Genomic DNA, 72,089 nt, shown 5'->3' on the forward strand with positions numbered 1-72,089 from the left:
ACCAAATGAAAATCTGTAAAAGAAAAAAGCTAAATAATTGGTGGGTTTTTTTTTTTGCCAACCACTAAGGAAGATGTGAAGATGATCGAAATAAATAAATATTGAAAAACAAATCTAATAAAAAGACAGATATATCAAAAACTATATATATATATATATATATATATATATATATATATATATATATATATATATATATACATACATACATACATATATATATATATATATATATATACATACATATAAATATGTTTCCATCCTGTCCTGTTTGGACATTATATTTATATTTAGTAAAGTATTTTGGATGTGCTTGTGCTTGTGTGGTATAACAGATTCTGGTTCTCTTTTTCTGCCGGCGGTTTCACTACGGCTGTTCCTTAAAAATAATATGTTTTTAATTATTATTAATTTAACTCTCAATTTACATAAAAGTTTGGAAAGACAATTCCCAAGACATACTACTAACTTCTTGTTGTGTTATTTTCCTAGTGGGTTATGTGAGTTCTTTCTTTCTTTATTTATTAAAGAAAAAAGAGAAATAATAATAATAATAATAATAATAACGTACCCTTCAACAGCTGCCACATTATATCAAAAACTATATATATATATATATATATATATATATATATATATATATATATATAAATTTTATACATATATAAACATGTTTCCATCCTGTCCTGTTTGGACATTATATTTATATTTAGTAAAGTATTTTGGATGTGCTTGCGCTTGTGTGGTATAACAGATTCTGGTTCTCTTTTTCTGCCAGCGGTTCCACTATGGCTGTTCCTTAAAAATAATATGTTTTTAATTATTATTAATTTAACTCTCAATTTACATAAAAGTTTGGAAAGACAATTCCCAAGACATACTACTAATTTCTTGTTGTGTTATTTTCCTGGTGGGTTATGTGAGTTCTTTCTTTCTTTCTTTCTTTCTTTATTTATTAAAGAAAAAAAGAGAAATAATAATAATAATAATAATAATAATAATAATAATAACGTACCCTTCAACAGCTGCCACATTAAGATACTGAAGAAACTATTTAGTACATCAATTCATACATTCATCTTCTGTAACCAGTTTACTTCGGTCAGGGTTGTGGATCCCCAGAACACGAAGCTGGAACACACCCTGGATGGACGGGAGAGCACCATGCACACACACATTCACACTCTCGTTCACACCTAGGTACAATTTAACTTAGCCAAACCACCTACTGGCATGTTTCTTGGAAACGGAAGGAAATCCACAAAGGGAGAAAATGCACAGAAATTCCACACAGATGGTAGAGATCGACTCAAGATCGACTTAAGATCGAACCCTGGAGCTGTGAGACAGAAACGCTACCCTCTGCACCACCATGCTGTTTTTTGGTACAAAATAAAAATAAATAGATTTAATTTGTCGCCCATCAGACATAGTTTAAATTGTTCAGTCCAAATTCATTTTTAATATTTTAAAATAAAAAATGTTTTTTAATAAGAACTAATTACAGACGAACCAATGAATATGAATAAATCTGAAAAAAAAAACAGTGAAAGGTTTTTATAGATAACTACAACTCATTGCAGTACAAATATAATATGCTGTAATATCTGCTTTAATGATGACTGCTATATTAATAAAACCGAGAGGTCTAAAAAGGTTCGACCTGGTATTCATCCTTACAGCTCCTTATCAAAAGCTATTGAGGGACATTTAATCAGAAACAGAGAGATAAAATCGGAAAGGTTGAACGGTGTTCAGCTTTACACAATGATCAGGTTCTTGACACCCGGACAAAAAAAAAAAAAACACTTTCTAAATGTCTCTAGATTTTGATAACATACATATCAGTAGTGGCCCAGAGAAGGGCTTCTTTTCAGACCTTCCTCCTGTCCTGTCTCATTGTTCCAGCTACAAAGCTCACCCAGCTCCTGTATAATTGCCTTGTAATGAGTGGCATTATATGTGCGGTAGTCTAGTGGAACCTGTAAACCTTAATTAAGTCAGTCGCATTCAGATCTGCCCAACCTCGGCCCTCGGAGCAAAGCTGTGTGTCAGGAGTGCACAGACCACCCCATGTAGAACTAATCACTCCCTCTTTCTTTCTCTCTCGTCCCCCACCCACCCACCCACACACACACACACACACACACACACACACACACACACACACACACTCACAAAGAATGCCATTTAACAAAAGCACAAGGGGTTACCACGCTTATGCATTCAAACTGCACACCTGGGCCCTCTTTTCGATATTTATAGCAAACTGTTTCTACAGCTGAGGGAAAACTACACGTGCAGGTAAACACAGTGTGACAGAAGTCATTTGTATTGCTCGCTCATGCAGTGATTTATGGAGGTAACTGTTGGAGAAGAGGTAATACCTGAACTACAACAGAAATGACCTTACGTACATGATGTTATTATGCTTAAAGTGTACCTTTCAGATTCTGATGCTGAAGAACGCAACAAGCACCGCATAAATATGAATCCTAATGCAAGTCGGTGTGTCTCATTTATCATGCTGAGCTTCCGTTTTTGTGTTTATGAGGGATTACGGCTTTTAATGCAACAAAATACAATGATATCTCTCCAGATATCTCGCTCGTGGTTTCTGATTAGCTTCACTTTCTATGTCCCAGGAGTAAACGTGTGTCTTTTTGACAGAACTACATTACTTATGAGCCTCATATTTGACCCTGCCACTTCTTTACGCTATATTCATTCAGATGCTTGGCTAATTTCAAGTGTTTTTTTTTTATTATTATTTCCTGAAAAGTCTTAAAAACTGCAAACTTGTGTGTCATCATATGGTCACTTAGAAGTCCTTCAAAATATAACAAAGATTATCATTATTACTATAGAAACCCACCCCCTCCCTTTAAAACTATTGCCAATGATTATTATTATAAGCAATAATAATGTTCTGTACCATAAATTAGCCAGACTGTTAATATGTTAGTAATGGAGTACCAAATCACAGTTGTCTAGTAGTGCAAGGATGAAATAATAGCAATAAAAAAGAGGCCACAAAGGTGCAATTTATAGTTTACTTTACTTTCTGACAAATGGTTTCATATATTCTAACGTAGCGAGTGCAGCATTAAGGTCTATTCATAGTCTAGCTTAAAGTCCCAATGGGAAATTCATAAAAGATCGCTTCACTTGGCTCAGGTCTGATCTTCCATTTGCAAAAATGTCTTTTTGAAAGCCTTGGTCAAGGGCTTATACTTAGTATAAAAAAAAATTGAAACAAGGAAAAAATAAAACAGTAGAGATTATTCCTATCATTGGGTGACTGACTCTATCATCCAACATAGCATAAAAGCCGTTTAATATGATATTATTACAGACGTCGTGTGGAGGCTTTTCTTGTCGTGTCATGAGCATGGCAGCTAGGCAAACTCTGCAGACTAACAAGCTACAAGCCTTTCAAGCCTTTGATTGGCTGTTACAAACAAGACATGCCCAAGCCAATTCCAAAATGGATCCCTGTGTCTCAGTTCACCTAGTTATACTATGCACTAAATGTATGCACTCTTTTTGTGAAGAAAAAGTACATACTTTTGAGTGCGTAGCAAAAGAGTACGCAAGTACTGGGACATACTAACATGTCACGTAGCAGAAGAGAGCGTTGTTGCCCGGAAGAGAACACTAGTCACGTTTACATGGACACTTTTTGTTTTTCAATCGGAATGAAATCAATCAGATTGATTAATCCGATCGCAGTGTTTACAAGAACGCTGAATAAAGTAATCGGGTTGATACGCGCGTTTACATGACAGAATCTTCTGACATGCGCACAGTGCACGATTACACGTTTCCAGCCGTTCCAACACGCAGATACTAGCAGCCATTCTCTTGCCATTGCTTCTTTTTTTCGTTTTAAAAAGCGGACTTAACATTTGCCTATTTCAGCTGCTAATTAGAAGACGACGAGCGCGTGATGTTTTGTGCGGTACTGCGTGTATTTATCAAGCAATTAAAATGCCTCTTCCCGAGCCCAGAACAAGGCGTCTGTGGATGAGGGTCCGAAGCAAGGACCGGTGGGACAACGTTGTCTTGCACCACTTCACAGACGAGGAGTGGAAGGAGAATTTTAGGATGACACGACAGTCACTTATGACACGATGCTCAATGGTGGAGGGGTTCATGGCACCTGGTGAGGCTACGGTCAGAGCCCCAATACTGCTGACAGCCGTGCGTCATACATCATTACGTGTTTGTACGTCATTGCACATGCGCAGAACTATCTGGTTTCATTTTCAACCCGATGAAGTGTTTATATGTCCTCTCCATCGGATTAGAAAAGGTTTAAACCAGCCCTTACGATCCGAATGAAATTTTAATCGGTTTTGGCCAATTCATTACGATTGACGTGTTTACATGTGACTTTTTAGATCTGATTGTGCTTCTAGTGCAATTACGATCGGATTATTAGTGTCCATGTAAACGTAGCTACTGTCACCATAAACAAACTCCTTGTTGCGTTTCAGCTTTTCTTCACTCGTTATTCCTTACATAATTTGTACTATATCATTTAACTTGCCATTCCCTTGATTTATTTTTCCACCTTTCATTTCCACCTCTCTAAAATGCTTCCTTGAATTCGGTGAAGCAAACCGTCACAAAACTCCTCCCCCTTCATGCAAGGAGATGTGGGCAATATTAGCCAAAAAAGTGTCCACGGATCCACACTTTGAAAATTTACCAGAAATAGTAGACCATCCGGGGACCTCTGGGATACTCATTTCAACATACTATGATCTGGGACACACTAATTCTAAACTTGGATACTATATAGGATGAATAGTAGGCGAATTGAGATGCAGGGGATGACTTTGGCAGAGTGTCAATCTTTTTCCTGTAGTGTACAAACTGTCATGTAATTTTAATAGCGCCACCTGCAGCACTGCCGCACTTGTTACTCAACAGCCAATACAAAACCACAGAGAGAATGCGAGCATGTAAGGGGTTTTCATCTTCATGTAGCCCTTCCAGATGTCATCTCCGTATTAGGTATGCTGAGTCCTTAACTAGCCACGCTTCTTGTGTGGGAATACTAGCCAATCACGGGCAATTGTTCGGATGTGTATACAAATAATGACAGTTAGTATTCACCTCCAAGCTGCCCTATAACACTGAGTGAGTGGCAGTTCAAAAAACAGATATTTGGCCTAATGTGTCTAAGGAAGCATGTGTTAGTCCTGATGGTCCTGAACTGGTAGCTGTTGTGCAATAGGAGGAGACCTAGATAATGCAGTGGAAATTTGCAACAACTAAATTGGAAGAAAACTGGGCTACAAATTTGAAGACCCTAAATTTACATGCAAATGAATCCATTTGAGTTTGTCAGAGTAGAAAAGCGTTTTCTTCTCCAGAAACCTATTCATTCATACTCATTTATAAAGCCCTATCAGGTTGTTTGAAACAGTTTCATTGGTGTTACTGAAGCGGTTATTTAACACAATCAGTAGCCTTCACTTAAAATTAAAATCCTTATTTGGATATTTAGGCAACTGACTATTTTCCTTCATTAGAGGTCACATTTAAGGAGCAAAACCATCAACACATGAAAAATACGGTTTCCAGCTGTGAGGTTTGTTGAAGGTGCAGACTTACACACACTGAAGCCTGACAGATTCCATTTTCAAATCACTGCAAACAGCAGGCTGGTTTCTGCGCAGCAACAACGGAGACTTTCAAACCAACAAAACATAACATTTATCACTGATGGTGTGTATCTACGCTTCTATGATGATACGATGCACATTTTGATACATAATAATCAATCTGATGTATGAAAGATAAATCTGGAACAGCCAACCAATTCAATTCAATGTGATGCGACACAATATGATGCAATAGGATGTAATTCGGTATTATGCAAACAGTTTGATGTTCATTTTACTTTGTTTTTGACACCGCTTGCAAGAAAATATCCAGTAGCCATAAATCAATACATTACATTACAAAGAGCACTTCACATTTTGATGACTACAATATTTTACTTGGAACAGTCTTTGTTATAATGAGTTTCCTAGAAACACAGACTGATAAAAAAACATCTCTGTTTATTGGTTCTGTAAAAAATATCTTTTAACAAAGGAAAAAGGGGCTTGTTTTGTGGAATGGGAGGCCACGCCTCCTTCTTTGGAACTGGCAGGCACATAGGCCACGCCTCATTTACTGTACCTGACCATCCTAGAGTCCACGCCTCCTTCAATGGAAGTGACCATCAAAGAAGCCACGCCTCCTTCACCTTGACTTATACTGTAACCATAAAGGCCATGCCTCATTTACTAAAACCGACAGGCACAGAACTGACCACGCCTTCTCCACAGAGCCTGACGCGTAAAGACGCCACATCGTTACTGGGGCTGACAATCTTAGAAAGCATGCCTTCTTTCGTTCGAACCTATAGGCGCCATGCCGTGCTTTCTTCACTGGGAATGACAGGCACAGGAGACATTCTTCCTCTGCTTACAGTGACAGGTACACAGGACATGTCTCCTTTGCTGGGACTGATAGGTACAGAGGCCACACCTACTTCAATGGGGCTGACTATCAGAGAAGCCATGCCTTCTCCACTGGAACTGACAGGCTCATGTCTTCACTGGTGCTGACAGACATAGACAGCATGGTTTATTTCTTTAGGATCTATAGGGATAAATGTCCACTGAGACTGACAGGCACAAAGGCCACATCTCTTTCAAAGGGACTGACAGACATAGACGACACTCTCCCTTCATTGTGACTGACAGGCACAGAGGACATGTCTCCTCCACTGAGACTGAAAGGCACAGAGGACATGTCTCCTCCCCCGGGAATGACAGACTCAGAAGCCACACCTCCTTCAAAGTGCCTGACAGGCACACAGGACATGCCTCATTCACTGGGACTCTTAAGCACAAAGGCCATTCCTCCTTTACTGAAATTGACAAGCACAGTGACAATGTCTTCTTCTTTTAGGACTTACAGGAACAAAAGCCACACCTCCTTCTTTGAGCCTGACAGGCACAGAGGCCACGCCTTTGCCGGGTCTGACAGACATAAAAGCCATTCCTTCTTTCATTAGGACCTATAGTGACTCAGAATGACAGGGTCAGGAGACATTATATCTCTACTAGACTGACTGGCATGCAAGACAAGTCTCCTTCCTTGGAATTGACAGACACAGAGACTACGCCTCCTTATGAGGGACTGACAAACACGGAAGCCACACCTCCTTCACTGGAACTGACAGGGACACTGGTTATGTAGGACTGTATTCTCTACTGCATGGTACATTAGAAATGAATGCTTGCTCCTGTTTCTGCAGTTCCATTCCACACCAGAACACACTGTAGTGGCCTCCCAACATCTAATGCATGTGAATGAAATGAAAATCTAATGCATAATAAATTTTAGCCTGGGCCAGTGTATTCTTGCATGTGAACACTTGTGTGAATAGGCGCAAGCTCTTGTCACGTTTCGCTGATGCGTTTCATCTTTCACGAGAGAATCCTGTTGCTTATTACAATATTTAGAAGCAGCTCTTTGAATCCCTGAGCACACGATTACTTCTGGATGATGGACGCTCCCGTCCTCGACCAGTACCTGAACCCTGAACACTGCTAATGCAAAACTGAATGATGGATTGAAGAGAGATGCTTTCGGATACGAAGATAGTGTGTTAGAAATGACCTCCTACCCAAGTCAAATGCTCATAAATGGATAGAAAGAGCAGGGGAGTGAGTGAGAGAGAGAGAGAGAGAGAGAGAGCGAATGAGTGTAATCCAGACCAAGAGTGAATGATGACTTATGGTTAAATCATAGCGGAAAGCAAATCGGGCATGGAGAAACAGGGAATAGCTGCTGTGCCGCTTTAGGCGCCGGTTTTCAGCAAACAGCAGGAATGTGCCACTTATTCCACACCTATTCATCATTCTCCATTCCCCTTCATGCACAAAACTAATACTCTTTACTTCTGGCAACAGCGGTTTGTGAAATGATACACAATTATTCAAACATTCAATATGGATTGTCCACAGCCATATTAATCACTTTTAGTAGGAATCCAGTCCTGAGTATTGGCATCGGACTGATATTGGCTTGAATCATTATCAGATCAGATTTGACATATTTTCTGAACGGATACACTGACACAAGTTCAGACCGTTATTTCCCAATTTAAAACAGCAATTTGAGGGAAAAAAAAACATTTACAGCATTTATCTTTACCCAATGCATTTGCTTCTTTAGATCTGCACTACAGCTATAAGAATGAACAAATAAAACCAAAAAAATTATAAGTGTCGTGAGTTTGTTAACAACATCGGCATCAGTGACGAAGCACCAACTGATCAGCTGCATTTGTGGTGAAGGAAAATGTGTGTAATTTTTATTTTTTTTTTCAGATTAGCTGTCAAACACAGCATCGGAGTGTGCGTGTTCGTGTGCGTGAATGTCCTTGCTTGCGTGTATGCTTGTGTATATGCAGGAGAAAATGACACAGCCTGAAACAAAGCAGAGTTTCCACCCCCGAAGTAGATTATTGTCCTATAACAACACTTCCTGAACCGTTTTATTCCTCATATAACACAGCAATTAACAATTCTATAACAAGATACAGCAAACAATTACGGCCTTTCATTTATTAAAGAATGACACGTCATATTTTTTATCCATTTGTAGTTACATTTAATGTCATGGCATGTCCATAATACAAGTTAATTCCTATTATGATTTACGTTACAGCAGCTATAAACTGTCGCTCCCGCGCCCACCTCTCTCTTTCTTCCTCTCTCTTGAACTTCATGTTTCTGCACCGAAAACTTTACCGTATCTATTATCAGATGTTCTTCTTTGTTAAATAACAATGCAGTTTGAAAAGCTGGTTATGATTAATCTTACATTATGTAGAGTGTCCACCATACAAGACTCTGTGAATGAGCCGTTACTATGGAAACAACAGCATATTCGAAAGAGCACTTTAATATGAATGTCTTAATCAACACCTTCCGACCAATCAGATTCGAGAATACGGCAGCTTTCAAAAGGCTTTCGTTACATATTACATATTTAGTTGTCGCTTGTGTCCTACAGTGTGCCACCCAGTCTCCCTCTCTCTCTCTCTCTCTCTCTCTCTCACACACACACACACACACACACACACACACACACAGTATCATGCTCTGTAACTAACCCGGTCTCACTACTATCCTATTGATTTTGTGTTCTGTAACATGCCGTCCCAAAATTGTAAATCAATGTTAGTTGAACACTAATGTAACAATTAAGCCCTGAGACAGCATGGAGCAGAGGTTTGTGTGTGTGTGTGTGTGTGTGTGAGAGAGAGAAAGAAAGAAAGAAAGAAAGGCAAGCATCCTGCACTGATTCATTCTGCCAGTCTAAGTCTACAACAGGTACAAAGTAAGAGTGTGTGTGTGTGTGTGTGCACGTGTGTGTGTGTGATAAAGAGAAAGAAAGAAAGAAAGAAAGAAAGACAAGCATCCTGAACTGATTCATTCTGCCAGTCTAAGTCTACAACAGGTACAAAGTAAGAGAGTGTGCGGGTTCGTGTGTGTGTGTGTGTGTGTGTGTGTGTGTGTGTGTGTGTGTATGTGTGTGTGTGAGAGAGAGGGAGAGAGGGAGAGTGAGAGAATGTATATGCCTTGAGGGGCAGAAAGGTGCACAGTGGAGCTGTAAAGAAAATAAAACTCAGAGAAAGCATGTTGCTTTACATATTTTCAAAAGCAGATCCACAGTAACTCTCCTTACCACGTGACCACGAGGTTTTACATGCATGTTTATCTGAAATCATTATGTGACATGCATCAGAAAAAAAAGTCTAATAAGCCATCTGAATAGACCTGTTAATACTTTTTTTTTTTTTTTTTTTTAAAAAGTCGCATGCGTTTAATTCGACCTGGTTTTTATTTGCGTGACTCCATATTTAAAAAGCGTACAACTAGTCACGTGTTGAATATGATTGCTTATGTCTTATGCTGGGGTAAAAAACAGTTTTTGGAAAAGCTTCATGAGCATGAACTTCATTTAGTCTGATCAGCGCTGCTCGGAAATCGGACGCCAAATGTTGCGCGCGTGCACTGGCGCGCCGAGAATTAGAGCTGCGCAATATTATCGTGCGTAAATCGTCACTCCGACGTCAGCTGATTTTAGGAAATATCAGTTATGCAAATATCAGATATGGAATTAATAAATGAATCCTCTCATCAGGCGTTAAATGTTTTTGTTGTTGTTGTTGTGTTTGTAAGCTGTGATCTGCCTAACTACACAACAAATTTAAATAATATATATATATTTTGTTGTTGTTGTTCAGATAATGCATGCAAATATTTAAACATCTCACACAAAGGGTTTACTTTCTACGTAGTGGAAGGCATGGGTTAAAAACAATGTCAATGTTAACGTTAATATCATTCAGGCGCAACACAGCACGCGCGCGCCGTGTTTCAGGATGCCCTACTTCTACGCGCGCGAGCAAAAATCGTGCAATAAACAAGTGGGAGTGACCCCAGCATGCACGCATCTCCACCTGCTGAGGGTTATTTCGTGACACGTTGTTTTCTTTTATGGAAAAAAAAAAAACAGGTTGTTGGTGCACGAAGGCGCGTGATGTGGCGCGTGATATGGCGTGTTGTTCATCATCCACACGTTTGTCTTTGTTGGTTAGGATTCAGGTTATTGTTCAGATCCTAAAATGACAGAATTGAGGAATTGATGCCAAAATCACGAGCACACAGGTGAGGGGTAGTAGATGGAAAGATGGTTAGTGATGGAAAATAACTGAGCAACACCAAAAATCTCGCTCATCAACATCCATGAGCACATTGTGTCCAAGAGCGCGCAGTGAAACAGTTAAAGCGCGTTACCTTTGTGCATGCCGGTGTAGCGGTCCTTCAGCACGGTGAGCTCGTGGATCTTGCCGAACTGCTCGAACAGCGGTTTCAGGTCCTTCTCCTCGAGGTTGCGCGGTATCTGGCCCACGAAGAGCTTGATGGCGTCCTGGTCCTTCATGGCGCCGCCGTCGGCGTGGATCACGGAGCCGGACTCGGGGCCGCTCATGGGCTTGGGGAGCGCGAGGTGCGCGTGCTGCGGGCTCGGGGCTGCTGACAGTGGTGCGGGTGACGCGCCGAGGAGCGCGCTGGCGTGGGCGGGTTGCGGGGGAGTCTGCTGCTGCTGCTGCTGCTGATGCCGCCTCGCTTCACTCTGCGTGAATCTGGCCATTCTGAGCCGAGCGCGCCGGAGACAAGCGGAGCGGAGCGGAGAGGAGAGGAGAGGCGCGGGCAGGCGGGAGGATAATAATAACAACATACACACGCGCACACAACACACACGCGCGGGGGCGGGCTAGTACGCACACACACACACACACACACACACACACACACATACACACGTGCGCGTACACACGCACACAGTCGTCCGCGCGTGCGCGAGCGCCCGGAGAGGAGAGTAGTGAGCGCTCACATGGAAGCGCGGCGCACTTTTTTTTTTTTCTCTCGACACATGTCGCGCTCGCGCTTTCTGTAAATGATGGAGGGGGAATGAGGGAAACGCGGGACACCGACTCACCAGCCTGGCTCTCTCGTGCCCCCTGCAGGACACAGGGAAGTATTAAAGAACTTTTAAAAATTATTATTATTATTATTTTTTCCTGTGCAAACATCACACAATTTGTACAGGCACAATTTATTTATTTATTTATTTTTGAGAAAAAACCGTTTGGTTGGGTTAACTGTCGTGCTTTAAAGATAAATGAATAAATACATGAAAATAAATAATGAAAAGTGCAGTAAGCAATATATAGTGCAAGTTTAAAGCCTAAGTGCAATGTTTTGGCAAAGCCTGTGTATTAATGTATTCATTAATTTATTTATTTACTTAAGTGGCAAATTTGAGCAAGTCATAAATAAAGATTAAAAAAGCACATAAATAAAGAATACAAGGCATGGGTTCACAAATCTTTTGTATCCATGGACCCTTTCCAGAGTAAAAGTATTTCATCAGGGCAAAAATGTAGGCCTACCATCACTTCAGTTACTCTAGCCTTATGAGTTTGTTATTCCTAAACTTTCCACTCACCCAGATATAGATTTCAATACCATATTATTTAATATTACCATATTAAATTTCGCTTATAGTCAGTATTATTTATATTTGTTTTTTCCTCCATAAGTAACACTTATGAGGAAGAATCACTTAGGCTAACAGCTATAACAATTAAATAATAACAATAACAGCCTTGGTACTAATTAATAGTAGTCTCCACCATCATCCTGTGATTTAATAAAGGGATTTTAGAGACTCCCTGGATATACATCACTGAACCCTGGTGGTCCCTGGTCCCCATTTTGAGAGCCATGGCCTCAGAGCACAGGTTTCCAGCCCTGCTCCTGGAGCACCCACTGTCTTGCACATTTGAGTGTTTTCCTGCTATAACACACCTGAGTTGCCTAATCAGATAATAAGCAGGCCTTCTTGAGTTGAATTGTGTGTGTTAGAGCAAAGAAAATGCAATAAAATGTCCGGAGGCTCCCCAGGAATAGAGTTTGGAACCTGTGCTCTAAGAGGATCCAGACATGCCAATAAAATGTCCTCCACATCATAACAGAGCCAGCAGTAATCCTTCCCATGTGTAGGTTCACTGCAAATCAATATAAACACTGCAAATCAATACAAACACTGTTAATCAGTACAAACACTGTTAATACAAACACTGTTAATACAAACACTGCAAATCAATACAAACACTGTTAATCAGTACAAACACTGCAAATCAATATAAACACTGCAAATCAATATAAACACTGTAAATCAATACAAACACTGCAAATCAATATAAACACTGTTAATCAATACAAACACTGTTAATCAGTACAAACACTGTTAATACAAACACTGTTAATCAGTACAAACACTGTTAATCAGTACAAACATTGTTAATACAAACACTGCAAATCAATACAAACACTGTTAATCAGTACAAACACTGTTAATACAAACACTGCAAATCAATACAAACACTGTTAATCAGTACAAACACTGCAAATCAATACAAACACTGCAAATCAATACAAACACTGCAAATCAATATAAACACTGTAAATCAATACAAACACTGCAAATCAATACAAACACTGTTAATCAATACAAACACTGTTAATCAGTACAAACACTGTTAATACAAACACTGTTAATCAGTACAAACACTGTTAATCAATACAAACACTGTTAATCAGTACAAACACTGTTAATACAAACACTGTTAATCAGTACAAACACTGTTAATCAGTACAAACACTGCAAATCAATACAAACACTGTTAATCAATACAAACACTGTTAATCAGTACAAACACTGTTAATACAAACACTGTTAATCAGTACAAACACTGTTAATCAATACAAACACTGTTAATCAGTACAAACACTGTTAATCAGTACAAACACTGTTAATACAAACACTGTTAATCAATACAAACACTGTTAATCAATACAAACACTGTTAATCAGTACAAACACTGTTAATACAAACACTGCAAATCAATACAAACACTGTTAATCAGTACAAACACTGCAAATCAATACAAACACTGTTAATCAATACAAACACTGTTAATCAATACAAACACTGCAAATCAATACAAACACTGTTAATCAATATAAACACGGTTAATCAATACAAACACTGCAAATCAATATAAACACTGCAAATCAATACAAACACTGCAAATCAATACAAACACTGCAAATCAATACAAACACTGCAAATCAATATAAACACTGCAAATCAGTACAAACACTGCAAATCAATACAAACACTGCAAATCAATATAAACACTGCAAATCAATATAAACACTGCAAATCAGTACAAACACTGTTAATCAATACAAACACTGTTAATCAGTACAAACACTGTTAATACAAACACTGTTAATCAGTACAAACACTGTTAATACAAACACTGCAAATCAATACAAACACTGTTAATCAGTACAAACACTGCAAATCAATACAAACACTGTTAATCAATACAAACACTGTTAATCAGTATAAACACTGTTAATCAATACAAATACTGTAAATCAACACAAATACTGCAGATCAATACAAACACTGCGAATCAATACAAACACTGTTAATCAGTACAAACACTGTTAATCAGTACAAACACTGTTAATACAAACACTGTTAATCAGTACAAACACTGTTAATACAAACACTGCAAATCAATACAAACACTGTTAATCAGTACAAACACTGCAAATCAATACAAACACTGTTAATCAATACAAACACTGTTAATCAGTATAAACACTGTTAATCAATACAAATACTGTAAATCAACACAAATACTGCAGATCAATACAAACACTGCGAATCAATACAAACACTGTTAATCAATACAAACACTGTTAATCAATACAAACACTGTTAATCAGTACAAACACTGTTAATCAATACAAACACTGCGAATCAGTACAAACACTGCAAATCAATACAAACACTGCAAATCAGTACAAACACTGCAAATCAATACAAACACTGTTAATCAATACAAACACTGTTAATCAGTACAAACACTGTTAATCAATACAAACACTGCAAATCAGTACAAACACTGTTAATCAATACAAATACTGTAAATCAACATAAATACTGCAGATCAACATAAACACTGAAAATCAACACAAGTACTGTAAATCAATATAAAAACTACAAAACAACATAAAACACCACAAATCAATATAAACACCATAAATGAATACAAACACTGTAAATCAACACAAACACTAAATCAGCAAAAACATTGCAAATCAATACAAACACTAAATCACCAAAAAAATCTGTAAATCAATATAAACACCGCAAATGAATACAAACACTGCAAATCAATACAAACACTAAATCAACACAAACACTGTACAGAATTAGTCACTTTACAATAAAACATGTTTAAACCAGTATTTTAAATACTTAAAAAGTGTTTTACAGTTTGATATTCTAGTTCAATATTGTGAGTAAAGGCAGATTATACTGAGCACCTTACTACAGAGCTCCAAAAACACTGCTGACTATAGTGAAATTTCACAGTAAAACACACAGTGTCATTAACTTTACTGTAAAATTAGGTGCTAAAAACATTTACTTGGAGAAGCAGTACAACCTTGCCCTTTTTTTCATTTTGCACATTATTTTGTCTAAAAAAAAAAAAGAGAAAAAGGCATAACTTAATTTAGTGAGGTGTGACAAGTTTAATCTGGAGGTAAACCTAAGAAATGTAACACTTGCTAGCTAGGCGATGTTAAATAAACCTATATAGCTTATTTTCTTTTTGATTTTTTCCTGTGACTCACTGACACTGACACAACTTTTCTCAATGTTCAGTTTATCAGTTCTTTATTGTGTAATCTTTCATTTCAGCATGTTATTATTATGGATTGTGCGATATCATATTTGAATGGAAATAAAATGAATGATTTAAACAAAAAAGACATTTTTAATCATGTCTTGCTGAGGTTTCAAATGTAATTTAATATGTATACTTGGCAGTAAATGAATTAGAGCAAAATTGTGTCTATAACATTGGATCAGTGTTTTTATTTTTATTTTTTTACTGTAACTGCTACACTTACTCCTATAAAAATACAGTTCTGCACTGTGCAGTATGCCATTATCATTAACAAAAATCACAATAAGAATGCTGTAAATATTTATTACTGTAACTACCTGTCAGCTTGACAACAACTAGCAGTAAGTTGTAAATGTGCACAAATGAACTGTAAATACTTCCTTCTAACCAATGAAAGGTGTCCATACATTGATTCAAAAACATGCCTTATCTTATCATGTTGTCATTGCTGTTGTGGTTCGTGTTCACAGTGTGCTTCTTGGGCAGCTTTATCCTGCCCTCACCCTGAGGCTGACTCTTTCAGCCTCCTGTTTCACCACGAGTAGTTTTTGAAGAGCTGCTGCTGGACCTTCACCTGCTTCTTGCACTCCTCTTCTTTAGCCTTCTAGACCTGATTTTTGATTTTGGAGCTTGATTGTTCCTAAACCCTGTTATTCACAGAAAAGAGGCAGAAACCTGAACCAGGACAGAGAAACTCAGTACAAACATGCAATGTCTGTTATGTTTCTAGCTAATAGTATTTTAGGTTATGTTAATTATAATCATGTTCATTTGAATATTCATTTCAACATCTTATTTCTTTGTAAGTAAAAAGGCAAGCAGCTTATGTTATAATAAATTTACAACACAACATATACAAATGTGCCAAACCACCTGTAGCATGTACAGTATACACTACTAGTTTTAGCAAAACCATTAATTATTTTTAAAACTGTGCACTGAATACATTACTAAGCTGTCAGTGTTTAAAACATTACTGTATATCACATTAAATGACAAGAAAACAGAATTATTCAATCTTTCGTAAGCATATTCAAATATTACATTTCATGTTATTGGTTCAATTTTGATAGTCGAGATAAAAATAATTATTTCTTACTTACTTTTAATTATTTATTTCAAAACACTAGTGTGTACAGTTTAATATTACAGTTTAATATTCTGTACGTTCAGGACAAATAGCCTATCGTTTCCCCTGACACAAGGCAATAAAGCCTTCACTGAATAAATGATTCGGTGGTTCAGTAAATATGACAAAAATAAACTTGTGATTTTACACACAAAAAAAATTATTAGAATTATTCAAATGCTTTAAGTTCTGTACTAAATTAATTCATGTAAATATGAGGCTAAAATCCAAAGCGTATATTTTACTTACTTTTCTGGGTTAAATTTACTATTATCTTGCAAGCGCTCACAAAACTGGAAAAAAGAAGTAATGAATCGGTTGCATACTAAAGTGGAAGCATGTATTTTGAACTCGACTTGCTTATGTGGTCACAGAACTTTAAACTGATTTCATTTAGAGCATTATGGATAGGTCAGTATTTCTTGTTTTTGGGTCAACTTTAAGGCCTAAGGCTATTGTATTATGAAATTAATTGGCTTACTGCTTCTGGTTAGAACCATTGAAGGTGTTAATGACCAACAAGTACTAATGATAATGCTTATATGTTATGCATTTTTTAAAAGGTTGAGATTTATGTAGTTCATTTAACTCAAATTTGAGTAAAATGTACTTATAAAGCAAAAAGTTGATAGTCAGATTTGTTCTCATTTTTCAGGAGAATAATCCTTGGTGCCGTGTAAATCTTACTTAATATACGCTTAGTTAAAGTTACTAAGATTTTTTGTGTGGAAATTGTTACTACACTTTTCTTGAGTAAATTTCACTCCAATATTTTTTTCCAGTGATAGTCTACTCAGGAAAAATATCCAGACCTGCATTAATTATTTCCCCTACGCACCATGTAAAACTGTTATCTGAAGATACAGGCATGAGAGAAAAGTTTGAAAAGAGCCAAAAGTAAGAAGCCAACATTTTGACTTGACTCTCTCGGCCTCCAGATGGCAAACCGAGACAGCTTTTTTATTTATCTTGGGGTTTTGTGTTATAACAACTCATATGCTGCTTTTGTTACTTATACTGTAAACTATACTGTTTGGGGACATTCCCGAATGTCAGTTTTGATTTAAAAAAAAAAAAAAAGGAAGGAGTCATTTGGGAGTGTAAAAAATCAGCTCTTATTGGTGAGATGAGCCGATTGTCTTGTTTAGGTTCGAAGCAGTCCTCAAACATTAAAAGAGCTCAAATATGAGTTACGTTTTCTTTTCTTGGATGGTGATGAACCCACATGCCTCATTCATCCTGTCTGCCAAGGTCTAACTCTTTCTTTTCCAATCACAAGCATGGTAAGGTATTAGGGTTTATGGTGTTGGTAATTGATGAAGCCAATTTTATGCCTCACACATACAACACAAATTTAAAAAAAATTAATTGAACTCCACACTTTCTTTAGCAGACACAGCAGTATCCAGTGGCCATGCCTATTGGCTTGCACACTGGAGTTAAACTTTACAATAGCTTCCTGTATGGTAACATTTCTCACTCACTCAGTCACTTTCAGTGACCAGTTCATCCTGGTCAGAGTTGATAAAGATTCAATGAATAATAATAACAGTAATAATAATAATAATAATATGCAAAAATTTCTTATTTCAACTATGAGTTATTTCTTATTTCAGCTGGAGTGTTTTATCCCTCCGTCCAGCCTTCTCAACATGAAGCCCCGCTGCTTCTGCAGAAAAAGGGAACACAAATTGGTAATAAATTAATTAAAAAGCACTGCCAGAATAGAAATATAATATTACATTTGGTTATCATCATACATTAAAGTTTTCAAGATTCTCATGTTTTTCTTTTTTTGTCCCACAATTAATTCTGATTACAAAGCCAACAGAATTCTGTTCAATATTCTGTTCAATTCAGCATATTATGTTTGGCCATTTCCTAATTTAGCTTCTTTAATTCCAGCAGTTTTAGTGTTGTTGCTTATACTATTACTTTATTTCAGAAAGATTATGATGAGTCTTCGTGTGTTCTTTCCAAGACTTGACAGTCAGGGCTAAAATCGATGCAAGAAGACAGGTCAGCCCCTCTTCTGCACCCCTCCAATGGAGGAATTGCAGCAGAAAAAAGGGGGAGAAATCCAATAAGTCCATCCACCTGGAGCCTATCCCAGGGGACTTGGGGTACAAGTCAGGAGACACCCTGGATGGGGTGCTAACCCATCGCAGGACACAATCGCACACACACTAACTATGGACTCAATCTGGAAATGCTGATCAGCCTACAGTGCATGTTTTTGGACTGGGGGAGGAAACCAGAGTTCCTGGAGGAAACCCCTGAAGCACGGGGAGAACATGCAAACTCCACGCACACAGAGGCAGAGGTGGCAATCGAACCCCAACAGTTAGACAGAGTTTTTAACTTATTGCTATTTTTCTGAAACACAGTGAACTTGTCTTTTTTCGTCTTGGGATCTGTCAAAGGCACAATATTAATCAAAGTGTACAATGCCGTTTTGATTATATGTTCAATGACTTTCATAAGGAATAAACATGCGGTGCTTTAGGACCCAGTTCATGAAGTCTAGAGTGTTTCAAATGAAGTTTGGGAAGCGAAAAAAGTTACAGGATAAGCAAAAATTAAGGAATAATATACCACTGAGTCTGGAGAAGAAATGCAATGCATTAACCCAAGTGATTTTAAAAGCGTTATTTAAATAAAAGAAAAAAATTGAATGGCTCTTTTCAGAATCAATCTATGAAGCGCAACCGAGTGACGTTTTACGCAAACGTGCACAGCAGTACGCAAATTCCGTATGACGTAGAGAGGAGGACCGACAGAATCCTAGCTTGAAAAAGCTCGCAACTGTTTACAAATAAGAGCAATTAATTCGTGATTGTGCATGTTTTAATAAAGACATTAATAGTCGAGATTTAACTACGCTTTGCCATGTCTGTCAACTATGCCGCTGGACTGTCTCCCTACGCGGATAAAGGCATCTGTGGACTTCCCGAGGTACCATGTTAGCATTTTAGCTAGCGACTATTGGCTGAATCTCAAATGACTCACTATGGGGCTATGTAGTGCACTACATAGGCTGCAAAAATCTTTATTTCATGCGAAATGTAGTGCACGTAAAGTAGGGAATACAGAGACAATTTGGGATTGGGCCCTAATTAATTTTACTATTGTAGCACATTGTTGAGCTTGTAGGAACAAGTATTGTAACGTTATACTCCGTCTGTTGCACTTCAGTTACACATGTATAGATAGTGTTTTGTTGATCTAGATGATTCGGCATCATCCGTACAGGAAAATAGATATTTTAGCAAATAGCCGAATTAAATCATGCAGGTTATGGACTGTCTTACATAACCATGTCTTGCCAGTTAAGTACGCAACCCAAGAGCTGTTCTATATTTTAATTATAACACTATAATTATAATTAAAACATAAACCTTTAATAGCTAAAGGTGGTACTACTTTACACAGCGCTGTTATATTCTCGAAACTGATTGGTCCAAAGCTGTTGATTTATTTGTTTTGACAGTAGTCCCGGCTGCACTGTGTGTATCAATGCGCTTCTGCTAGTGTATTCTAATGCACTCCTGCTGTAAAAAAAACAATAGAAACCATCACAGAAATTCTAATGGTTTCTACTACAAATACCATTACAAACCATCAGCTAAATATTAAAACCATTACCACTGCCATTATTGGTCCTTCATGGTATCCACTAGACATAACATGCAACAAATTACCAGTAGAGACACACAGGGACTGTTAGAGTTTCCAGTAAAACCAATACAATTCCCATTATAACCATTAAAACCATTACAAATTCTGTGAGGGTTGCTGTTGTTTTGTTTTGTTTTTTTTTCATTTCAGGAGGGCCATTCTTGTTTCTATAGTATCTCGTTTCTATAGTAACAGCTAACGGGGACTAGTATGATGAATGAGTTACATAAACAGATTAAAAATGTTTTTAATTGTTGATATAGTGAAGTTTTCTATGAAGAGACGTTTATTGGACATTTTTGGAAGGAGTCTTCAGTGTCAGCGGTTTGTCAGCTTCTGTCTTAGTCAGAGATTACGCTGTCACTTTATATTTTTCGCCATGGAGTCTTCAGGACAGAGGATTTTGCGTTTTAATGTTTCGCTGTAACAAGATGAGCTGTCTTATTAAATTAAAGAGAGAGAAAAAAACGAGGTTGGTGAAAGAGAGACTGTTTATAGCTACACGATGTGGACACCTGACGATCACGTCCATTTGTGGGTCTTCCCCAAACTGTTGCCCCAAACTGTGAAGCACAGAATTGTCTAGAATGTCTTTGTATGGTGTAGTGTAACAATTTCCCTTCACTTGAACTAAGAGGTCCAAACATGTTCTAGCATGACAATGCCTCTGTGCATAAAACAAGCTCCATGAAGACATGGTTTGCCAATGTTGGAGTAGAAGAACTCGAGTGTCCTGCACAGAACCCTGACCTCAACCCCACTGAACAGCTTTGGGATGAACTGGAACTCCGACTGCACCCCAGGCCTCCTCACATAACATCAGTGCCTGACCTCACTAATGCTCTTGTAGCTCACTGAGCACAAATCTCCACAGCCATTCTCCAAAATCTAATGGAAATCCTTCCCAGAAGAATGGAGGTTATTATAACAGCAAACGGGGACTGGAATGAGATGAGATCTTTAACAAGCACATATGAGTCTGATGATTAGTTGTCCACAAACTTTTGTTCATATAGTGTAGTTCTGGTAATAGGAACTAACTATTATCACAGAGGATCCACCACATTAAGGCAACTATAAACGGATAAAATATTTGACATGTTGTTTATATCAGCTGATGCAACTTCGAATCACAGTTCTTTTTTTTTATTATTTATTTATGAGTCCTCCCATATTTAAGGTCCCACATGCACAAATGGCCACTCAGTTGTTCCTCTATATTACATCAGAGCTATCAAAAGGATGTGGCGTTATTGCTGGCATCTCTCCTATGTTGAAGAAAAATCCCTTTTTCGTCTGTTGAACAAAGCAGAAAAACTCTGCCTTGTGTATTCACGTAGCAGAAATCACTAAGAGAAGTACAACAGGTTTATTACAAGATGCAAAACACATTAATGTTTTTGACTTGTGTGTATTAAAACAGAAGAACTGTACAGACTCAAGGTATCAACACTAATCATGTGCAATCAATTGCTTTCTTTTTGAACACTGCAGGTGTTCGATGAACTGGACGAGTTGCGAGCTAAAGTGGAGACTGTGGCTCAGTTGATCAGAGACTCGCAGTACATGGTGGTGCACTCGGGCGCAGGAATCAGCACCTCTGTAGGCATACCTGACTTCAGGTAACAGCTACGTCACCCTGCGCCGCTTCGAACTAAATTTAAAACCTAATGTGAACGTAACAAAAAACACGATCTTAAGCAGTATCTTCTAACCTTCAACAAAAGTTCTCACGCTATCCAAACACATCTGCTTGCCGATCTATAAGACACAAACATGCTCGTATTCCTAATGCTGAAAACCAAGCCAAAACCAAACTTATTTTGACTTCATTAGTGGGACCTCCCTAGCTTTACCTAACACTCAACCCAGCATTACGTTTTATTTATTGTGTGTTGATACATGAAAGTCATGTAGAAATGTCATGGTTTGTTGAGTATAAGCATCTGTTTAATGGTTAATCACCTTAAAGCCTAATATGTATTATTACAGGCCATTTCATCCCATTTGCCCGGGTCTCTTATTACCTACTATTAACTGGCTAATAAAGCATTATAACATAAAATAGTACCACATGAAAATAAGAGGTTTTCAAATGATACAATTTTGATTCTTAATTTGATTTGATATTTGACAATACTAATGGATCTGCGACAATACAATACGATTCAAATTTGTAATCTACAGTCGCTCTGTGACCAATTTATATATTTATTATTTCAGACTCTGGGCTAGGCTTTCTTGTAAACTATAATGACGTAGAAAAGGACTGTTTTAAGTATCAGAGTCGTGAGCAAATCACCTTGCTAGCTACATCAGCTTCAAAATATGAATTATTTTTACACACCAGTTGTCTGTCTCTTTTTTGGTTTATAATCAATTTGATTGTCGCCTCGATTCTTTCTAATTCTTGCCTTTTAAATCAACGCATCGATCCAGATCATCCGGTCGTTACACCCCTGGTAAACAGTAAAAACGCAGCACAGAACATTTTCAATATCATTTTTTTTACAAATTACTTGGGTAATGTCCCTCGTCAAAACTGTGAAATGTTTCCATGGTGTGATCACATTGAATTAATTCTGTGAAAAGATGTTCAATTTAGTTAGGTGAACTGCAAGAATATGTTTTAAAAAGGCCTTAAGAGGATCGCTCTTAGTCTCTAGTAGTTTATTAAAACTGCATAGAAGTATAATACATCCTTTTTTTTTTTATTCAATAGATGTTTCTCGTATCTTGGAAAATTAATGCAAAAGGTGTATCACATTGTACCATCATACCAGTATATCGTCACACCACTGGAAGACAGAACACTGTATTCTCTTAGATTTATAAGATTTTGTAATTTTTCTTATTTTTTTAAGCAGTAAAATTCTTTGAAGGAGGGACGTCTGTCTAACTCTGTCATTAGCAATGAGAGAGGTGTAAAACTACATAAATAAAAAACACAAAGTTTCTTTTTTCCTGAACAAACAGATGCACACAATTTGATTACAGTTTTGTTAACCAGCGCATGATACCTCTGAGAACTCACTAGAGGGGGATAGAGAGCCTTGGTACCTTCTCTAACACCATCTGACCATGACTTTCACAGCTCACAGACGGACGTTATAGAGAACATAGAGAAATGATCACAATGTTTAAAAGAAAACCGTATTTGACGTTAAGGTCAGAAGAATAGTGCGAACATTTAAAAGGTGATTAAACTAAACTGGATAAACGGATTTTGAGTTGAACGCCACTGAACAGTTTAGGGAGCTTTCTGAATCAGAGTGAAAGTCATTTTTAACCATAGGCATTGTCACAATGCAGCTTTACAGAAATCTGGAGGCAGATTTAGAGCCATAATGACAGTGATGAGGAGAAACTCCCTGAGACAACATGAGGAAGAAACTTTGAGCGGAACCAGACTCAAAAGGCAACCCATTTACCACTGTTTTGATTTCCCACCACAGAAGTTTGACTTGAGAACGACTTGAGAGGGTCGTTGCTATAGCCTGGGGCATGGGGTCAGGATACAGCTACAGTGTGTAGCAAGAAAAGGAAGAAAATAAAATGATGCATTAATAAATAACATACATGGTTGACTATAGATATTCAGAAAACATTTAATATGATGTTACAGAATAGACGTGCAATAGGCTCCTCTTCCTTTTGTCCACATCGTCACATTTAATGCACTCATTTATTAAATGCATACATTTAATGCAATTAAATGCAAATAAAGCTAGCTAATATACATTCACCTGCCAGTTTAATAGAAGAAGCTGTACCCCTAAGCCAAATTTAACTAACAAGACATTTGTGCAGAACTGGATTTTTTTTTTTCCACACCATTCTGTGTAAACTCTAGAGACTGTTGTGTGTGAAAATCCCATGAGATCAGCAATTTCTGAAATACTGGCACCAGCAATCGTGCCACAGTCTCTGAGATGGACAGGTCAAGAACTCTTGACCTGTATCTGCATGATTTAAAGCATTGTGCTTCTGATTAATAAAGTATCTCGATCAGCACCGTTAATTAGTACTGATACAACATTTGATTATGAATAGTTAGATAGCAGTCTGTCACTGCAGGAATTTCCTCAGAAACGTTACAGGAAATGTCACAGCTCGTTGCTTGACTTTACATCAGAGCACTGTTTGACTGTGAGGTCTAATCTGGCAGGACTCAGGAAACTGCACTGGTCAAAGGCATAATGGTAAGGTGTGCTTGGTATTTCACCGTGAGCTGCTGAGTTGTTTCAAATGAGGAGCAGTGAAGTACTTTCCTCTAAATGGTGAATTGTAACAATCAATATTTGTGGAAACACAGTTAGCAGATACAGTCAGGGAATGAATATATATATATAATGGAGCAGAAACTGCAGTCCGACTGGTCACAGAGGAATTAGGGGCGGGAACTACAGTCCGATTGGTTAGAGAGGAATTTAGGCGAGAACTACATTCAGATTGGTTAGAGAGCAGTTGGGGCGGAAACCATGGTCTGATCTGTGGGATCTGAGGTCTTATTAGTTACAGTGGCACTGGAGGTGAGATCTGAGGTCTGATTGGTTACAGGGCATTGGAGGTGAGATCTGAGGTCTGATTGGTTACAGTGGCATTGGGAGTGGGATCTGAAGTCTGATAGGTTACAGGGCATTGGGGGTGGTATCTGAGGTCTGACTGGTTACGGGGCATTGGGGGTGGTATCTGAGGTCTGACTGGTTACGGGGCATTGGGGGTGGTATCTGAGGTCTGATTGGTTACAGTGGCATTGGGAGTGGGATCCGAGGTCTGATTGGTTACAGTGGCACTGGAGGTGAGATCTGAGGTCTGATTGGTTACAGTGGCATTGGGGGTGAGATCTGAGGTCTGATTGGTTACCGTGGCATTGGGAGTGGGATCTGAAGTCTGATTGGTTACAGGGCATTGGGGATGAGATCTGAGGTCTGATTGGTTACGGGGCATTGGGAGTGGGATCTGAGGTCTGATTGGTTACAGTGGCATTGGGAGTGGGATCCAAGGTCTGATTGGTTACAGTGGCACTGGAGGTGAGATCTGAGGTCTGATTGGTTACAGTGGCATTGGGGGTGAGATCTGAGGTCTGATTGGTTACCGTGGCATTGGGAGTGGGATCTGAAGTCTGATTGGTTACAGTGGCACTGGAGGTGAGATCTGAGGTCTGATTGGTTACAGTGGCATTGGGGATGAGATCTGAGGTCTGATCAGTTATGGGGTGCTGGGGGCAGGATCTGGAGTACTACAATGTTTATATTTTTATATATAAATGTTATTTTTGTAAAGTTTATACCTATTTTTACAGATATTTTGAGTGCGATATTGAGTAGATAATACAAATAGCAAAAGCTAAGATTAGGCTATGTCATGTCTCATAAACGTCTCGCAGCCATGATCTAGTCTTATTAAAATACTAAATGAAACTATGTCACAGTAGAAAAAATGCTTCTCATGCAGGAATAAGAACTACTGAGGGAATAACAACCTGCAGGTTTATCAGCATAAAAGGGAGAGTGAGCTGAGCGGCTCCACACAAAGTACTCAAGCACTGCTCGGTTATAAACAGTCAGAGGCAGCTGAAAGAGCGTTCAAAGTGTCACCACATGAAACATGAAACATCCATTTGAATTACATTCATCCATTGTTTGCATTCTGCTGTTTGAAAATGTGTTGCATGGCAAGATTAAAGCACGCAAAAAGAATTAGATGAAAGGAGTAAAAATGTTGTCAAATTAAAAGAAAAATTCTTCAGTCTTTGTAATTAACATGCAATTTTCAGTGGTTTTCAAAATTTATTCCTAAAAGTTCTGAGTTGAGTTTTAGTTTAAAATTTTATTGACATGTTGGTCTGTTTTCACTTTGATTAATGGTCTGTAGAGTCTGCTCAAACAGAGCTTCCAAACTTTCAAAATGACCAAAATGCTCTTAATTTTTTTTATACACACCAAAATGACGTGCAAGCACAGAGTTAGGGATCTCACCCAGGGGCTCATTGACACTCCTGTGATTTGTTCTGAAGCTTTTTTAGAAAAGGCACGAAGGTGGATCAAATCACAAACACACATGTAGACCGGGAAAGCCAGTTGCAGGTTCATGATGAGTGAACTGTAGAACTGTGAACTGTGTGTGTGTAGAGACGGGTTTGCATACAGGAGCGGAAGTGTGTGTCATTAGACGGCGAGAGAAGCTGCTTATTTTGCCTCGAGTGTTCTAGCCGTTAAAGTTTCATAGGAGCAAGTAGCTGTCAAATGGAGGCATCCTTAGGTGACAGAGGGATGGCAGGCTGCACTACACACACACATGCACACACACGCACATGCTCCTACCAGATATACACACAGGATCCTGAGGCAAATAGAAAACAAACCCACAGAGCTGTGCACAAATACAGACACACACAAGATTCTAAAGCAAACACCACACGCGCACGCACACATCCACACAGGTTCCTGAAGCAAGCATAACACAAATACACATAGGGTCCTAATCTAAACACTTCTATACTTTCAGGCATCACACACACACATTAAAAGGATCTTAATGCGAACACTACGCACACATGCTGTTGCACCTAGAATTATAATATCCACTGAATTAGATATTCAGAGATTTTTTTTTGCCCCCCAGGCAAACCCTCGACGCAAGCATGTCTTCCACTTTCGGCTCCAAACTCCAGTGTCGTTAGAGGAAATGATAATGACGTGTACTTCGTTGAATGTCTGAAACCTTATACTGCCTAAAACCAAATGAAAGTAGGTCACAAACATTGCTTACGTTTGTGTTATCAGCTGCCTGCAAGACTAAATATAATAAATCCAAAGCAGTAAAACCTTAACTTTATGTGTAACGTTTTACAGAAATGGTTATTCGTAGTAAGGGATGATTTATGGGGCATTTATGTGTAGCGTGATGTAGTGTCATTTGAACCAATTTCACTGAATGCAGCTGTAATTTTCACAAAAGTTACGTTCTGAAGCAAAAAAACAAGCATTGTTTGAATGTTTGAGTGCTCATGTTGTAATTGTAGTCACCTAAGTCTTTTTCTCTGTGCCTGAACCTGAAACGGTGTTTTGTTGGCCATTTCATTCACTCCTGAATGCTCGATTCTGATTAACCAGAAAGTGTTGATTAATTTTGACAGTAGTTCCGACTGCGAGGTTTATATTAACACACTCGTTCTAACGTGTTAATGTTTTTATAGTACTAAACTTATGCAAGGAATTGTAAGGACGCTCTACATAAACTGCTTAACAAAAATGGTCCATTCTGTCTGGAGATGTTTATTTAGCATCTTTGAAAGGAGTCTTTAGTGCAGCATGTTGTTTTTTTTTGGTCTTATTAACTTCAAGAGAAAGAAAAAGCGAGGCTGATGAGAGAACGACTGTTTATAGCTGTGTGAAACCCTGGGTAAGCGTATAGAGGAATGAGGACACAGGAGGCGGGCTTTGGAGAGCGTGCCTTGACTTTTTATCTTTTATTTTCTCTCGCTGTGTACCAGGGCACTTTTCAGTGCCTCGTTCAGGAAATAAAGAACACAAACGCACAGGTTTCTGCCTCCTCGCAGCTCAGCTCGTTCTAGGTGTTATCTCTGTTCTCGTTCCTCCTGCAGCACACACACTGAGCAAAAAGAACCACACTAATTATCCACAGTCCTGGAGTTACTCAGCTTTCTCCCAGACTCCGTCCTCCATTCACAAACAGCGCTCGACCACGCCCCCGCCACCATAAGCTGTTGTAAGTGATAACGGGAACTAACTTGTTTGGCAGATGTTCTACAACATTATACATAACTGTAAAGGAATTAAAAGATTGACATTCTTTTATTTCATAAAAATTGTAACAGTTGGCTTTAACGTAAGAGGAATAAAACACTTCAGGATGTGCTGTTATTAGAAAATAGTCAGCTTCGCAGTAACTCTTCATGTCGTTGATTATTTTCTTATAACAGCATGTCACGTTGTGGTTTATTCCTTACATACTGCACTCCAAAGGTTGTAGAACATCGTTATTATACCTTCTGTAGGGAACAATAGGTTCAATAGGACGCCATTATCCATTGTGTATGAGTATATAAGCACAACCTCAGACATTACACACACACTCCAACTAGATCCAAACATCGACACACTCAAGCAGAATCTCAGACATCACACACACCCACACACTCATACAGCTACACACTGATAAGTATATAAACGAGTTTCAAAAGGTGAACACTAGACACTAACTACAACTAGATACACACACGTGATCCTGAGACATGCACACATGTAGTGGCAGACAATACACAGACACACACGCATGCATACATGCATATAGAGGAGTGTTGCCTAAGGCCAAATGGAAATAGGACCCACAGACACACAGTGCATAAATTTGTGTTATCAACTGAGTGCAAGGTTAAATTGACTAAATGCAATTCAGCGTCTTCTTTCATGTTTTCCAGAAGAACTGCAGGACTGGTTTATTGGGCATTTGTTCACAATATGTGTTGAGCTCTGTAGTCTGCAGACAGTAGACTTCGGGTTCTGCGTTGTAAGGATCACAGTCCTCAGGCTTCAGAAGTGTAGTAAAAGTTTTTCTTTTTTAATTAATCTAATAGCCGCAACAAATTTGGTTAGCACCCGAATACCTTTCAAAGTTGCACAAGGAAAACAGTATGATGGCAGAAGTCGAGAGGCGGAAGTTGACGACGAGAAGATGTGTTGTCCTGCTTCACATTCTGCCACCATTTATGTTTATATTGCACCACACAATGCGTTGTGTTAATTTTTTTCGTATACAGTTGATGTGCTGACACCATCTTCTGGACATATGCATATAGTTGAAAGCAAGTACGTATATATCTGTAGGTTAATTGTGTTTATTTCGGGTCCTCTGTTATAATTTTTGGTGTACCCACTCGCAGTATTTTCTAATAAAGTTAGTTGGGTGTTGTCAGGGTTGTGACTGAGCCAGAGTCTGTCCTGGGAACGTTCATATCTAGGGGCAGTTTATTACAGGCAGTCCACCCACTGGCATGTTGTTGAGAGATGAGAGGAAACCAGAAGACCTGGAGAAACCCCACTTGGAAACTTCACACAGACAGTAACCTGAGTTTGGGATGGACAGTGATGCTGTGAAACAGGAACACAACCCACTGCACCACCCTGACTTAGTCAGTTCTATTTCCCAAAATGTAAACAAATTATTAATAATTTAAACCACAGTAACCCTGAGCAAAATTAAGACGTGCTTCACGTTAATGAACATAGACGTTTTGTCCCATGAACTTCACATCTGAAAAGTAACACATGTTGGGTCCCAGTCCTGATGCACACCTCTAAGTGAAAGAAAGAAATGAATCAGATCAGTTGCTTGGCAGTATTGTGATTCACCGTTTTTCTTTCAATCTCAAAGGTATATTTAAAATTCTATGATTTATTATCATTATAAGTGTAACATATAACTGTGAGTTCCTTACGGTGAGTCACTTGGTGAATTACATAATCTGGTCAACTCTCAGGGACAGTGAAGCATTGTTTGCTAAGCAAATAATAATAATTTATAATAACTGATATGTATGTATATATATATATATATATATATATATATATATATATATATATATATATATATATATATATATACATTTCATTGCATGGTTATATATATATATATATATATATATATATATATATATATATATATATATTTCATTGCGTCAAACCCGCCAGATGTCGCTGCGACTGAATTCTAGAAAACAGTCAACTGTGACGAAATTTTTGTTTTATTTTATTTTTTTCCCATTTTTTCTGACAGTAATATACCTTGATATCGCTACTCTAAGAAAACTTAAATATTTCACCTGAACAATGGGTCTCATTCATCAATCTTTGAGTAAAGTTTGTAAATGTTTGTGTAAGCCAAACTGATCTAAAAATTGACAACATATTTACAGAAGTTTTGTAAATGCAGATTTTCATCATATTCACGTTTGCATGTTGATAAATGACTCGGAAGTTGAAGTACTTTTCACTCACATCTACAAGAATAAAAGATATTATTTAGCAGTGAATCCAGCAGAGTTACAGCACCTGAAAAGGCCAAAATGTGGAGAGAAATTTAAAAGTGTAAAATATTTCACCTGAGCAAGCATCTATGTGGATTGTTTCAAATTAATTAGGGATAAAAATTTCTAAAACTCTCTGAGAAAATGTGGAGGTGAATTCAGTGTCGTTTAACCAGCGCAATATAAATGAGGTCTATAAATAAATAAACTGGAGTTTTTCTGCTACTGGGGAGGCTAAACCATGACAAAGCTTTTTAAAAGATGCTGTGGCAAACAGAACCGACTTATAACCCAGCTTTCATCCTCTGAAAAAAAAAAAAGTATATATATATATATATATATATATATATATATATATATATATATATATATATATATATATATGTGTGTGTGTGTGTGTACAGTACTGTGCAAAATACGATAAAGAGCAGTAAACAGTAATAAATGAAACAAAGTCAATATTTGGTGTGACGATCCTTCGCTTAGAAGTTTGTACTAAAAACAGGAGGCCTAAGACTTTTGCTCAGAGTGTGTATGTATATATATATATATATATATATATATATATATATATATATATATATATATATATATAAATATATATAGTAGACAATATTAAAATTTGACCATGTGAAGGGTTTTCCCAGCCTGTTACACATTTAACTTTGTCTAACAGTATTGGTATAATTAGTATAGTTTATGATAGGTCCCTCTCTACTCCAAAAATGGCACCCATGAGGAACTTTTAGTTAATTTTATTTTCTTTTTTCATATTTCAAGAATGTGTGTGTGTTGCCTAGACAAGAGCAAGTATGGTTGGATGTTAGATTGTTAGATGTTAGCATGTTATGGTTTAGATTTTGATTAAAAAAATGCATATCTTATCTCACTGATCATGTTGTGCAGCTCCATAAGAAAGCAGTAGTGTTGTTAAAGAGCGCTGTAAACACCACTGATGTACACTGCATGTACTCTAATAACATCAGAACGCTGTCTCGCTCTTCCTTCCATCTTTTTTTAACCCTTTTTTTTCTCTCTGTACGTTCTATCTCATCGTTTCTCCCTATCTCTTTTCTACTCGCTGTGGTCGCTCGCCTTCTTCTGCCTCCTACCGTTACTCTCAGAAGCTCACATCAGAAAGGCCGTCTGCGAGTAAGATCAAGACGGGGACGATGAAAAGGAGCAGCATCTATAAAAACACGCCTCAGTTCTAGCTGCCAAATTTGTCATTAAGGACAAGGCCTTGCCGCTGCCTTCCACTTTTTGTAAATTGTATGACCTGAATCTGTTTTTTTTTCCCACCAGTCCTGCTCTCAATATTTTAGTGTTTTCTTAGAGCAAATTCTGAAATGATTCAAGGAATAGTGGTGAGTGATATAGCAAAAGTACATCATGGTACCTTTTATTTGTCACGGTTTTATGTAATGAGCGAGTCATGTATGCACATTGTGATTAGATATCTATAATAATTTGTAATTTATTAATGTAGAACATATGATGCTTTTTAACCAGTTATAGTTACAGTTAATGTTATGGAATGTCCACGAGACAGGTTAATTCCTGTTATCACTTACATTATAAATGCTGTAAACAGTCGTTCCCTCACCAACATCTCTTTTTTTTTTCTTGCTCTTGAAGTTAAGAAAAAAATTCAACTTGTCACATGACGGATGACCGATACGAAGTGCTGACACTGGAGACTCCTTCCGTAAATATAATATAAATGTCTCCTTTGCCATATTGATGAATATGGCGCCATATTGATGAAAATTTTTGTGAAATAACAACCTGTTTTAAATGTGTTTATTATTAGTCTTAGATTATGTAGCTCGTCCGCCATACAAGTCCCTGTGGATGAGCTGTTACCATAGAAACGATTAGAAGAGAGCATTAATAAATAATAAATAATAGCTATTTTGCTGTTTTACATTTCTAAGCCTTGAGTAAAATCCACCATTTTATAAGTGTGTCCTATTTAGGGTCTGACATGATGAAGCTGTACAGCCTACCCTAGTTCCCTACATGCACAGTGTACACCATTTAAAACTCAGCCACAGAAAATTCTCCTCCGTTTCTGTTGTTTTAATGCCATAATGTTTAGACTCAAACTTGTGTACCCTTGTGTTTTGGTGCATGCATTGCCATTAAAAAGAAATTTGTTGTGTCTCGTGCTTAATGGTTCACCCTGATGAGAAACAAGCAGAGAGGAAGAAACGAAAGAGTTGCAAGTGAACCACACATAAACAGTGAGAAATGCAGAGAGAGAGTGAGAGAGTGAGAGAGAGAGAGAGAGAGAAAGAACTAAACTAAGCTAAACACACATCAGACAAGGTATGCACAATGCAATCACACAAGTTGAAAATTATAGATAGAGTGTCAAATTAAATCTAAACTGACTTCATTCTACTCTAGCAATTCCACCTTTTAAAAAAGAAATTCGGCTTGAACCACTCTAGCATGTTCTATGTTTGTTTTGAGGAGGAAAAAAACTCTAAAATGTCCAGTGCAGAAAGGACACGCAGACCTACTTCAATAAACGCTGACCTAGAAATACATGTGTGTGTGCTTGTGTGTTCCTGCAGAGGCCCGAAAGGCGTCTGGACGATGGAGGAAAGGGGAGAGAGTCCTCAGTTTGACACTACCTTTGAAGACGCTAAGCCGAGTGTGACTCACATGGCGCTGCTGCAGCTGCAGAGGGCCGGCTACCTCAAATACCTCATCAGCCAAAACGTGGACGGCCTTCACCTGCGCTCCGGTTTCCCCAGGTAAACAACAACAACAACAACCCATTACACCACAGTGCTGTCGAATTCTCAAATCTGATTGGACAGATCATTTTGTATAAATGTAGCGGCTCCAAGACAAATCACAGGTTTATATTAATGCACTCATTCTAATATGTTATCGTTTCTATAGTAACAGCTTACACAGGGACTTGTCTGGTGAACGCTGCACATAATCTAAGGCTAATAATATACACATTTGAAAAATAAAAGCCATTATTTAACAAAAACGTCTAATGTTTGTGAAGGTGAAGCTTTCTGTAAGGAGACTTTCATTTAGTCTCCAGTGTCAGCACTTTGTAGCAGCTGGTAAATTATCCACCATGAGAACGAGATGCTTTATAGATGCTGTAACAGGCGCTAACTTGTTTTGTGGATGTTCCACAACAAATGTAATTACAAATGGATAAAAAGTACGATGTGTCGTTCTATAATTAGTAAAATACTGGCCAATTTCTGTGTTATAAGATGAATAATACACTTCAAGACATGCTGTTATTGGAAAATAATCAACTACGGGCTGATAGCAGTAACTCTGCTTCATGCTGGGTCTCATCACACCACCACGGCATTGATTACTGTCTTATAACAGCTTTTACCAAAATGCTTTATTATTACTTGATGACCATTTGAAAAAAATTATCTCCAACATTAACACTTGAAATGAAAAATGAAAAGTATTTATTTCCTCATATGTTTATCCTGATAAATCATTGCTGTCACTTGTGAGAAATCATCCTGTTGTTCATCAGTGTCAGTATAACATGATCATGGCATAACGGACTTCCATGGATCAGATTAGAGATCCAGTTCTGGGATTTTAGGCCAGTATCAAGCCTGATGTCAGTACTCAGTACCAGACTGGAGCATTTATATTATCCATTAATAAAAACAACTAGCTGTAATAATGATTATATACTCCATACATAACATATTAAATATCAAACATACTACAGAATAAACAGAGCAGCTAGTATTACAGGTAAAATTAGTAGGCATGTGACCAACTGGATACTGAATTTTCAGCCATTCTGATTATACAGAAATGTTATTATGATAAAATAGACCAACTCTCTCTAGAAAGCTTCACTGCGCAAAGTGTTGGAAATCGACATTTACGCATGTGTTCTGTGTTTGTTTGTTTGTTTGTTTGTTTGAACATTATAATGTAAGACTTTATTATTCTTGTGGTTTTCACGATGCTGGATTTGATTTTTTTTATGGTGTTTGCGATGACGTTGTGAATTTGGTAACATAATTGCGAAATGGAACAAAAGAGCAAATCACTGCAAAATAAGTATTTATTTATTTGTTTGTTTTCCTATGTATGTATCTTTATATTTTAGAAATACAAATTTGATGTCGAACAATCGAATCAGAAGCTGTTATTTCATACAAAGATTGCATAGATTTGCGTCTGCTCTGTGTGTTTGAGAGTGTGTGCTGTTTCCTGTCCTTTCTTTTTCACCTTTACCGCTTGTGTGTGTGTGACACGTGACTCATACAGAAATGCAAATCCGAATTTGATAGATTTGGATTTGATGTGTTTTGACAGCTCTCATCACTCAGATCACAACGCTGCGTTTTCCATTTCTGCACATGATCTTGTGATCAGCGCTGCTTCGGGCCCTTCGTTTCTCCTCCAAGGTTGCCGTTAACGGTGCCGTTCTTGTGATTATAACTCTGCAGGTATAAATCATCTCGAGACCAAGCGTCCTCTGCGGCCCGAATAAAAGTTCAGCCGTTCAAGTGAACTCATTAACATGCTGAAATGTGTTTATGATGAGGATGAGATGAACAGAAGCTGTCGGATGCTTGTTTTCTTTTTTTTTTGTTGTTGTTTTTTAAGCTGGCTGAACCATATTTCTTCTCATTTTAACAGTTTGTGTTTTTTTTCTCTCTCTCCCTGTGTGTCACTCATCAGCGTTCTCTCTTCTTTTTTTTTTTCAGGGACCGATTGTCCGAGCTCCACGGGAATATGTTCGTCGAGGAATGTGAGAAGTGCGGCAAGTGCGTGTCTGTCTTCTGCCCTGTCTCTTCATCAGTGTCTGTCTTTCGTCTTTTCTTCTCTATCTGTTTCTCCTGCTGAGATTCTCTCTCCTGATTCCTCACTGTACTCCTCTCTCCTGCTGTCTGTCTCTTGTCAGCGCCTAATCCCTGCGTGCATCTCTATCCCTCCTGCTGTGTTTTTATTTCTGCATGACCTCTCTATCCTGCTGTCTTACTCCTTCCACATGCCTGTCCTTCACTTGTTTTTTTGTCTTTTTCCTGGAAGCCAGCCTTCACTGTTGTCCAGAGTAGGTAATTAAAATCCCTGGATATTGCTAGAAACGGCATTTTAAAAGCTTCAAATTGTTTTGTTTTTTTTTTATAAATAAACAACAGCGTGGGGGAAAAAAAATCAGTGTAATCACTCTACAGACCACATTTATACTTTTTTTTTTTTTTCCCTCTCTCTCAAGGAAAGGTTGAATTATGCTTTAAATGGTGCGTTGGACAGAGACAGCATTTATCGAGTGGTATATGAATCACTATTGGCAGAAGACCAGAAACATTGCCGTGACCAATTATTTAACCAGCCGTCAATATTGCTTGTGTTCACTTTTGAGTAACACCAGAAAGAGTTTTAGAAATTTTTATCCCAAATTAATTCGAAATGATCCACATAGATGCTTACCTTGCTTAGGTGAAATATTTTACACTTTAAATTGTTTTACTTTTTAAAATATCTTTAATTCAGTTGTGTTAATTTATTTGTTTGCCTGTTTATTTTTGTGTGTCTGTTCTTATGTATATCTACCCATGTATTCATTTATATATTTTTATTCATTTATTATTTATAACCTTGCTTCTGCCATGAATATAGCACTTGATGCTGAACATGGCGTTAAAAATTAAAAATCTCACCTAACCTTCACTGGTGATCAATGAAGGTTTAAGCTAGGGATGCACTGATGGTGCTGAGTTTTATGTTTGAGATGTTGTGGCGTACAAACAGTATCTTTAACAGAGAGCACGAGTGTGGCTGATATGAGAGCAGAGCAGTATCAGCAAGCTAGGTCATTAAGATTGAGAGTCAGGTGCTGTGAACTGCACCTTGATTCACGAGCAAAGTGTAGATTTTGGTGAGTGTGTGTCTCAGCGCTAGTGCTCGGTGCTCGCTGAACTGAAGTGCTCGCTCTCTCTCTCTCACTCTGTCGCTCTCTGCTTGCTCGCTTCACTGCTGCTCGTCCATGCGGTCATGAGAAAAAAGGAAAGTACATCCTCCTTCAATTGTATGTGTTTAGTTATCAATGCCTTAATAATGATAAATGATAAGTACAAGCTATAATTCAGTAACATGTCGAACCACATTTAGCAACAATAACGTGAAGTAACGTTTTCTGTCAGAGTTTTAGTCTCTCACATCGTTTTGGAGAATGACTTTTTCCCATGATTGTACCTGTGTAACTTGCACTCCTGTTTAATGACCACGCTCCCTGATACTGTTCTGGACACTCAGGTCAACTGCCTTTTAAAGACACTTTTTAAACAGCATGTGTTTTTTCAGGTTACCTGTATTTAGGAAGATGCTGCAGTATCTCTTCTTGATATTTTACAGAGAACTTTTTTAATGAGTAAATAAGCACGGTGCCTGACTGACACCTGATACCAGAATAGGTATGGATGCATCCCTTCTTAAAGCTTTAGGAAGAAACACAGCATACGCTCAAAATGCAGATGAGCCATCATTCACAAACATCCACTAAAATGGAGCTGCCATGCTCTCGTACACTAATGGGAGCTGGCGTAATGTAATAAATATATGTTCTTTCTAAAATTGGTTCAGAATTTTCTCAGCAAAAAAAATTTATGGTTCCTTTTACTAGCTTTCTGTAATCTGCAGTAAGCCGTCTCTACATCAACAGTTCTACATTTTTTACAGAAGCCCCTGAATTTCCCTTTTTTTTTTTAAAGTTTATTTCATTTTAATAACATTACTGTAGACAGAATTTTATTTAAGTTGGTCCTCAAATCCGTCTGCCACATCCTTCCTGTAATTAGAACTCAACCTGTCATATCAGCACTCGAACAGAAGTTGTTATTTAAGTCCCAGTTCCCCTGAAGGCTGTTTTAAGAGCCTTGCTTGGGGTCACACAGCCAGCAACGTGTATCTCCTTGCTTACGCCTTCATTCCCTGGGCAGCTGGACATCTGCCTGCAGCTCCTTGGCATTACTCTCTCCCACCTCGGCCAGGGTTACAGCGCTAGCAGATTACAACCAGTAACATTCACGCAGAGTGATAAGCTTTGCAAGTAAATTTTACATTTTAACAGCATGATATCAACTCAGTATACACTATAATAGGTGCCTTTAGCCCATAAAACAGCAAAATTTAGCTTAAAATATTTACTCTTTTACGGCAAAAAAAGAGTATAATTGTATTGCCATCAGGCTCCAGAGAAGATTCCATCAGGTCTAGCAGATGTACAGTATATGAAGAGTGTGTTCAGCATCACATAATATCCCTTATTTCCCCTAATCGGTAGGTAAGTCTGCTAAAGCCAGTGGACCTTGTAGCTGCCAAAGATGTTTATTATGTAAGGATCTATGTTTTACAAGTGGAATAACACACTCCAGATCGTGCTCTGATGCAAAGTGCATCATTTTCGTACAGCAGCACTAGGGCTGCACGATAATGAAGAAAAATGTGATATGCGATAACTTGCTAAATAACGCGATATGCAGTACAATAATGCTATAAGTGTGTAAAATCAATTTAAATTATATTTATAAACTGAAAACAACATAACCAGCATATTTTTTTGAGGATAAGATAGCATTCCATGCTATCTCTGTCGCCCTAAAATGTTGACTTTTCGTAATTTTTTTGAAGTATTAAAATCATTCAGTAATCGCAAGCCCTTGCAATATGCATATTGTGATATTTACATTTGCAGTATTTCGATAATTTCGATATATCGTGCAGCCATAAACAGCACAGCGATTTGCTGACGATGACAATGTTTATTATTTAATGAACAATACATAAGTCATGCATTTTAAGGGTCTATAGTTAAATTCAATGTTGTGGAACGTCCAAGAGACAAGTTAGTTCCTGTTCTCACCTACTTTATAACTGCGATAAGTGGTCATCTCTCTCTCTTTCTCTCTCTCTCTCGCTCTCTCTCTCTCTCTCTCAGACTGTCATTTTAAGCGTAAACACTTTTGTCTTGAACACTTTCTTGAGCTGGGAAACTTACACTCTTACTTACAAATGCTTACAAACTTGACTCCTCCCATAAACGTTTAATAAATGTCTCTTAAAAAAAAGCACCACATCAACTATTATACGTTTTACTTTGTTAAACAACAAGTTGCTTTTTAAATCGGGTTGTTTTTAATTATTCTTAGATTATGTGGAGCATCTGCCGTCCTAGTCAGTGTTCATGAGTTGTTACTATAGGAACAGTAACGTATTAATGCGAGCGCATTAATATTAACGTATCGTCCATGTTACAGATGGAACTATGAAAATATGACCCCTTCTGACCAATCACATTTGAGCATTAAACCGCGCTGTGGTATAAACGAGCTTGGTATATAATTTGAAAAAACCTTGGAGGTGTTTTCTTCCATCTTCACTGCATTTTCAGGGTCGCTCTCTTGAGGGCATACGTGTGGTCCTTATACATTTGTGCAGAAAAGAAAGTTTTTTTCCCCCCCCAATGTGGTAGAAGCAATAGTACTTCGCTGCTCAGTATAATTAATTAGAGTAGTCAGTCTTTTACTGTAATGTCGTTTTCAGGTGATCTTTCCTTTTAAATGTCTGTGTTTAATTGCCACTGGGCTGATTTGATATGAGTTTCAGGTCTAGACAAGGTCATTGCATTGTGGGCTTTGTGATTTTGCAGGCAGTATGTGCGCGAAAAGGTAATTGGGGTCATGGGTCTGAAGCCCACAGGGCGCTACTGCGAAGGCACACGATCCAGAGGACTCCGAGCCTGCAGGTGAGTAGGTCCACAGCTGCCTGTTATTAATTTGTGTGTGTGTGTGTGTGTGTGTGTGGTTCAATGCATCTGAGCTGTGTGTTTGCTTTTTGGCAGAGGGAAGCTGATCAGCACTATTCTGGACTGGGAGGACTCACTTCCTGACCGGGATCTGAACCGCGCAGATGAGGCCAGCAGGTTGGGGAGTGTGTGTGTGTGTGTGTGTGTGTGTGTGTTTGCGTTAAAGCAAAAGAAACAAGCAGCAGACAGAGCTGATGTGAGCAAGCCGCAGTCTGGTGGAAAGAGACAAGGCCGTCAGCGTGTCCCATTGGGCACTGGTCATGGTCAGGCTTTCATATTTTAATCAGCATGTATTTAACCCATACTGTTACACTATTTTGTCATTTTGTTATCTTACAGCCTTAATCTAAAATCATATTTTTCTCATAAACATTCAGAAAACATTGTAGACCTCTGAGACAATTGTGTCAAGGCACAGACCTAGGGAATGTACAGGATGGCACAGAAAGATTTGTTTGAAGATTCCAAAGAAAACATTTGTAAATGGAAGAAACGCAGAGCCACATGGAGTCTTCCTAGCTAAAGTGAGCAAAGATGGGAAAAGGACTTTAGTGAAAGAGATGTACAGCCAGAAGCCACACCTCAGTAAAAGTACAAGTACATAAAAGTCAAGTAAAGAGACATTTTACAGAAAATCTGCTCAGGAGTGCTGATAATAAATCATGAAAAAATTAATACAATTACTTGCTTAAAGTGAGTTGTAAGTGTAGCAGACGAGTGCTTGGTCAGCTTATCCTTCAAGCCATAGGCACAGTTTCTTTACAGGAGAGTGCATTGAATTAACAAAAGCATTGCCATTGTTTTATTAATTTGACATATAAGACTCATAAGAGTGAATAAGTGTGATAGTGATTTCATTACAATTTCATGCCCTTGGTTCAATACATCACAGCTTAATTAAGTTGTGATAACTGTTTCGTACAGGATATAAATATTGCAAAAATATTGCAAAAATAATAGGGTGTGCTGGATCAAGTGCTATTTTATAAGCTACCAAATAATTTTAAATAATACAGAATAATAGACTCTTATTAGATGTTTATTTTAGTGCTTTTCATCTTCTCATTAATATATCATCATGTTAGTCTATTATTTATTGTATTTAAGCAGACAGATCTGCTTCTTCGATCTCCCGATTTTTCTTAGGCTTATTAAAAAACCTCAGATGAAGTATCTCCTTACACTAAATCTGAATACGAGTAACTTTTCTTGAACTTTAGTTGCCCACTCTGAATACGGCCAACAGCCAAGAAAACACAACAGCCAAGAAAACCATTCATGGAAATGGACCTCAATGAACTCATTGAACATTGAACTCATCATCTCTGGAGAGACCTGAAAATAGTCTAGCGATGCTCCTTATCGAGCCTGGCCGTAACGACTTTGGCGCTGAGACCGCGTGTGAGACACTTTCAGAGGATTTTAGAGATGTGGAAACCCATAACTGTTAAATCAACAGATATAGGCAAATAAGTGTAAAAAGAGAAAAAGCATCTATTATGAATTGTTTTCTAAACATTTACACATGCATTGCTGATGTTTGTTCTGCTTAAATATGAAATGTCTATGTCCTGTTATTTCTGGGACATCCTGTACATAAATACTACCCAATAATAATATGAAGCAAATGTGCTCCTGCATGCAGTAGACTTACGTAGTTTTATAGCCACACACTCGTACTTTGCGAGAAGTGGCCACCAGATTGTTATGTGTTGGAAATCTTATAGTGAAGATGGAAATTCAAATATGACTGGAAAATATGTCTGGTCAGAAAATAAGAAAAAGGTGCTTTGGGTACACGGCTTCAAAATCAGACGCAAGTGTCTGGCTGAAAAATTATTTGTATTCTTGTTCCTCAGCCCAGTCACACTTTTGGAATTGCAGTGTATCCATTTGAAATGCGCAGAGTAAAGGTGGTGATTGCTAGTGGAAAAAACTTACACCATGTAACTCTAACCTCTATTTGAAGTGTACAGCCTGCGTGTGTGTGTGCGCGTGTGTGCGCGTGTATGCGCGTGTGTGTGCGTGCGTGTGTGTGTGTGTGCATGTGTGTGTCCTGACAGACAGCTGTATATGAATGAGAGTGCCATAACCATACGTGAGGTCACTTAGAAAAAAAAAATCTCTTGACCCAATAGAGACTAAATTTTACGCAAGCTCAGGAGTGTGTCTGTGTCTGTGTCTGTGTCTGTGTGTGTGTGTGTGTGTGTGTGTGTGTTGGTGGGTGTGTGGGGCGCACTCAAGTGCTTTATGCTCAAGCAGGTCAAACCGTAGCTCGTCTCGTACATTTCATTCCGCAAGCCGTTCAGCCACTACATTTCAATTTTCATGCAGCAGAATGATTTATTTCAGTCATTGTGTGTGTGCGTGCGTGTGTGTGTGTGTGTATGCATGCGGCGCAGACGAGCTGACCTGGCTCTTACCTTGGGTACGTCTCTACAAATTAAGCCCAGCGGTGATCTGCCTGTTTTGACCAAACGTACCGGAGGCAAAGTGGTGATAGTGAACCTACAGCCAACCAAACATGTGAGTTACCATGTGTATACACACACACACACACACACACACACACAAATTCAAAGCCAGCGAGTATTCTCTCGACTTCTCAGTCTCTTCAGATATTCACACATTCCTCACTCATCTCTCTCTATCATTCTAATATTACTGTCTCTTTCCTTGCACTGTATTTGATTCATATTGTATATTTGCAGGCAACTCCAGAATATATAGGCACCTCCATGAATCATATGAGTTGAGTCATATTTTGAGCTTAAATACACAAACATGCTGTGTAATTTTTATTTTCACGTAATAATTCTTTTCAAACATAAACGTAGAGCAGATTTCAAAATTATGGCACCCTTATGTTAAGTATTTAGCAAATCCTTCCCCTAGAGAGAGTAACAGCACTGAGTTTGAGCTGTATGTAATGGCCCTGGGTGGATTTATTTATATTAAGGATGTAACGCAATACAAGTACATGATTCGGAATGAACATATAATGTTCTAAACAGATACAAATAAGAGGCGCACTATTTGGTTTTTTTGAGAAAGCTTGCCAGAAGGCTGTTTGAGTAGAGGTGTGAATGGGATCCCGTGGGAAGTAAATTTTTACTTTCATGCCGTCGCGTGGTTAGATATGAAGCTGGGAGCATGAGCGAGTGGTCAGATGAAGCGTGTTCATCAATGTGAGTCACTGTGGATGCATTTACAAGGTTCATTCATTCATCCTTAGTAACTTCCTGGTCAGGGTTGTGGTGGTTTAAGTTAGGGTACTAGTTTGCGCATATATTGAGAAATAGAGATTATGAACTGGGGTGATGTAGCTAAGGTTGAAGAACTGTCTGTCAGAGCCAGAATTCACAGACCATGCTGAACTATTTCCATATATAACCATACCCAACTATTTAAAAAAAAAAAAAAAAGATATTCTTAGGAGAATTATTTTCTCTTAGAAAAAGGCAGCTAGGTTCAAGAAAAGGTAAATAATTGTCTGTAATTTCTATTTAATGCAATCATCTTTCCCCATACTCTCAAAGGGTGCCAATAATTCTGGAGTTTCCTGCATATTTTAACTCCAGCACTCCAGTCCGTAGGTTGGCTACCTCCCTACATTCTCAACCTAAATAGATTAAGCAGCCCTAAAGCTGTATTTGTGAATGATTTGCGCTACCTCACTGCTTTTCCCTGGAGCTCCTCACGCTGCTAGTATTCAGCGTTTAATCCTGTTATGAGTGTAGAGCGTAGCTACTATATATGATTGATTCATTTTACTTACAGATTTAAAAGCTTTTTTACGTCACACCACAATTTGCTGTTGCAGCTAAAAGTCCAAATTGGATTTGTTTGCGACTAATCTCATCTGAAGTGCAGAAATATTACAGGACATTAGTCACGTTATGCGGTTTCATGAATGTGGCTCTCAGAAGTGTTACTGAAAGACAAAACTGAGCAATTCATTCACACCCCACGTGATTGATTAGTGAAGGAAAATCACCATTTCTGCTCTTCCTAGGAATAGGAGAACCTCAAATCCACAGGACTTAGGAAGTGTTAGGAAGCTTTTTCCTAGCTGTATTTAGGAAAGATGGTCAGGAGAAGTGAAGTTACAGAACCGATTGCAGTGTTTTACTTCTTGTTTTTAATAGAAAGTGTCTAGACACTAACATTGTTGCATTATTTCAGGACAAGCATGCCCACCTGCTTATCCATGGTTACGTGGATGAAGTCATGGGTCAGCTGATGACGCTCTTGGGCCTGGAAATCCCAGAGTGGGCGGGGCCAACGCTGTGCGAGTTCTCAGGGGGCGATGCGGACATCCTGCCCTACGGCGCCTGGAAAAAGGAAGTCAAGATCGAGCTGAAGATAGAGGAAAAGAAAGAACCTGGGGTGAAGAGGAAAACACCAAAGAAGGACAATGATGGAGGAGTCAAAAAAGAGGAAGATGATGAGGGACTGAAGAAACCATGTAAACATGAGGTTGTGGGTGACAGTAAATCAGAAGCAGTCAGTGAGCTCAACAGAGTCAGTGACAAATCCGAGACTGAACTCTGCTCTTCTTCTGTGGGTGAAGCTAAAAAGCCACGGACTGATGTTCCATCCTCATAGAACTTTTTTTTTTTTTTTTTTTTTTCTTTTTAAAAAGGAATCTCAGTGCACAAACCAGCAATACAATCTCAGGCAGATTCTCTACCACATCACAAATCTCCTAGACAGCCAGTGTGTCTTAAGCCGGCTTTTACACTGTACGATTTTCATCCCGGTTTTGCTGTCGCAGAAAAAAATTGCACATAATTATAGAATTCTTTGGTCATGAGTTAAGATTTTTTCAGCCAATCACTGGTGGGCGATTTAGTGTCATTGCCACAGAAGACAGCTGACTACAAAGTTATGGCAAAGTTAAAAAAACTCATTTAAAAGCCATCAATAGGAGGACGGCACAGGACAGCAAAACTCATTGGACAGCTAAAAGTACAGTAGAAGCTTAAAATACAGTAAAATATAAACGAATGAACAGACAAAATATCCTTATTACCTCAAGATCAGGCTGATTAATGATGTAAGCAGAGTGTAGTAATTTTCTTTAGTCACAGGTCTATCGTTAGAGGATCTTGTTGTATAATCAGACATGGAGATCACATGTTATCACGCAGTGTGTTATAGATTTTATTACGATTGCCTTGTACAACGTGACAAGTAATCTTAAACGTGACAAGTAATCTTAAAAGACCGGCTTTACTCCTTTAGAAGACTAAGATCTCGTCGTCAAGTGCATAGTGAAATAAGGTGCGAGTCGCTTGTACAGACTGATATGTCATTGCTGATTGCACTGTAGAGCATCTAAAGTGCACCAGTAGCTGCTCACTGATGTTGCATGCAACTTTGTATAAAGCGTGAAGTTTACTTTGGTGTAAAGAGTTAGGGAGTCTGGGTAAACTGTGTTCAAGTAACTAAAGCCCAAATACTTGCAGCATTAGGGCTGATTTCTACTTCTGCAAAAAGTGTGCAAACAGACCTTTGTGTCAGTGGCTGTCAAGTCAAGTTTCAACGATGGCGAGTGAGCGAAAAGGAAGAGTGCATGTCTCAGTGCTCAGTGCTCGCAGGAGTGAAGTGCCGTCATGTTCAGTAGTTTCTCAGAACGCTAGCGAAGAATTTTGTGTGGGCAAAAACACCTTCATGACACCTTGTGATCAATTGTAATGAGTATGCTCTTGGACACTATGTGCACTCAGGTCAGCCATCTTCGCGCTCTCAGTTCAAGATACTGTTTAAACGCTGTAGCCTGAGCTTGTGCTAAAGATGTGCACAGCTGTTTTATTTAATTTAAATTTTATTTAGTTTACAGGTTGCACATTCTCCTGTCATATTATGCTGGTTGCAATGTGGTTCATATAACCAAAGCTACTTAAGACAATAGGGCACTTTTTTTTTTCCTACCTGCAATGATACACAAAGCCCCGCCCCTCTCAAGGGCCTATTGGTGCATTCGACTTACCTCAGAAGTGGGAAGTCAGAGCTCGGAATTACATCATTTTTTTTTTTAAACTTCTGTGCGTTCAAGCTACAAAGTAGGGAAAAACATGGACACCTCCGTGTTCGTCTTTTGTTATCAACAAGCTAACCGGGTAACTGTGATGAGTGACGTATATTTATCTCCTCAAAACAGCCAACTCTATAGTCAATGTGATAGATTTAACAATTAAATATGTCTCTATGTTGATTGATCTAAAAAGCAAATAGAGTATATGTTTATTTGATGTCCCAACTTGGAGTTCCCAAGTAGGAATTCGGAGTTGAAGGGTTTTTTTTTTGTTTATCCTGGTCAGAGGTCAGGTGCATCATATGTATGTACATCTTCTGAGAAGTAGAAATCAGCCTTTGTGGGTGTTTCTACCACAGGAACCAAGGAATGTTTCAGGAACTTAGGAACATAAGGCATTCCTACAAGAGGAACCAGGTCCGATAATATTTCCTGCTCCAGGAGTTACAGGGATTTACCTTAGTCTACAAAACATCACTGATTCGTCAAACAGAGTGACCAGCTATCTTACCTGGAATTAAAAAGAACTGTATGCAGCTAAGAAGTGCTTGTTTTCTTTTTTTATTGGTGATGTGGCACAACTGGCAAAGCAGAATGATTTAACAACGCTTTAGTTTTTATGCACAAATGTGCATACATTCTTGTGTGCTTGCATCTGGTTTAAAAAGCTCTATTAATGTTAACATATTCATGCAACAAAGCAACAGCAATAATGAACAACAACCTTAGTCTCAACCTCCTCCATATTTGTTGTTTGATGCATGTGTTGTATTTGTCACATAGTTTGCACCACTTTTTTTATTTTAGATCACGGTCCTGGTTCCTTCAACGGGGTGAAAACGCAAAACTGGAATTTTGTCATTTTTGTGTAGGAAAGTTCCAGAACTGTTTAGTTCCTTAAGAGGTTCCTGACACAAAATGTACCTATTGATGATGAAAAACTTTGGAGGCCAGTTGTAAGGATGCGTTTTGGGACTGAATTATTCCCATAATGTGACATACATGTTGGTCTATAGGAGCTTTGCTTGCACACCAGACAATAGCAAGACTGAATCAAAGTATCCAACTAGACACCTTTTGCTATTTCCTTTCAGTGACATTGTTTTCTAAAAAAAAAAAAAAAAACTTGTGATAGATAGAACTTTTTATAACCAGCCCAAGTTAGAAATAAATGTCTTCAAAAAATAAATGGTGTCTTGGCTAGACTGAATAGAAGTGTGTCTGTGTGTGTGTGTCTGTGTGTGTGTGTCTGTGTGTGTGTGTGTCTGTGTGTGTGTCTGTGTGTCTGTGTCTGTGTGTCTATTTTAGAAACATCCCAGATAGCCTAAACCAAATCAGAATTTAATTTAGCATACAGAATTTAATCTAGCTCAAGTAAAACAAACAGCCTTAACAGCACCAACAAAAGCAGGTGATTTCAATCAAAATTCTCTGAGCTGTTTACAAGCAAAAAGCTATTTTTTTGCAAAGGAAAAGGGGTGCAGTGTTTTCCATTATAGCCACACACACACTCGCTCATCTAGTGTGTGGTCAGATTGGTTGCAGTGCTCTCGAGCAGCGTGGCACATGTCAGTGAGTGCAGCCGGCTCCGTTTGCGTGATTGCCCCTCAGAGAGCGTGATTGTTGGCTGCTGTGATGAACAATTACTGTTTAAGACATGGAGAGCACCTTCTATAGGAGGTTTCATCACAAGGGGACAGCTTTTAAGCCCTCACGCCTCTTCTAATTAAAAGCCGTCTGAAGGCTCTGGCATGCGTGAGTGGAGTTTCCCTCAGACGCATTTTATGCCTTGTTTATGCATTGAATGTGTTGGAAGCACTTCTCCTAATAGCTCTTCTCCACACATGTTCTCTTCATGTTTGTGGCCAAAACTACCCACTTGTACCCAATTTCAACAGAATTTAAAGAAACATATCATTTCTTCCGTACTCCCTGGGTGGGAGGGATAGCATACTATCTCTCCTCTGTCAATCACAGTGTCACTAACCACACTAACTATGAACTCGTATGTGGAAGAGAGCAGATGGCGCTTTCCTCGGAGAGTGTAACGCTGCCCTTTGACGCAACATGAGCAGCAGTTTGAAAAGATGCAGCTGCCTTCATGTGTCTCAGAGGAAGCACATGCTAGCCTTCACCCTCCCCAGTTGGTAGTTGTTGCATGATGAGAGAGCTGGCTGGTAGGTGGGAATTGGGAAGTGACCAAATTGAGATGTTTATATTACAAAGATTATTGTCAGGTCGTAAGAGTTTGACTTGAAAACGACATGCAATAAAACAACTGGTCTGTATAAACAGGAAAAATACTGTTTTCACAAACAGTCATTTTTAATGTCTGACATACTACTGTTATGTCTTCTTATACCTCTGCCATCAGGACTGCCCCCAAAGTGATTTCTGGATGTTCAATAACTATTGAACAATAACTATTTCAATAACTAGTGTCTAAATTCCTAAATAAGTAAGGAATAATCCATGATAGATTGGTGCGATGCATCCCAATGCGAAGCCTGAAGTTGATTATTTTCCTATAACAGCATGTCAGGGTTTTATTCCTCTTATCTCACTTACACTCTGACAGCTATAAATGGTCTCTTTTGTTCCGTCTGTCCTGAAGTTAAGAAAACAAAAAAAACACCGATTTTCATGTCTCCGAGACACAAGAAAGTGAAACTGTCTTGAAGACTCATGTCACCATCATCTCCTTACAGAAAATTTCACTTCATCAATGATTATATATTTTTCTTTGTAAAAGAAATGCATCTTTATTTAATCCGTTTATTATTAGGCTTAAATTATGTGGATCGTCCATCATTCAAGTCGTTGTGATGAGCTGTTACTTGGAAACAATAGCATAGTAGAACAAGTGCATTATTATAAACCTGCGATTTAAATTACAGCCAGTACTACTGTCAGTGCTTCTGACCAATCAGATTTGAGAACTGGTATAAGCTGAAGATGAGATTTACAATTGTACTGCTATGACATCAGGTATCACCTCAGTACATGAGAAATAAAATTCTCTATATAGAACCATCTGTCAGAAGCACTTATCTCCATCTCCTGTCTTTTCAGGTGGAGGAGGGTAAGTGCCTTGGCATGTCCACTTCATTATTTTGTGGTTGAGAAATTGTGCAATTGTGGGCCAATTGCAGCCTAAATGGTCTGACTGAAGAGTTGTTGAGAGGTTTAAGATATGGTTTGACTCATTTTCAACATCTTGTTTGAGAGTATACTTTGTTATTCCCATTATAATTTCATGTTCTCATCTTAAATTCCGCCCGAAATATTTTATGATTTGTCGAAACAAAGCAAACCACTTTTAAGTCTGTCGTATTTATAGCCATAAACTAATCATTAATGGTTAAGCATTAAAACACTATTGCTTTAATTTTTTACAGTCATGTTAGTTGGTTATCCAGCTCTTTGTACGCAAGGTATTTTACGTAGCTGGGCTTTAAATTTTAGTTGAATACCTCTGGTTTAGGCTGTTTACCAACATGTGTAGTAATAGCTATTTATTAAGCTTATATTGTGTATGTATCACAATGCTTAAAATCTTATTTAAGAAGTCCAAAGATTATCCAACTTTCCAACTTTTTCAAAAAGCTGCTTTTCTTTTTTAGGTTATTTTTCCACTAAGCCATTTGTAGCATTGCTGTAAAACTGCTCAGATCTGCCAAGGGAGAATCACTCCCCCCCCAAGCAGCTCGGCCCTTCCAGCCGTGAAGGATGAAGGGTGTGTGTGTGTGTGTGTGAGTGGGTGAGTGGTAGGGCTTTTGCGTATTTCCAGGTGTGTATGATTCATCTTCCTCTCCAGCTGAAGGAGAATTGCTTTGATCCTGGGCATGAAATTCTTCTGGTAGAGAGGAGCCAATCTACACAGTAGGGGTTTGGGTCTGGACGTATATCGTCTGTTTGATGTGAACGTACATGAGCAAAATTGAGCTCTGTTGCAGGAGCACCGATGAACAGAGAGGCAGATAGAACGTGCTCAGGTGCAGCTTGAGTCCGGTAGCCTTTCTTAGTCCTGTAACGTTTCTTGCTGTGGTGCTTTTACTGTCAGGTCTGACTACTTTTAACCCATTTCTCCATGACTTGTCATTTCTTGTAAACATACCTCTGCACACACACTGTGCGTTATTCAGTAAATGACTGCAATTGTCCAAATAAACACATTTCTTTCTCGTTGTGGTAGATGGGCCATTACAGCTTTTGAGATTTCTTTTTTCCCCTCAGCTCTGGTCCAGCGTGGATCATCTTTTTATGCTTTGTTGCACAGAAAATGCACATTCAAGGGCACTTTTTAATAGTTTTGCTCACAGCTATTACACAACTATCACTCCAGTCATTTTTCTTACTGTGGAGCTCATTCATTCTCTATCTGTTCATCTGTTCATTTCCCTCTCTCTCTCTCTCTCTCTCTCTCTCTCTCTCTCTCTCTCTCTCTCTCTCTCTCTTAATTTCTCCCTCTGATTCTATTTTATGGTCTTTATGTCACACAATCTCTTACTCATTTACTCTCTGGAGAACTACATTGTTATTTATCTTTCTTTTTTTTTTTCCCATCAGGTCTCTGTGTCCTTTTCTAATTTTCCCAAGTGCCCAAGTGGCACACAACCCTGTGTTCCTTCACCTCTCCAATCTGCCTTTCTCCACTGCTTGGTCTTTACTTTTTTTCCATTTTTCCTTCATCTGTCCATTCTCATAATGCTTCCTCTTACCCACCTGCACACATCCCACTCCTTCAGTAGTTCCTGCTATTTTAAGCTCATCTCCCTTATTTCTTTTTGTCGGCTCTGTCCACGTGCTCCAGCAGCTTGTGGGGAAAAAACAATCCTAAGATTCCATGCATTTCTCTCAGAATTATTGAAACACTTTTGATTGAGGAGCGACAAATGATAAATTCGTTAGCTAGCGCACTGATCAGGTGTAACTTCTGCTGTGCTGCCCAGTCCCGTGTTTTGGTTGCCTAGAAACCTAACTGACTAGGCTAAAAGTGGTAGCTAACATAATGTTATTATGTATTATGAGCTAGTTAGCTAGCTAAGTGCATTAATATAGACACAAAGGAATATAAAAATTCAACTCAGCCATAGTCATTATAGTTTTCTAAACCTTTTTTGGGTTGGATTAGTTTCATATGCAGAGATGGGGTATTGTGATTATTACCAAAGTAGCTCTGAGATTTTAGTCCAGTCCAAATCTGTAATGTCAGTCATTGTTTATAAACGGCTCATTTGTGGTGCCTGGAAGTCTGGAAAGATTACACCTTGTTTTACCTTCTATAAAATGCCTATAAATACCTATAACTGACCCCAGGCTATGTTGGAAAAGATTGTGTTGTAGCCTGTGGGAAAAGAGGTCTTGATCTTTTTCTTAAGTATAAAGACACTCCAGGAAGCATTCTTTTGCTATCATCTCCTGCCAAAACCAAACTGAAAGCAAGTATTGTCCAATTTTATAAAACAGAACAGTATAGACAATGTTTAATAATACATGTGAGAGAAGTGACACCTCTGGGGGTTTTATGTAGAGTTGTTGAGTTTCTACAACAGGTTTAGTGTACATGACCTACTAACGATCAAGTGCAACTTGCGCAGCCACACGCCCTACAGCAAACACTTCTAATAAAGAACAAACCAACCAGTGTGTAGTAAAATGAAGTGTATGTAGTGTGCATGGATTTTTTCAGATTCAGTTTTATGAATTTCTTATATGCAGAGAACCAACAACAATACATTAAAACTATATATATATAAAACTATATATATCTATTCACATAAACATTCACCAAACAGCAATAACAATAAAACCACTGACTGTCAAGGGGTGGGATATATTAGGCAGCAAGTGAACAGTCAGTTCTCGAAGTTTATGTGTTGGAAGCAGGAAAAATGGGCAAGCGTAAGGATCTGAGCAGCTTTGACAAGGGCCAGATTATGATGGCTAGACAACTGGGTCACAGCATCTCCAAAACAGTAGGTCTTGTGGGGTGTTCCTGGTATGCAGTGGTTAGTACCTACCAAAAGTGGTCCAAGGAAGGACAACCGGTGAACTGGTAACAGGGTCATGGGCGCCCAAGGCTTATTAATGCACATGGGGAGCGAAGGCTAGCCCATCTGTTCCGATTCCACAGAAGAGCTACCGCCAAAAGTGCCTACAATGGGCACGTGAGAATCAGAACTGGATCATGGAGCAGTGGAAGAAGGTGCCTGGTCTGATGAATCACGTTTTCTTTTACATCATGTGGATGGCCGGGTGTGTGTGTTGCTTACCTGGGGAAGAGATGGCCCCAGGATGCATTATGGGAAAAATGCAAGCCGGGGGAGACCGCGTGATTCTCTGGGCAATGGTCTAGTGGGAAATCCTAATGGCAGTGGCCTCCTTCAGCAGGAAAGAACACTGCAAAAATTGTTCAGGAATGGCTTTGAGGAACATGACAAAGATGTTGACTTGGCCTTCAAATTCCCCAGATCTTAATTCGATTGAGCATCTGTGGGATGTGCCGGACAAACAAGTCCATGGAGGCCCCCCTAGCAACTTACAGGACTTAAAGGATCTGCTGCCAATGACTTGGTGCCAGATACCACAGCACACCTTCCACCGTCTTATGGAGTCCATGCCTTGGTGGGTCAGGTCTTTTTTGGCAGCACAAGTGGGACCTATACAATACAACAGGTGGTTTTTATGTTACGGCTGATTTTATATATATATACATAAGAATTGAATAAAATAAAATAAAATGTATAAGGTGCAATATTTGTTTTGTGCATTTATGACATTGGTGCAATGCAATAAGTAGTCGGTTAAAGTGCAGAGTGAAAGAGTGTAGTGTAATTACACACCCTGTAGCAGCCCTAAATGTTGAGTGGAAATGTAAATGTTCTTTAGTGGCGTTAACTGTTATTATTAAGCAGCTGTATCACCTGTGGGATAAAACTGTCACCAAGTATGTTTGTGTGTGCTCTGATGCTAGAGTAGGGTCTTTTAAGATCCTTATGCCCTCCTTATGCATCTCCTATGCTCACCTCCGATGATGCCCTGAGCCATTCGTACAACCGAAAGCAGTGCAGCTCCTAAACCAACAAACAGGTGATGTTGCAAGTCAGGATTTAAATATACATATCATAAGGAAACTTTCTTTTGTTTTGTGAAAGTCAATGGAGGTGGCACGGTGGCGCAGTGGGTAGCATTGCCACTTCACAGGTTCGATCCTGGCATCGGGTGATTGTCTGAGTGGAGTCTCGCTTTGTTCAATCAGTGTCCATGTGGGTCCTCTCTGTTCTCTGGTTTCCTCTGACTGTCCAAAATAAAAATGGCACTAGGTGGATTGGCTATGATAAACTGCACCTAGGTGTGAATGTGTGTGTGTGTGTGTGCACGCATGGTGCCCTGCGACAGACTGGAGTCCCATCCAGGACGTATTCCTGCTTCACACCGAGTGTTCCTGGGATAGACTCTGGATCCATGGCCATAAAGTGCTACTAAGACCGAGTGAAAGTGAGTGAAATTCAACAGGAAGTAGGGTTTTTTCCTTTATTTGGTTTTCCTCTGGTCATTGAATGAGAGAAGTGGAAAACCTAGTCTACTGAGCCTACTTATTCGCAACTATTAATTTAAAATCTAACAGGCTAGACACCACCATCTTCTTGTCCCAAATATCCATGCTAATGAGGGGTTTGATTAGAATTAGAGTTTATACATCTCTAACTTCATTCAAACGAAATCTAGCAAATTATTTGTTGTCATTCTTCTAACCTGGGAATGAATTCCGTTTTTAAGTAAAATGTTACGATTCATAACAAAGAAGCGCATATTTATCAGGATTTTTTTAAAATAAAATTATTTTTAATGTTCTTTTAAGGCACAATGTCTGAAGGGATGTGCTGAATTGTTGTTGTTTGCACACCACTGTTTAGTTTTGATCCATTTTGAATTCTAAATGCAACATTGTCTACAAAAAGGTTCGGTTTTATACATCACATTTGTATGTATTTATGGTGAAGCCTCAATGACACTGCGGAAAATAACAATGTTTTGCATGTTATTATGGTAAACAGTCTTCAGGGCTGAGACTTTTTTCACGGTCGCTACATTGTTCATGGTCAAAATGCCAAATCGGAAAAGATAAATGTAGAACTTGATGAAAAGTGGAGAATTAGAATTAAGTGCAATATCATGAGGACATTGAAGTCGATGTGTTGTTTACTCCAGTGATATTCAGTGTTCATGTGTATTCTATAGAACAAACAAATAACTATAGATAAGTTGGTATTTATTACTTTTTGATGCTGAGATATTGTTAAGAAGCCAAGGTTAATCTTTTCACTTTCGTTCTTTTTGGTATTTCTAAGACAATATTACACTAATGATGTGGCTTATACATATGTAAATGTTTTATATCAGCTTCTTTGTGTATACAGCTATAGATATCAGACATCATAGTTGCACTCTGTAAATAGCAGATAATTATTCTCTTTGTAGCTGCCGGAAACTGTATGGGAGAGTGCCTTGTCTTTTACAAATCGAGCATTTTCACTTGTTTATGTTTAGACAGTTCAGACATTACTGTGATCAACTAAGGTTACTGTGATGTTACAGTGATCAGCTAACATTACTGCAGTCAGTGAATGTTACTGCGATCAGCTGATGTTACTGCAATAAACTAAGGTCACTGCAATCAGCTAACATTACTGCAATCAGCTAATGTTACTGCAATCAGCATAAGCTCACACATTATAGCTATATTAATAGCTGTGTCAGATGTGCATCGCTTACCTCTCAACAAGACGTTAAAGTCTGGTACCGTAGCTAATCCTGAATATGGTTAGAGGTCAGTTGAGAACCGATCCTCATTACTGATTGGGTGCTGCAAGTTTTTGCAAAAATTAGGAATTTGATTAGAAAGTCTTAGTAGGCTACCTTCCTCCATATGTTATCAAGAGATCACTGTTTCAATAATAAATTTGACAGCTGGAGACTGAAGATGGAGAGGTAAATAAAACCCTAAAAAAAGCTCTGGACCTTAGTGTTGTCTTAGCTAATTACGGCCACGGCTATAACACAGGGCACCTGTGAGTGGCTTTGCGGAGCACTTACATTTACAGCATTTGGCCAGAACTAGCCATAAAAGGTTGTGAACTCGCGGCTTGCCGATCAGAAGTCCAATGACTTAACCATTGAGCTACCACCAACCACGTGTGGCTGTGTTAATGTGTCCCTTTTCAACGTCACAAAGCGCACCAGTATGGAGAAAATTAACATTACTAACATACTAACTGTGGGCATAGCAGTTCAAATCTGAAGGAGAACAGACTGTCTTAAGAAAATGGGGAAATGATTTTTTTATGATCTTACGGAGTTGACAGTACTTTCCTGTTTGGAGAATTGACCAAGACAGACCCAGACAGGTCCAGAGAGACAAGGGCAAGAAAACGATAACTGAAATGGATAGCTGAAATGGATGAGGTATGATGGAGATACTTGATGTGAAGAAGATGATGGAGAGGAAGATAGGAGGTGGCAGTTATGTTAAAATATGATATCATAATCAGTGTACTCTATCATCCAATAGGATGTTGGTTTTCTTGTTATTTGCTAAATGAATAGAACTAACTATGAAATGAATAATTCATGAATGTAATCATATACACTCCAATCTTTTGTCTCCACCCTCGTATCACTCTGACGTAAGGTATGGTTGGTTCGCATCTTTTTTCTTAAATAATACATTTATTAAAAGTATTAGTGAATAATACATCTCAATCGATTCTTCTCTCAGTGCTTTGATGTTAGAACTTCCAAAGTTTGAGGTGTTGAATTTCAGCTTGGATTGCATCATCCATACCAAACTCTTCTTTTTATTCAACGCTGTTCTTCTCCCTTACAATGAGGACTTATTTTACTCTGCTCAGTGTCTTAGGATTTCAGAAGCAAGCACACCAAACTCATTAAATAGCTTCAGGCCTATTTCTTTTCATTCCTGTTTTATACCTGTTGCTTCCTAGCCACTTCTGTACTCTAGGATTCTCTAACTGCTGGGTCATCAGGTGCAATGCCTCACATCCTCCCCTTAAACCATGTGTCATAAACATAAATTACTATGTTCATGAATTTCAGAATTTCTTAGTACGTCCCACTTTTGCTTTAATGACAGCATGCACTTAAGCTGACATGGAATATAAGTTTGTGTAAAACCTGAAGAATCATGTTAAATCAAATCCATTGGAATGATAGATGACAGCTACCAACCGGAGAGGGTAATGTCTAACACATGCTTCCTCTGAGACATGTGAATCCAACCAACACTACTTTTTCGAACTGCTGCTCTTGCTGTGTCACTGGGCAATGTAACACAACTAGAGGAAAATGCTATCTGCTCTCTTCCACATACATGAGCTCATAGATGCCCATGATTGGCTACTGTCACTGTGATTGACAGGGGAGAGAGAGTACTCCATCCCTCCTACCTAGAGAGCATGGCTGGGAACTTGTAATCTCTTGACTTCTGCTTCTTTGTTGCATTTTTGCTGTAAAATGTGCTGTATGTTTGTCTTTGTCAATGTAGGGGTGAGCGGGTTTTGTCTTATATGTTCAGCCATCTTCTACGTGGCTTGCTCCCACCTGTGGTTCCTCACTGGATGATCACCATTTGCCATATGTCTTGCTACCACCTTTGTTTTCCCATTGAATATGTTGATTTTCATTTGTGCAATATGGTTTTGAGTGTTTTACAAAATAAAGTATTCATCCATCTATATAAATCACTAACTCTGTCTTGTTAGTGCCACCAAACAGCACCACTCAGGCTAGTTTCAGAGTACTGTAACAGCAGAAATGACCTATTTTCTTCTGCCCATGACATGCTATATGTCAGACCTTGACCCCAGCTGATCAGCCATTTCCTGGCCTCTTGACACCTCAGTGTCCACTGTAACCTCAGATTCCTGATCTTGGCTGACAGGAAAGGAACCAGATGTGGTCTTCAGCTGTTGTAGCCCATCTGCTTCAAGGTTCAGTGCCTTCTGAGATGCTTTTCTGCTCACCACAATTGTAAAAGGTAGTTATTTGAGTTACTGTAGCCTTCCTGTGAACTCAAACCAGTCTGACCTTTGAGCAGGGGTAGATGTGTATCAATTAAAGTGGTCAGTGAGTGTATGTGGTGTATGTATTGTATCTATGCCAGACATTTACATGAGAGTCACAAGTAGGTCTATGACTTGTTTTGATGTTCTGGCTGCTTTCCTGTTTTTCCAGATGGTTTTGCTAATTCACTGTAGTACTTCACTACAGAGCTCATCAATCGTGAAATCCCCAGAAAGAGAACGGAGTTCACTTTTGAGTCCTCTTTTATAAAAAAAAAACTCTTTTATGTAGTAAACCTAATGCATGGGGTCATTTGCAGATAGGTCCCTTTTTGGTCCACCTTTACAGGACTGACTATAATTCATTTAAACCTTGGGGAGGATGAAAACAAGGCGTGCAGTGGTAATATGGGTGGTACCCAAGGAGAAGACCCGCCAGCAAGTTGCAATAATACAATCTTGAGGTGACAAGGGACTGAACCAATGCCTGAGTAGTCTCCATGGAGATAAATGGCTGGATGTTGTAAAGGAAAAATCTGTATGGCTGAGGTTATACAGGTTAACAGGGTGTAGGCATCACAAATATTCTGCCACTGTTTATGATTCATGCTATGCTTACTTGTTTGCAACTTTAGGTTTCATCAGTCCTCATGTGGCATCCGTAGTAACTGGAGTTAAATGAAATAATAAAGTAGGTTTGTTTTACCATACCTCTGTAAAGCTAAACCTAGCTTTGTAAGCATATGTGTTTATATTCAGTACCTGCATGTTTGCTTACTTACCGAACTCCAGAGTGTGCAGTCAGTTTTTTAAAATTTAATTTCATGTTTGATTTTAATAGCAGATTTCTATCAGTTGCTGATGCATTGGCACCAATTTAAGCATTACAAATAACCTGATATGTCTCCTCTTCCATGTGTGTGAGGTTTGGGATATTAATCCCCTGGAGTTGTAGAAAGGAACGAGTCACAGTTTTATATTTCACAATAGGAAATATTGACTTTTTTTCCTTGCTGGAACAGAATTGGTTCAATCCACATGAATCTTCTGCTTAGATTTTCTACTAGAGGCCAAATAAATAATAGCGAAGATTTAAATGCAGTGAGTTTGGGGTGTAATAATAAAAAAAAAAGTTCTAGAATAAAAACATTACAGCTGCTCCCATGCACTTTCCTTAAAGGAAAAATTCAACCGAAACAACTTTTTTAAAAATTAATCTTTATAATAAACATGTGATCTTCAATGGCAACCAAGTTTTATTTTGTAATGACATTCAGAATTTATTTTTTTTTGTAGTAAATTCCTTAACAGAAGTTTTTAAATGGTAATAAAAAGCATATCAACCAGTTTTGTGCAGTAACTGATAAGATAATTCTGGCCACATTTCAACAACTCAGACATAAATGAGCTGAAAACATAATTGGTCTGTGAGTCTAGTAGCTCCTTAGCAGGCTCTCAGAGGAAGTGAACCCCTACTTTCCAATTCTGGGAAGATAATTTAGTCAAATTTTGACATTGCCAAATACAAGCTCACTGAGGAAAGATATTATTATTATTATTATTATTATTATTATTATTATTAGTAGTAGTAGTAGTAGTAGTAGTAGTAATAGTAAGCTACATGTTTTATCTGTGACACTATATGCCCATCATAGTTATACTGCCATACCCTTAATGGAAGGAATCTTTAAACCTTTCTTGGAAAACAGAGGATATGTTAACCTTCAGGAGAAGCTTACAAAGGGCACAGAAGAGGTATGTTGCCTCTTCAAACACCATGATTAGGTTCTTAAAGACTGCTTGGTGTAGAAGCTCTTTATGACCTGAAACTGTCTACAAGTGATTTTGTTTTGCTTTCTTTTCTTTTTTTTTCAAAGCTCTCATGTTTCTTTTGACAGTTTAGTCCCTCCAGCCATCCCTTTTCTCTTTCTCAAACCATCTGACCAGAGCTAAAGAAAGTTCTTGAAGTTCTCTATTAAGGTAAATCCATTGCCTGGGTGAGTGACAGGAAAATCTTTGTTAATTTTGAAACCAACTAAATCACAAGTGTACCATCAATCATCCCAAAAGAGGCACAGCATAAACAAGCTAGAAAAACAACCTCTCTAATTGCTAATCCAAAAGATAAATCATAAAGACATGAAACTAGGTAAACAAACTCCTCAGCGAAATGTATATTCTGGACACTTTTTTTAAGCCAAGAAATTTATAGTCATTCATCACTGTGGGCCCTCAAGTATCTACCTGACTGACCTCTTCATTTCATACATCACTGCTAATTAAGTGCAATTAATTAATGACGCTCTGTTGTGCATCAGGAACAGTGTGTCTAATTGCTTTGTTATTCATTACCATGGCAATTCCATTAAGGGAAGGAAAAAAGTGTAGAAGTCATGTTTTTTGCCTTTCTGAGAAACACCACAACTTCGCTAAGATATCCGTGCATGCATATGCAAGTGAAATTAAACGCTGTTTATGTAAGGAATAAAACATGTCAGGACATACTGTTATTAAAGCATGACACATTGTACAATTTTTTAGTTTATAGATGCATTTAATGTCGTGGAATGACCGTGTTATCACACCATTCCTGTTATCACTTATGTTATAACAGCTGTAAACAGTCATTCCCTCACCAGCCTCTTTTTTCACTTTTGAAAAATAAGAAGACAAGCAAACTGTTACAGAGAAACCCGAAGACTTTCCCATGATGCAAAAAATGCAGCTTTTCCTCTGACTGTTACAAAGCACTTACACTGGAGACTCCTTCCAAAAACAACATATAAACATATATATCCTTCATATAAAACTTCTCCATATCAATGATTATACAAGTTATTTAATATAAGCCCCTGTGTAATATTAGAATGAATGCCTTTATATAACTTGCCTTGCAACCACACTACTGTCAGAGCTGCTATAGAAAAACAGTCAACACCCTGTGACCAATCAGAATCAAGAATTCAACAGCGCTGTTGTTTAATTGATAATTTGCCAATGAGACAACCCTTGGGCAACTACCAGCTACATTAACCAATTCACACAATGTGTTTCTGAAGTGTCTTCTTCTTCGCTCTCGTGTGTCTCATGAACAGATATGCTTCCATTTTAATCAGCGTTTCACTCCTCGCCGATTCTGTGAAACACATGACCCCGTGCAACTCATTTTCTTTTTTCATTTGTGCACTTGAGTGAAGAGTAAACTCCACAGAAATCAATTAAAAAAACACACACTCACACACTGCCACTGTTTATACACTGAACTTTATTTGAAATTATCACCCACAAGCATGCAGCCTGTCTGTTCAGAGCAAAGTGTTTACCTGCATGTTTAAGGATGCATTATAAGATAAATTGAACCATCATGTTTTCAATCTTTGGTTCCGGTAATCACAATGTTGACATTCATGAAAGAAGTAGCGCTCGCTCACTTCCTAAATCCCAATTTACGCCCTGACCATTTGTAATTTTTTTTAAACACGTTGGCTCATGATGCTGGTTGCATTTGAAACACCATACAAGCCAAAAACACTTTAATATCCAGAAAATATTAGAAGATCCACATATCTCAGCTGTGAGACTCTCTTAGATCTTTTAGATCCTATTTTAGATCCTATCTCTTGCCAGTTTATTGCCTGTTTATTTCTCTTATATCCTATTTATTGCCACAATAAAAATAACTTATTTGTATATATTAAAATTAGACAGACACATAGGTGAAGAAGCAATATGGCTTGAAATAGTTGCTGTACATGTTTATGTGTCTTGGTCATTCTATTTAGCTTAGGACATGCAGCTATCACCACTGTAGTATGAACACAACCACCCCAGACTAGTTTAAGGTCAAATAAGAATGACTTTTGACCCATATTTCGTGTCTCTTACTCACTATTTCTCATAGATTCTAACCTCCCGTTTCTCAAAGACTAAATTTTTTACTTTTAATAAAGTCCCCTATTTGTACTTCTTATCATAGCCAAATGGCATTTAATGAGACAAATGAGTCATTGAACGAGGCACTTATTGAGGAGCAGATAGTTGTGTGTGTGTGTCGAAACTACAGCCCACTGCAATTTTTAAATTGAGGTATAGTAGAAATAAAATTCAATTTGGCCCACTATTAATGTAATTTTTTTTAAAAAAAAAAGGTTAAAAAGGTTTAAAAAAAAAAAGAAGCAAGGTTTCTATTTTGAACGCAATCAATGTACAATGTAGTAGTTAACAAAAACTGCACTATCTATATTCAGATTTAAACCTAAAGTGGATGTGGCCTAAATCAGAAGGGTTTTTGTTTGTTTGATTCTTTGTTTGCTTGTTTTATCAAAAACCCAGAGGTAGACATGGAGCACTGTCAGCATGGTGTGTGAATTCTGGCTCTCACGGTTCCTCAACCTCAGCTACATCACTCCAGTTCATAACTGATCTCAACAACAGATGTGCACTAGACTGTTTTTTTTAAATCCCACTCATGCACTTATTATTTTTGCTTGTTGCTGCCTACAATATTTCCTAATGAATTCATTTGGTTCTATTTCCCAAAATGTAAACAAACTAGTAGCCTAATTTAACCACCACAACCCTGACTAGAGCATTATTAAGGATGAATGAATGAAGGCTGTCAATACATTGCACAGCACCATGTATTCATGTAAAAGAAACAACAAGGATATAGTAAGTAAATGCATAAAATTTCAGGCATGTTGGCAAAATGAATATTGTTTCACTGAGTTCTGAGGGAAATGTGTGCTTAATTTGTCAGAAATCAGCTGCAGTAATGAAGGAGTATAATTTTTTTTTTTCAAGTGGTGCACTGGTGTTAATGAGAACAGAAGGTGAAACTGGCAGCCTGTCAGCAAAACCAAACCAGTGCTAACCAAGTGCAAGCAAATGTTACAAGGCCTAGCTTTGAGAAAGCTCAAGCTATAGCCCAGGGGGGGTTCCTCTAATGAGGCTGTAGAAAAACCACCTGAGATCCAAGATGACTGACAGTAACCCGTGTTTCAACAAAACTCACATCTGACTTGTCAGCAATACTTCAGTCTAAGGCACAACATCATTGCCCCTATTAGATTATTAGCTGGTGAGTGAAATCTGCAAAATCTTTACTTACACAACATGTCAAGCATTCAGGAGAAAGTGCTTAAAGCCCACCTACTGAGTTTTTCACTTAAAAGGCAATGTGAGTGTATGGTGGTTTTCAAGTAGGCCTAATATATATTTTTTATTTATTATTACAGAGTGACCCATAACTCCATATTTGTGTCCATCTGCCCCCCAAGAGGAAAGTGAAACACCTGTGACTTAGGTAAAATAGACATCTATCACACTCTGTAGCAGCAAGCAGCAGTCAGTCAGTTTAATTAAGAATAAAGCAAAGGAGAAAATGGAGAAAAGCTCCTGTGAAAGCCCCTGTGAAGCTGTAAATCCCAATGAATACATAAAGCCATTGCACATTAAGACACTTTTAAATGGCAAAGGGACTTTTATATGGCAAACAGTTGGTCACCAAATGGACTTTGAGTTGTATTGTGTAGTTATCATAATAATGAAGGAGCTGCCTTGCTTATCTGCTATGATTTCTAGGAAGACTTGAAATCTCTTTTGTGGCTGGATGTCCATCCATAAGCTCTGCAAGGTGGAAAGCGTTATCTGAAGTAATATCCAAAGTATCTTCAGGTTTTTCAGGGTTGTACAGCACAGTTAAGAGCGTATGTGGGCTTCATTTGAGCTATTTTTATTCTGTTCCAAGTCCATATTATCAATGTCTATTGAGTAATTAATTTCTGGAAAGGAAAGGAATGCTCTTTAAAATGTCATGCCTGTTGTGCCTCCCTCTGAGACCACCTAATGGCATTTGGTTCTCTGATCTTCTAAACCAGCACCTCACAGGTCATAATTATAAACAGCTGTATAATTATATGCATGTTCTTCCACCCTGACATTAAAATAGTCTCAAAAAAAAAAAAAAAAACAGCTATCAAACCATTTTAATTTTAAGTGTTGGCTTAGTTTTGTCTGCCTCTACATATAGAGTGCCCTCCAGAATTATTGGTACACTTTATAAAACTAAGATAAAATGATTGTATAAAATAAACATTTACAAACAATAATTAACAATTTTCTGCCTGCACAATAATAGAAAAAGAAGGAATGTCTTTGTAGGAATGTCTTTGTCCTAACAAGTAATCAAATTTCAAACCAAAACTAATATTTTGTTTTACTTTTGTTTACGTGATCATCTACTTTTGTTTCTGTTCTGTTCCTGTCTCCACCTCTGTCCTGTCATTGGTGTGTTTCCTGATTGTGTCCAAGTGTTCTGTTTTAAGCCCTCGATTAGTTTGTCTTTATATACCCTGTAGTTTCATTGTGAAGTCTTATCATGCATTTTTGTAACTGAAGTCTGAGCCTTATTTTCTTGTTTGTTCCCTTTTTTTGCTCATGCTTATGTTTTGACTTATGTTCATGCATTACCCTCATTTAATGTTGTCAGCCTGGACTTTTGACGATGATTATTGGACTGTCCTTAATTAAATACTACGTCGAGTTCACGCGATTGCACCATGCCTTCATGAACAGCATGTTATCGTGACACCCCTAATGAATATTTTATATAAGTGCAAATTGTCATTCTTGAAAAAATACATTATTTTTTGTAAAATATGAAATCATGTAAATGATTAGTTTACATGAAACTATGTCCTGTTTCCTTGTAGTATAAATATGAGGTTGCACACATGTAAAATCACTTTGTCATCAATTACCATGGAGAAAAAAAAACCCAAAGAAATTTCAGAGACAAATGGTTGTTGACCTACACAAATAAGGTAATGGAAATAAAAGTACATATTCAGTTAAAACTGCCATTTAGCACAATTAGGACCATAATATCAAGTTTGATATGTCTGAAAAAGTTTGAAAATTTCCTAGGAACTGGACCCATGAGCACACATGAGCCCTAAGGTGACAGCTTTAGAACAGAACAGTTTATTTGAAACAAAATGCAGCACCTGAACTTCTCCAAGCATCCCTAGAACCATATTTGGCATTGTGTGTTTTGGTCATACCCACCATCAGCATTATTTTGGAGACAAAAAGGGACTGCATACAGGGAAAAGCACCTGATACCCCACTGTAATTTATGGAGGTGGATCAACCTGGTGCTGTTTTGTGGCTGGTGGTTCAGGGTTACTAGTGATGCTTGATGGTGTCATGTACCTGGATATTTCAGCCTAAAACTTGGTTGCCTCTGCCAGAAGGTTTAGATTTGGCCATACGTAGACCTTTCAACAAGATAATCATCCAAACATTTTTCAAATCAACATGGAAATGGTTCAAGAAACACTCAGCATTTTGCAGTGACCACTTTATTCAGTGGATTTGATCTCTACAGAACACATGTGCTATGAATTAAAAAGAGAAATCCACATGCACAAACCTAAGAATATAAAGGAGCTTAAAATGTTTTGCATGGATTAGTGGACTAACATCCCCCTACAAGTGTTTCCAAACGTTTTAGGCATTATAGAAAGAGGCATCACAAAATATTAATTGTAAGGCTGCCAATAATTTTCAATCTAGTGTTTTGTAGGAAAAAACTGCAATATTTAAAAATTGAGTTTGGAAAAAGTAGTGCAAAACTACACAATGTTCCTCAATGTTTGACCTTAAAATATCACTTGTTGGAAGTTATTAATTTTTGCCAATAATTCTATAGGGGACTGCTCTCCATTTTCTGATCCACATTAAACTTCATTAGCTTTCCATGTTAGAACTGGCTAAAACCCAAAAGATGCAGGACAGGGGGATTCAGACTACATACAACTTTCTTTTGTACTCAATAGGGAAGATTTTCTGTCATCACTTGGAAATCCTGAGGAAATCAAGGATGTTGAAAGGAAAGATTCAACAAACCACTTCAACCAATATGATATCATGTACAAAATCATATACTAGGATGGTGATTTTTGTTTTATTATTGCCAATAGCCGTGTCTTTCTTAAGGCATAGCTCTGTTAGCCAACTATCTTCCAACAATAATTTTACATTTATAATGGTGCAGACATTTGCACCTTAAACTATTCACACACATCAATTGTTTATTCATTCCTTCATCTTCAATAGCCGCATAATCTGAGTCACTGTTGAAGTTGTTGGAGCCGGAGCCTATCCCTTGAACACTGGGTTCAAGGCAGAACTACACCTTGGATGGGACACGGTGAGGACTGGCAGTAAACGAAGCTGAAGATTGAACCCTGGAGCTGTGAGGCGTTAACACTGCCTGCTGTGCCACCGAAATCCTTCACAAATTCTTTTCAAATTCCACTTCGCTAAACTTGTCAGTAGTCAGTTTTCAGTTTTCTTGCACTCTGTCTGTCTCATCACACACACTCAAGCATGAAATGAAGCTGTTGTACTATGGATATGAGTAATTTAGTAACATTCTCTCAACTCATGTTAAATCCAGTGCTTGCTGTGTGCATACTGACTTGCAAGATAGGTTATTGATTTTTTTTTCTTTCTAAACAAAACAGATCATCTGTAGTTAATTCTCTTTTACTGTGTCCTGAACCATACAAATACTGCAGCCCACAGGCTCTTAGTTTAGTGGTACAGACATAGACTGAGAGTTGACGTTCTCCCTCAATCTTGCAATTATGATGAACGTTATGAGCTGTTGATAAGTTATATGAGCTGTTTTATAAGCTATGTGGGAGGTATGGCAGTTTCTTCTGTTTATTGCCTCTAGCAGAGTGTTTGTATGTCTAACCATGAGCACAGAAGCTGCATTGATCCATTAACCCTGCGCTGTGTAGCCATGGCAATGGCCCATATTCTCTGCTCTATACCCACCTTTTACTCAATGAAATGACTTTCAGAGCAAAGTAGACAGACAGCAGTGATGGGTTTAGTTTATTTATCAAATCAGGCAGTATCACACTTTCCAAGGGAGTGATGCAAACGTAATGTGCACATCATAATAGTAATTATACATCTTATTGCTGTCTCTGATTCTGTCCTCTGTCAAGGTAGTTTCTCTCCGTATGTTCACCTTTTAGCTACACTTTCTTGAATCGTAAAAGTGGTTTGAGTGTGAGAGAGGGGGGAGTGTATTATTATTATTATTATTATTATTCATTCAGCTTCATTAATTGTTTTATCTTAGTCAAGGCTGTGTGGATCCAACACACACACACACACACACATACACACACGTTCACACAAGCAAGCGACAAGTTGCTCATGTCACTTGCTGTTGTGTGTCTTTTGTGAGTGTGTAGTGACTGCTACTGGTGTTGCTAGTTGCTAGTGTGTAGTGACTGCATAGTGTATAGTGTGTTGCACCATCCAGCAGTAGCCAAAATGTATAGCCTACACCCTATTATATGATTTATACACATCCCTTCTTTAAAATGTATTTAAGTTTCATTTACATGTTATGTGCTAGGCTTTGTACTAGCTTCGTTGGCAGAGTAGCAAAGCTAACTAACTGTACTAGCCACGTACAGTTACCAGTGATCTCTGCTAACTTCTCCCAACCTTAATTTATCTTTATACATGTTTAATGAGAGGTTGGATAAGATGACAGGATAAGATGTTACCACAGTTACAGATTAAAAAAAAAAATGGTTACTGGTGGGGAACTGAAGAAACATCGGACCACACGTGCCATTGGATTGGTCCAAGGAATCATTCAAATCTATTGTTTGGATTTGCGCTTTATGGAGTCAAATCTATGTTGCATAGAATTGAGAAAATCTCAATTCAAATGTCACCTGTCATGCTGTGACTTTGCCGCTGTCTCTGAAATTGCTACTCTGTGTCGTGCACTTCCATAGAAAATGAATGGTTGCTTATTGCTTTGTCACTTGCTAGTGTGAACGTAGGGTTATGCAGTACCTACAGGGCATTTTGTAATAACCAAGACACTTTTCTATTACTTGGGAAGTGTGAGGGAATCTGACAGAAATCAATGTGGACATGTGGAGAATATGTGAAACTCAGCACAAAGAGTAACCAGAACTCTGTAAAGAACCCAGACCCCATGAGCTGTGATACACTTCCTGCTGTACCACTGTTTCTCTGTTGTTGTTTTTGTTGTTGTTGTTTATATAGATCTTTTCAATAATCCAAATGGACATGTAACCCAAGTTTATTCACAGTTGACTGCAAAGTAGTGAACTCACAATAATACAACAGAAAGTACCTAAGAAAGTAAAGGCCTCAGCATAGTTCTTTCAGAGATGATGTTCAGCTGACTTCAAAGAAAAATATGACGTAATTGAGGAGCAATTAGACGTTGTGTTTAGACGTAGCAATTAGATGCTTTGCTCGCCATGTCGTACATATGGCAGTTGGATGAATGTCCTACTCGACCTAGCCTGTGATTGTTCATTCCAAAGGGGTCATGCCCAAGCTGATTCATTCCAAGTTGGATGACTTTCAGGTAGCAGTAATGTTCTTCCTGTAGATGTGACAATTATTGTAAAATCTTAATAGTGCAACACTATAGTGGAACACTCATACATAACAGCCAGTATAAAACCACAAAGAGTATGTATGCTTGAAAGCTTGCAAAGGTGGTTTCATTGTCACACGACCCTTGTAGATATCATCTCTGCATTAAGTATGCTGAAACTTTATGTGTTTAAACAATACACCATTTACAGTTGATGTACAGTACTGAAGTGCTTAATTAAACAGAAATCACATAATGAAAACAAAAATGGTTTCCAATAATAATAATAATAATAATAATAATAATAATAATAATAATATCTTTCCTCAGGGAGCTTGTATTTGGCCAAATTTGACTAAATTATCTTTCCAGAATTGGAAAGTAGGGGTTCACTTCCTCTGAGAAGCTGCCAAGGAGCTACTGGACTCACAGGCCAATTATGTTTTCAGCTCATTTATGTCTGAGTTGTTGAAATGTGGCCAGAATTATCAGTTACTGCACAAAACTGGTTGACATGCTTTTTTATTACCATTTAAAAACTTCTGTTAAGGAATTTACTACAAAAATGTCTTCTTAATCAAAATTATTTTCTGCATGTTTCATGTTGTATTAAAATATCACAGTGTTTTCATAAGAAATAACTACTTTTAAATTAAGATACAGTACAACAGTGATCTGCTGTAGGGTATAGACCAAGACAACAAAATTACCAATCATCTATAATAACATAGAAAGCAAAAAAAAAAAAAATCCTATAGTGTTGTTGAGAGATGATTCACACTGGTCAGTAGGATTTGATTAAATTTCTCTAACAGCAGCTCTGACAGTAGGCAAGTCACAGGTTTATATGAGAGAAATGTTCTCTTTCCAATACGCAATAATTTTAAATGCCCATGAAGCTACAAAAAGAATAGATATATAGAGATATATAAGTATTTATGGAGAGCTATATATTTTACCATTTTCCTTTAAATGAGTTGAGTAAATTGTCTTCCAGACTAAAGTTGTCTGTGTATAAAAACAACACAACCACCAAAATTGTCAGTGTCTGATTTGCCCTTTTTGACGTGAGCATGTGAAAATCCAGTGTCTTGGTCCTCTAAAGCATGTCCTAATATGCTACAGGCTTGTCAGAGTGACAGTATCAGAGGAATGACAGGAGTTCCACAATACCACGGTGATAAAGCTGCTGCCCCACCATCACACTGATATTTGAGCGTGGTGAAGGCTTCCTAGTCTCAATCAGAATTATTATCTGTGGCCAGGCCATTTTGAAAGGTCAAAGCCTGACATGTCTGATAAGGTGCACTAGGTAATTATAGTCTTTTGAAAATGCTCATTTATCTTTATGCTCTGAGAGTCACAACAGTAGGGGCATTTGAAGTAAACACACACGTTGTGAAGCGTGAGAAAAACACAGTGTCATTTCCAAAGTTATGGAAATTCTTAGCAAAAAATAAAAAAACTCCTACCCCCACCAACAATCTCTGCTAATAGTCTTTATGTAATATATATCTTTATATTATATATCTATAGACAATAACACAGGTTCCCAACCTTGGTCCTGGAGTAACCCCTGTTTTGTGCTTCTTCGTGTAATGTACAGGAACCCTGGGCAGCAGACGGGTATACACTCTGGATGTAATGCCACTTAAGTGTAGAGCACCATACACACACATTCATGCATGTTTTAAGATGGTGGGAGGAAACCAAAGAAAAACCACATGGGCATGGGGAGAACATTCGAAACTCCACACAGACAGAAGCCTGACGCTTAAAGCAGGGACCCCAGAGCTGTGCGGCAGTGAAGACACCTGTTGTGCCACCATGTTTCCCTGCCTGTTTATTTATTTCTGATTACTGCTCAGCCATGTTGGTTTGTCTGCCATGGTTACATCAGCAAAATCTGACATGTATTTGCATTCAAATCCATGTACTGTGACACCAGCTCTGAGAGCCAGGAACACTGATTATACTGTATATTAACAATGTTGCTGTGAATTTTTTTTATCACTGTCAAAAAGAGAGAGGAAAAAAGCAAAGAATTACGTACATAGGTTGAACTAATGGTGTAAACATTCCAGATGCACAGACCAAAAGTGACTATATAATTAAGACTCATCATGAACTTTTTTTTTTCATTAAAGCCTCAAGTGCTTAATGCACTTTCATCACTCCAATCAAAATATGCCCTTCAAGAAGAGTAGCCCAGCAGGTTAGCACACACGCTGGTGGTGATGAGATGAGGAGCACCATACTGAGGTAATGGGTCGACCGACCAATTCTTGATCCATGAAAATATTTTAGGATGACCTTTGAGGGTTTATCTCCACTCTAAAAGACACAAATGATTCCAAATGCCTCCTTACATCGCTCCATTATTTTTCATTCATTCATTCATCTTCAATAACCATTTTATCCTGGTCAGGGTCGAGTAGATCTGGAGCCTATCCTGGGAACACAGGGCCTTAAGCGAGAATACACTTGGGATGGGATGACATTCCATTATAGGGCACCATGCGTACACACATTCACAAAGTCGTTCACACCTAGGGGCAATTTAGACTAGCCAATCCATCTACCAGCATGTTTTGGTAGGTTGGCGAAAACCCAGAGGAAACCCACATGGACATGGGGAGAACATGTTGAAATGCCAAACAGAGCACCCTGGAGCTGCAATGCAGCAAAATATACCAAAATGAGGTAGAGCAACTAGTTTCTAATTAACTTGATTCCTTTTGAACCATACCAGACCAAACTTCTACTCTGAAGTTTTTGGGAACAAGAATCTGACAGAGCATGACAGATTTAGTGCTGTACCTCTGGTACCTTCGAACTTGGATGTAATTTTCTGCAACATGTTTGCCTTTGAGCATAGACTTAAACCAAGAACTGCTCCTGAGGTTAGCGTGATACACCAGTCATCCCCTTCGACTTCTAAAAACAGATAAAAATAGCCACTGTCTTTTAGAACATATCAATTCACGACTGGTGAAATGCCAGAAATGGAACATTTTCATGCAGTGAGTGTAGGTAGCGCACATTATAAAAGGGCACAGAGTGACCCAATGGCATTTCTAATATGCCTATATGTCCCATACCTTTTGAAAGGAAATAATAATAGAAAGATCCTTACCTTCTAAAGACAAAGCCTGCATTTAAGAGGAGCATGTTGAAGTAATCTAGAAGCCATTAATGGTTTTATAGTATACACAATTACCAGAGCCACATAGTGACAGTGTTCTTGGCAGAGTAATTAATCTCAGTTTGCAGCTTGTTATTAATCTCAGTTAGCAAGCAATGCATGGTTTCGCAATGGTCACTGCGTGTACAGCTTTGACAAGACAAGTAACGTCTACCGAAATATGTTTTTTAATCACCAGAAATGTACTTAAATATGTTGCAAAATCTTCACTGGAAGGACCACAATGTTTAAAACCATGGTGTTCATCAAATTAATCCAAATCTCTAAATGGGTTCTCTTTGAAGCATTTTCTAAAAGGGAAACCCTAAGTTATAGAATTCTACACAGAAAGTCTCATGTTCCCTTTATGGTGCTAGATGAAACATTTTTTTCTAAGAGTGTAGATTACTTGCTGTCAAGCTGTATGGGCACCCCTGCTGTGTGATGTTATCCCAGTGCCAGATTCTGCTTCACTTCTTCTTCTACTGCTGTGTTTCCTGCCTGTGGACTTGCAGGATACATCCTGATGCTCTACTCCTACTCTGTTCCTCCTGTTTTTTTATCTGGAGCTTTCTGCACATGTGGCTCACTTCCTAGTTCCAAATACATACCCTAAAAAGGTTTGTGCACAAGGCTCACTTTCAGTGGATATACTGCAGATTTATACCTGGATACAAGGATTTATAATCCCACTATCCTGTGACACCCAGAAAAGAATGGCTGGATACATCCAGATTTCTGTAAACCTGCTTTTTGACAATGTCTCTTGTTAAAGTTCTATATAAATACAATATAACTGAACTGAATTTGCAAAAGTAAGTAGTAAGTAGCATCAAGTTGTACACTAAGGCGTAGAATAATCCATTCTATTATTCTATCATTCTATCAATATTTTTTGTCTTAGACATGCTGAATGTACAGATGTATGTGGGGGCAGTGCCTGTTCATGGTGGTGCATGTTAATAATGTGATAAAAGACACACATCTTCACAGCATTTGTCATTCTGCTCTTGCATTAGTGATGCTCTTTCATTTCAGTGCTTTCATTCAAACTGACTCGAGCACTCACACTATATGAATGTGAGACAAAAAATAAGATAATCAGTGTGCACATGCTTCAAAATATCATTTTATTTGTTAGTTATTTACATTACTACAATCCAGTATACATTAATAATTTACTGCAAAAGCATAAATATTGATAACACTTAGCATTAAGGTTCACTAAACTAACATCATTTACTGCATTAATAAGCATTAACAAATGTTAAATTTGGCATTAATAAAGCATTAGTAATATTAACAAAGTAACAAAATAAATTAAATCATGTATTATGTGTATGTATTGATGTTTAAAATAAGTCAGAAAAATTTATGTTAGTAAATATTAATAACTTACTGAACGCTGGTTTAGTATAAATATTGGGTATAAATATTGGAACTTGTTTTTCAGTTCTGAATTTTGCCAGTGAACATTGGCAGACATGTTCATTAAGTTATTATTATTAATGTTATTATTATTATTAAAAATAACCAATAATAAGTGTTATTGGTTTGCTCATGTAAAATAATGCGTTAAATAATGTCAGTTAAGGGAACCTTAATGAACCTTAAAGCCTTACTGAACATCCTCACCAATACAACAGTAAGAAGGACCAGAGTGGATCATGACATTCACAGTGAATGGACATGACACTATTTCCCCTGCAAGATTTACACATGCAGTCACACAGATTGAAAAATTAACCCACCATAGATATTCACTACTCAGGTTCATGTGCTCAAGGACCGTTTGGATGAAAGTTTATTTCCTTCATGAGAAAACCGCACTGAATATAATTCCATACTTACAGCCACACTATATCTATTTTAGATGTGTAAAGCTGATTAAGCTGTTGCAAACACCTGCCACATGCCTGTCAATCAAAATGTTTTTAAGACAGTTTCAGATTCAGAATTACCTGCTAATTTTTTTTTCACAATACACATTATATTATGTATATAATTCATATCATAGCTGTGCACAGTGCGTTTTCATAATAGTCATTTATATTTTATCACGTGCAGATGGGTACATATGGTCATTTGTGTCATATTTATATGACTCCATCCTGCATAAAAATTATAATATAATTATACAAGCCTGAGGTATCACACTGGGCTTTGTACAGTAAAAAAGGCTGGAGAAAGCAATTGTTATTGCAGGTAAG

General features: G+C 38.1%; 3 protein-coding genes across 3 annotated transcripts in view; 1 reads left to right on the forward strand and 2 right to left on the reverse strand.

The window, feature by feature from the left end:
* LOC113533496 (CUGBP Elav-like family member 5) overlaps positions 1–11,452 on the reverse strand; it is a 191,735-nt gene extending 180,283 nt beyond the window's left edge. Inside the window, exon 1 of the mRNA XM_026925666.3 lies at positions 10,881–11,452. Within this exon, the coding sequence (XP_026781467.2) occupies positions 10,881–11,322 (442 nt within the window). The 5' untranslated portion in view covers positions 11,323–11,452. The remainder of the gene's footprint in view (positions 1–10,880) is intronic.
* A 7,842-nt stretch (positions 11,453–19,294) lies between these two features.
* Positions 19,295–46,285, forward strand: sirt6 (sirtuin 6). Its single transcript, XM_026925679.3, has 8 exons — positions 19,295–19,508; positions 21,726–21,853; positions 32,865–33,047; positions 35,016–35,075; positions 38,960–39,055; positions 39,152–39,232; positions 41,518–41,641; positions 43,301–46,285. Exons 1-8 carry the CDS (start codon positions 19,443–19,445, stop codon positions 43,721–43,723), a joined length of 1,161 nt encoding a protein of 386 aa, XP_026781480.2. The 5' UTR covers positions 19,295–19,442; the 3' UTR covers positions 43,724–46,285.
* A 24,715-nt stretch (positions 46,286–71,000) lies between these two features.
* rxfp3.2a (relaxin family peptide receptor 3.2a) overlaps positions 71,001–72,089 on the reverse strand; it is a 3,117-nt gene continuing 2,028 nt past the window's right edge. Inside the window, exon 1 of the mRNA XM_026925764.3 lies at positions 71,001–72,089. This exon is cut by the window's right edge and continues 2,028 nt beyond it. The gene's annotated coding sequence lies outside the window, so the exon portion shown is untranslated.

Source organism: Pangasianodon hypophthalmus, chromosome 21 (assembly GCF_027358585.1).
Source record: "Pangasianodon hypophthalmus isolate fPanHyp1 chromosome 21, fPanHyp1.pri, whole genome shotgun sequence".
In the NCBI taxonomy this organism is placed as follows: Eukaryota; Metazoa; Chordata; class Actinopteri; order Siluriformes; family Pangasiidae; genus Pangasianodon; species Pangasianodon hypophthalmus.

Excerpts from the sequence above, each read along its gene's own strand:
- sirt6 (XM_026925679.3), top strand. The coding sequence starts at position 19,443 with ATGTCTGTCAACTATGCCGCTGGACTGTCTCCCTACGCGGATAAAGGC. Across the intron at positions 39,056-39,151 it reads AGAGGACTCCGAGCCTGCAG|AGGGAAGCTGATCAGCACTA; the intron begins GTGAGTAGGTCC and ends GCTTTTTGGCAG. Across the intron at positions 39,233-41,517 it reads CGCGCAGATGAGGCCAGCAG|ACGAGCTGACCTGGCTCTTA; the intron begins GTTGGGGAGTGT and ends CATGCGGCGCAG.